The following is a 72,089-nucleotide window of genomic DNA, read 5'->3' on the forward strand; positions in this document are numbered from 1 at the left end:
TATAACTCGAGACAGCCCGGGCAATAATGTTTCCATCCAGCTTGGTAGCAATGAAGCTTTAATCAAGACAGGATTATCCGATGCACGTGGGAACGACTTCGAGATTAATACCTAAATAGATGTGACGTACCATATTTCGTTTTACAGGAGATGGGCATGATGAACTTCGTGGTAGTTTGGCGTCAGGAGGCGGATGGAAAGGGGTTGGGTTAACTGGTATATTGTATTCCGTTAGGGGGAAAAGAAGAAATATCTCAAAGGGATAGAATGTTGATGATATGAAAAACACAAAAGTTTGGGCCACCCCTTGACCCTCTTCTTCCACCCCACTTGATTAAATATCTTGCATCATTTTCATATCGGTGATCCCATCAAGAAAGTTCCCTGCGCCCGATGAATGCAATATCAAGCTATGCCTCAAGACATGCAGGTAAATAAGTCAAAGTCCAACATTGCTGTTTTGGGGAAAGGATTAATGACAATAATCTTGGCAACAGTGACATTTGATGCCCCCGAACATTCCATGGGTTAGACAAGCTGATCCTAGATTAATACGAAATATTCTTTGAAATCAATCCGCGTATTGAGTGTGCTCCCCAGAAAAAAAAAAGGTTAAAACTCGAAAACCTTAACTTCAAACATAATATGCCTTTGTACCTTGTAATGTTCCCATCACAAGAGTAGAGGGTGCGGGGGTGGGGGTGGGTTGCCACTCCAAAGTTCTACGACCAAGGGGAAAAAAGAACAAAAACTATCACAAAACGAGATATTCACTAAAAAGGAATATCGGTCGCTTGCTTCGTTTTCTCGCGACTTTTACGAATCTTTTCCACATACGCCATGCTATATGCATCCTTAGTATCTCGGTTTCATTATGCCACTAGTTCCCATGAACCGACTGGAAAAACTCGACTATCAATTCCATTTATTTGCCCTTTTTCCACCCTCTCTTTCACCAGGAGATCTGACCGAGCAATGACCAGTAGCGGTTCAGAAGAAAGTGCAGGTATATTCAGCCTGTCAAATTAATGTTTAGCCCATTCTGGCACTCCCATGGGCGCATAGCAATGATGCCGGTCCGAATCAATCATTCATTACCCTACACTATAAAAAAAAAAGGTTTACCCGATATTTGGTAAAATGGGAACATGCATGTTGGTTGGGTAAAAAAAATTACCCTTTAAACATGCATTTTGCCTAATATGGGGTCAAAAATTACCCAGCAAACATGCATGCTCTCTTTCTACCCAATATTCGGTAAAATTATATTCAGTGTTTTTAGAGTGTATCAACACATTCGCGAATCTTGATAACACCCACATCTGATAGCAAACTGCATAAGAATCCAGGTGTCCTCCCTCACGGCATGCGAACGTAGAAAAAACACCTTATTCCAAGTATATCAAATACTTTAGCTTATTGTATCAATTATAGTAATATTAGCTGCGTTTGCATAGCTTTTTAGCGTGAGGATACAAAGCACTTCTGTTATTAGCAAGGCTTATAGCTCGAGTTATCAGTTTTTCAACGGCGCTCAGTGCATTCAAGGAAGTAATCCTGCACAGTGTTAGGACATTTCTTGCTGAAGAAAAATACACAAAGGCTTTGAAGGATTCGAACTCACGACCCTCTGTTTGAAAGGCAAGGGACAGAACCACTAGACCACGACGACATCCCCGCTTGCAATAAAAGCTGCAGAATAGATTTTAAAAATGTTGAAAGGACAGTGTCCTTTGAGAATTTCGAAAGCGACGTTATTAGAAGAATAATACAATATTTGAAGACATCGATTGTCCACACGTAGACGGCATAGGATGACCCGAAGTGTAATTGATTTTGTGGAATGTAACTATGGCTGTTTATATCGCCTTAAATGAACAAATATTGTATTCGTGTTGCTTCCTTAAGATCTGGGGAAAACAAAGCGTGTTTGTAATAGCGGTTGGACGTTGTGAGAAACATCGCAAAACATGGAGGAATGCTGGAAAGACTAGGGGAAAAAAAAACGTTCCAGAATCGATTGTGTCGGACTTAAAAAGCAGATCCTGTTTATGCCTGCTTCGAACCAATGTAAATTTTTTCTATTTCCCATTAAACATATCTGTTCAATAATAATAATACTAATACTAATAATAATAAAAAAAAAATATTACTGACCGTAGTGTTGTCATTCCGATATACACATTGCGATAGCCAGTCTGTACATTACGGATAGTGATGGACGTTGTACGTCGAATGATTGAAACATTATTTGCATGAAGTTAAATATGTGGCCAGCCACCCCAAAAACAACAAGTCGCCCGAAATGAATTTTGATAATTTTTTATTGGGTTTGAAAAAGCACATCACAAGGTTTAATATGATATATAACTTGTCAAAATTGATCAACAATAACCCACAACATTACTTTTTCGAATGCAGAAGAAACTTATAGAGAGCTTTAAAAATAAGGGGAAAAACAATGCTTGAATGAAAGTCTTGTACCTTGTTTTCTATTTAACTTTAAAACTTTTGACATCCCGAAGAAGAATAATCATTTTTTTTTGCTTTTTGAAAAACAATTACTCTTTTGGTTACGTAGAGAGAACCTTCCCCAGCGACTTATTGTGGGTTTTGGGGTGGCAAGTCACAAATATATTTTAGTACTGGCATTATATGCATTATATTTCTCGATACTTAAGGAAAAAAAACAGTTCTAAAATAGTAACATAACATGATACAGACAACATTACAAGCACGTTTGATATCATTGTTACTTTCTATTGTCGTATCTACGAAAAAATTATAAAAATACCACAAATCAACTGAGTATTTATTGTTTAAAAATATCTAGGTACATTAATGCCACACTTTTCTAATCCAGTTCTGACCCATTGGATCTCGTTCTTGCAGAAAAGTCCGTAAATGTTGTGTTTGTATTGAAATGAATTCGTGGAAACGTATATCTTACTCGAGAAGAGTTACATTAACCAAGAACACGAGTCACCTTTTTACAAAACATTTGTGTTCTCTCTGAACTGATCATCGTTGCTATCTTCTTCCTGAAATACCACAATTCTGACCTTTACCCACTGGCATGAGTAACGTGAAATAAATCGAATCTTTTGCTTGAATGTCGAGATTCTATTGAATTATTTGGATGTCAAGACTCAGATTGGTGAGCCTTTAGTCCCAGTAATTGTGATTTAACGAAGGTAAGGCCGCAGAAGTTGAGCCTGTCATCAGAGTGTAGCTTTGTCTTTACTTGGCGAACCGTCGCTGGGAAACTGTACAGAGATCAAACACGCACAAAAAAACAGGGGCTCGTTTCATATAACTTGTTATGATAACAATTGTTTAATAACAGTTAAAAGCTACTATAGCCCATCAATCTGATTGGATGATGGTAAATTTGCAATATAAATAGTGCATTTGGTACTATGACAGGTCTTTATGAAAAGGGCACCCAGGTAAATACAATCATTGACTCTTTGCCATTCAATTCTTCAAGGTTAAACCAGTGGCGGGTTTCACAAAACAGTTCGTGATTTACACACGGCTCTACTCACACTGGAGTATGTTTTTTGTGCTAAATACGATTCCTAAGCATTTTTTTTTTACAATAAATTGATATACATCAAACAAAGTTATGTTGATCACTGTAAAATAAAGTTGAGTGAGGCTATGATAAAGTTAATAATATTAATCCCCCATAGAAAATAATGTGACAACTACACTATTGCAATCGTGCCTAAAACCGTGCAAAATGTTCGAACGGTTTCATGAAAGGCTACCTACTTTAAGCTAGTTGGGAAGGCAAAAAAAAAAGGGGGAGTAATGATTTGATAATTCATCTCAATTACAGTATGGATGATCCCAAGAGGTAGCAGCCATAGAAATGCCCGAATGGGAGCAAAAATGCTGCATTTTCAAATTAACTTTCTCTCGTCTCCTCTCAAAGTTTACTATTCTCACATCCTGGTCTAAAGTTCAAGAGCACAATCTCTGATTTCCTTATTCGATGATACGAGATTTTGGATAAAATGGATGGAAATCGAATACAGCGGTCTTGAAATTCGCACGATTTCCCTATTCAAGACGAATTTGGAGACTTTTTTTTAGTTTTTCCAAAGAGTAACTGAGTATTCAGTCGACATTATTTCATTGCTTTGCTGCATTTTCATTTCAACGTTTATACAGCGGGAAAAAATGATGTAAAATGTATAAATTTAAGAAGTTTGAAATTCGGCACTTAACATTAAATCTGAAAACTGTTCATGTTTCGAACGCGTTGCAATTTTTGTGATTTCGGTATCCGCTTCATGCTCTCATGAATGTTAAATACTTTCGGAGCATCGATAATTGCGTAAGTTTTTGTGGGCTCAGTTTCTTGTAATACCTATTCAATTGAGAATGCACCTATTAGAATTTAATATTGAAGCATGATATGGGGGATAATCAATTCCAATTATATGAGAGACTTTGATATCGTGCCTCTGTTCTTCTGTGTGTGTGTGTGAGGGTGTGCGCGCGCGTGTGTGTGTAGAGGGTTGCGCCTTTAAACCCGTACTTTGGTGCTCGGTTAAGGTTAGGCCATGGTCTGTGCTAGATATAGGAAGCCAGAAACATCAAAACTTATATTTAATATACATCAGTCATGTCTTTATGTTTTTTCATGTCTACTGTACTCTTTCTCTATTACCTAAATAAAGAAGAAAACTAATTTAGATATTACTCCAATAAAGGTTTATGACTTGGGTTCCTCTACTCTACAAGATAGGTGCTACATTCGGCATTCCATAGTTGGACCAAAACGTTTGACTGAAATTCAAAATAACTGACCTCTGAATACAGGTCGCAAAGTTCACAGTTCAAAATGGCTAATCATAATGAAATGACAGAAATTGGGGATACACCCCTATTGGAAAAGCCATACAAATAAAGAAAAAAAAGAAACGAATATTAAGAAAACTGAAATAAAAACAAAGTGATAGAGTAGCAATCGTCAAAAACTGAGGTATTGCAGAAAAAAAAGAATAATCGATTTAATACTCTTGTAACGGTAGAACTACGAGCAGAGAGATATTAATACGATCAAGAGTCACGATTATTGAGACACCTCTGCCTGGGTGATCCCTTTTTCGATCGAAAGAACGATCAATGTCAAGTCTATCGTTACATAGTATCGATAGGCACTTGAGGCAGCTGGTCTCATGTGTTTTCTATAGGTTTTGTACCCCTGGGATGCCTCGTGTCGACCGCTGGAGGTCGCTTATTGCAGTAAGAAATAAATGCAACAGACGATTTGGAGGGGATGTTATCCAAGGTGATACCCACAGTGATATATATTTCAAAGTTATTTCTTCCAAGGTATACCCATGACATAGCAACATTCCAGAAGACGACATCGATTAATTGGTTATTCAATATTCACCCTTAGCGATCAAAGAAAATTAAAAGTGGAGAGTGTCTTGAAATTTAGCCAACTTTTCAACCTTGTCCTAATTTTTTGAATTCCCCCTTTTTTCTCAGTTTTATAGACCCTGGCAGGGAATAAATCTTTTCGGAATGGTCAGCGGGGTACTTGCAAATAATTTGAATAAGATTTTGCAACCGAAAAGGCATTGCCGACATGTTGGGAAAGAATGACTGTATCTTTGATAAATGTAAGTGAAATTTGTGGAAATCAAATATTTCAATTTTAGTAATTTTCTGAAAGGATTAACATTTGCCCACGTTGCTTATCTAAATATATACATTTTAAATATTATGACAAAGAATTGTTGGTATTAGGAAAGATGAACAACAGTTCTCTAGCATTATCCAAATTCCATGTAAACATATTCTTTTACATTAAACTTGGCCTTCGTATATAAGGTGATAATTATAGTTACATAGATTAATAGATATACACACCTAAACGTTTATAAATAGCTGCAGTTCCCCTGTGAAAAATATCATATCTACAAATAATCCCCAAATCAAATGATTTTGTTTTAATTTAAATATTCGATGCCCGTTTTCCCTCGGTCTTGATGGCAACAAACACCGACGGTGAGCCTGGCATTCGTTGCCGCATTTTCCCCCTACAACTTATTGCATTAAGGCCACTCTACCTTATCACGGCGTACAATCTTCCAACAAATGAATGTAGATTGTTCTATGCCAAGTTTGATGAGGAATTAATTTGATATCTACCTCACTGAGAAGTACATTCAACATCTGGAGCAGTTATCGGATAAGGTAAGGAAGGCATAGTATATATATATAGGTCTGGGGGTACAGTTCGCCTTGTCCTACTTTCACAATACAAGTAACGAGAATGAAACATGATTAATCTTTATTTTGATTATTGGTTTAAACTTTGATAAAGTATAGGCAGGTGAACTTAGGTAGGGTGTCTGTCGTATAATGCGTATATATATACCCCCAGACCAATCATCAAAGTAGCAATAAATTAGGAATTCTTGTTCAGTTCTCAAACTAGCGGTAGTTCAACTCTACTTATTGGTTAATAAAATGTACAGGAATGAACCTTAAATAATCTTATGCTTGATTACCATTATGGGGATGAGCATTACTCTTCCGTTTCTGCCATATAAAACGCATATATGCACATATCCAGACTTGATCTTGAAAGTACATGTATCAGTGAATTACGACTACTTGTTCAGGTCTTAAAATAGCGGTAGTTTACTTCAACTCATTTCTTTCACGAAAATGTACAAAGAATGGTTTGATTATTGGTTTAAAGTATAGGCAGGTGAACTTAGGTAGGGTGTCTGTCGTATAAGGCGTACATGTACCCCAGACCAATCATCGAAGTAGCAATACATTAGAGATTCTTGTTCAGGTCTCAGACCAGCGGTAGCTCACCTCTACTTATTTTTTTTAAAGAATAAAATGTTCAAGAATGAACCATGAATAATCTTAAGCTTGATTATCATTAAAGAGAGATGATGATTAGTCGGAGTTTTATGTTTTCTGCCAGATAAACCGCACATATCATATATCCAGACTGACCTTGAAAGTACATGTAGCAGTGAATTACGACTACTTTATTTTCAGGTCTCATAATAGCGGTAGTTCACTTCAACATATTTTTCTCTCGAAAATGTACAAGGAATGAAACATAATTAATCCTAAGTCCGATTATTGGTATAAGTGTAGGCAGGTGAACAATAGGTAAGGTGTTTGTATTTTAACATAATTGTTCAAGGTGTATATGCATCCCCGATCAATCATGAAAGTATCGATAAATGACGAATACTTGTTCGGGTCTCAGAATATCGGTAGATCTCCTCGACTCATTTTTTTTCACGAAATATACGAATAATGAACCATGAGTAACATTAGGATTGATTTCCATTATCATGATTATAGAGAGATGACCATTAGTTGGAGTTGTCTATCATAAAAAGGGATAATTTTCAGCCTGACTGATAATGAAAGTAGCTGTAAATTACGAGTACTTGATCAGGTCCTAAATTAAGGGTAGTTCACCTCGAATATTTTTACCAAAAAAATGTACAGAGAATGAACCATGATTAATCTTAATAAAGTTTGATTATTGGTATAGAGAGGTGAACATTAGTCGGAGTTTCTTGTACTTTTATAATAAAAAGTTCAACTTTTTATATTCTTTTAATATGAGTCCTTGCCATCTCAAAAGTTTTGGCTCATAACGCCGCTGCTCCAGGATGTAAAAATTATCCTTTTAATAGTTCGAATCACTTTCACTTCGTAATAGGGTGCAGTACCCAATGGTGACACGATATTTGCTCCTGCGACAATTGCTCCGTCTAAGTATAGGGTTAGGTTTAGAAATGAGTTTTATTTTGGGTTTAGGGTAACATGTAGGTTTAGGATTGGGTATAGTCTTATACCCAGGGTTGAAGTTGGCGATTCCATCAGTGTGTAGAATTCACAGCGGAGCAATTGTCGCCGGAGAAAATGTCATGGAACCACAAAAAAATAGCGTATGCACATCTAATGAAGTGTCCCATTCACCAGGGGTTTGTGGAACTTTTGGTAATACCTGGGATTAGGAATCAACGTTCATGAATTCAGTCCACCACGTTCACATCTACCGAAGATAAACACATCATCATAATAATTAGTATTTTCATAATCAATGTGGAGCGTTGTGGCCCAGTGGATTAGTCTTCTGACTTTGAAAAAGAGGGTCGTGGGTTCGAATACCAGCCATGGCGCCATTTCCTTCGGCAAGAAATTCATCCACATTGTGCTGCACTCAACCCAGGTGAGGTAAATGGGTACCTGGCAGGAAATATGTTCTTTAAATTGCCACCGGGCTGTAAAAAAAAGGCTGCGGGGGTAATGATATGCAACAGGGACGCATTTGGCAGTGATATGCGCTATTATGCATGTTGGTATTATTATCATTATCATCATCATCATTATCATCATCAACATCATCATCACTTTTATCATTATCATCATCATCTTTTTTTACATTTATGTTTGAAATTTGTATGCCGCGCTACATGTGGGGGTCGAGGGTGATGTGCTTCCGAGCAACAGCTATTAATTAAACTTTTTACACCCATGACCATCAAGTAGCACCGATCCATTCTGTTTTTTGTTTTTTTCAATGTAAAACTCATGCATTTACGTTTGAATTATGTGCTTTTTTAATTCTGTCGAATAATTAAGTAAATAGAGAAATAAAAGAATAATATTCAAAATAATAATAATAACGACGAAAACAACAACAACAATAATGATAATAAAATGATATGATCATAATTACACTCTTAAAAAAGTTGGGCAAAAAATGCAAAATTTTTAACCATTACTGGGCAACACTCAGTCCACACTACTATTGGTTAAAATCTGTCCACATTGGGTAATAAAAACTAATAACTGGGTAATACCGTAAATTTGCTCATTGGATAATAATAGCCCAGAATATATATATTTTTACCAACATACATTACCCAACACAGTGGACTGTATGTAACCTAACATTTTTAGTGTGTAATACAATTATCATCATCATTCCTATAATTATGAATATCATCATATGAAAAGAGGACTAAAGAGGACTAAAATGATTTAAATGAACATGAAATTGAACTGTTGGAAAATAGGAAAAGATATAAAAAAGGCTATAAAAACAGAACAACGATTAATTCGAAAAAAGTGAGAGATATCCCTCGAATTGATGTGCTGGATACTTGAAAATAAACACTGGTTCTTAGATTCCCCCGACCTTGATATGTGTTGATGTGAAAAGTACTTGATTTCCCGATGTTTGGCACTAGAACTTACCTCCATCATCTCAAAAGCTTCACCCGACCCTATAACGCAGCCCTAAGGGACACACGGAGAGGGAGGCCAACGCGCAAGCTCCCGAAATATCAATTCAACAGTGGCAAAGAATGAATATAAAATAGCTGTAGATCTTCATCCAAGTGGGCCGTGGGGAACCGAGATGTTTGTTAAACGCTTGAAAGAAAACGAAATCAAAAGAAATTGAAAAAGGTATTCTCTTCCCTTCTTTCACTGGGAAGATGTCAAGTATACTTTAGTCTAAGTCTCAAGGGATAGCGATCCGATTGCTTGACAGTACAAACTGTTTTGCAATTTGGCAGTAGCAGACGTTTCAGATCAGTCGAGTATTACTTGATGAAAACTATCTCCTTGAACATTCGAATAAGGTTTCAAGGTTTCACCTTGTTCTACATAACTTTGTATTCTTGTAACTACTCTTATTGTTTCCCGATATCCCAAATTTATAAATACCAATGACTCTGTTGATGATTTTAGGCTGAAGGTGAGATGTGAACCTTGAAAAATGTTCCGTTATTAAAATGTTATGCTCATTTCAGTTTTTTTTTTATATATATAACATTGCGTTAGTTGCCCTGTTCATATAAAGGCGTCTTGTATTTAGGCTTCATTATAACCTTCTTATGAAAATAAATTAAATTTAAATGACTGGAATTATCGTCCTAGATTTCGGGAAAATGTAGGTACAAACCAAGGGAGGTGTTATGATTTTTTTACTAAAATGAAAATTAATCAGTAACGATCAAGAGATTTAGAATAAAAAGATCAAGAACTAGCCCCATATGTTGGCCTTTATGGGTGCGTAAATAAGAACAAAACTCAACCAAAGTAAGTAAAACAACGGTTTTTGAAGTGCATGATTGGAAAATATCTTTATCCGTATATCTTTAAAGTTTACAGTCGGTCAACAGACTTATAAAGAGCTCGCTTGCAGTGAATAGAACGTTTTCGCATATAATAAGAAGACATTCTCTGTAAAGTTGGTGGGCTGGGACAGCAGATAATCCGAAGATTTGCACTGGACGAACAATATTGCAAATGTGTCGTTGTCCAGAGCCAAGAGATTCCGATGCTTTCCCGGTCCACCAAATTTCGACAAAAGACTCTCTGCTCTCTATTGTGATTTGAATTACATTTTAAAAGAATAATAATAATAATAATAGTAACAATAATAATCCGCTTTTATATAGCGCTTAATACATCGGAACGACGTATCTAAGCGCTTGACAGATATATCATTATCCCGGTCATGGGATTCAGTCAGTCATTCCCGCACACAATGTGTGCACATCCTCCACTTCCTGGGGAGTATTCGAGCCAGTCGCCGGTGAGGCGCACACAGTACTGGACAAGCTACAATGACTTTCACATCCTACCGGGTACCCGTGTAGCACCTTGGTCGAGAGTGGCAAAGTGTGGATTAATGCCTTGCCAAAGGACGCCAGACCGTGGTGTGATTCAAACACACGACCCTCTGTTTACAAGGCTAGAGTCAGAACCACTACACCACGGCTCCACCGCTGCTGGTGCGTTGTAGAGAGTTTCCCCGTAGAAAAATGCGAAAAGTCCGGATATCCGTCATATAGGCCTAATGAACTTTCATAGGATAGTCCTGATTCACAAACATCATTATATTTAATGAGAGATGCTAATATTTTGTCACATACCTATTGTCAATGAAAGCCAAACGTAATTGTTGGTTTATATTCTGATATCATTATTGTTTCTTAAAAACATATTCTAGCATAGGAGCTGTAAATAATATCGTAGAATTATTTATCGCTGTGGCATCTTGGGTCAATAACCAGGGACTATGCAGGTAATTTAGATATTCAGGTAATGCCATCCGAAGTGATTGCGGCTTATTGGCTCTAAGATGAATCTTCCAATATCATGACTATATCAATATTTTGTTAAATTATGGTTATTCACACATACTGTATATCCTTGAACTCTGCAAAACTTCCTACATGCACCTTATCCACCATCATTGCTAACGCTACATTGTCAAAGGAGTGCTTACTACCAGAACATTGATTAATGTACATTGAAACTCGAGCATTACCACAATCTGTCATCTTCATAAATAATTACGACGAAGTGGTGAATAATTTGATGAGTATCCCTCATGTCTAGCAGTATGCTACCGGTTAAACCAGAGAAGGGAAGCATGATAGAGCTTTACATGTATATAGCCTCACTACCGTCGCCCATTGTATAAGCAATTTGTCATGCATTGTAACAGGCAATACAATGACAAAAAATGAAGAAAAAAAAGCACGCATGAAGGAATCGATTTAATTAAGGCTTTGGAATATAAAGATGATTTGACGTTTACACAGGATTACAAAATTGGATATGGCACAGTAGCCAGAGGCCCTACAGTGTTCTGGCAGATCCATAGTTTTATCAGATGGATGGGGCGAGGGGCAGAAAATTCTTTATAATAATCTGATTGACAGAAAGAGGTTTGTGTTGGATAGAGGTTTCGGTCCCGACATGCCCGGCAAATTTACAAGCCATCAAAAGACTTAGGCTGCGTTTATGCGACCTCAATCCAGAATCATGATTTGAATCATGATTTGAATCATGATTCAAAACACAAACATGAATCACGATATCACAGAATCAGCGTTTAGACGACCTTCATTCCAATGCTGTTTCTCCTCAGATTCGGGCCAATCCAGTGCGCATCACTAGTGCGCAGTTTGACAGAGGAAGTTTTTCGCACGTGTTTCGGCTCTCGAAAAATATTTTGCTTCCAGAATTCAACCTAAGTTTACTTCTATCATATAGGGTCCATATGCTTCTATTCATCTTGTTAGTTAATCCAAAATGGTGTTCGGAAGTGAATTTCAGCCCCTTTTCAGCGTAGATCCAATTTAATATTGACACTCTATACTCAACAACAACTGAGATCATTGTCTGTCCAGTTAATTCATTTACTAGAACTTGAAGTTGAAGACATGACCAAAAAATGAAAAGTAGTGGACGATGCGAAGACCAACACAGAATTTGAACATGACAAGAAATGCATGCAGAGTAATCATGTACACTCATACAATGAGCACATAGAGAGCCTTGAGCTTGGCAAGAGTCAAACCGAAAGCCGTAGCCCGACACAGTGAGGTCATATAATCATGATTCAAATCACGATATCGTTTATTCGAACATTTTCGTACGTGATTCTGCAGAAACGTCTTTCCAAACGCCCCTTTTTTCGTGTTTCATGTTTGTGATTCTAATCATGATTATATTCAATTTCGACTAAACGCAATCGTGATTCTGCAGAATCATGATTTGAATCATGATTCGAATCATGATTATAGGGTAAAAAAGTGGCGGATAAACGCACCCCCTATCTCCCCTATAAGAGCCAAAGCACTCACACACACACACACACACCCTCAGCCTTACTCACACACACGCACCCGCCCCCACTCACCCTCCTACACACACACCGTCACACAGACGAACATAAAAAGTAAGAATCAAGCTGTTTTTCTACGACATCCCAAGTAAGTTTTTCACCATGAAAAAAAGTGACACAAAAATAATATTAATGATCTTCCTTTTTTGTCTGTATTTACAATGCAATGTGAACAGATCTAAAAGCAGTCTCGATATCGATTCCACAAAAAGAAATACGTTTAGGAAATTTATAGGACGTATAAGGAACAGTAAAAACAACATCCAAAGATAAAGAACTAGTATGTTAACGAATGATAAAACATGAAGATAACAACATACTGCGAGCACACAGTAACAAATAATTAAGTAACATTTGTCATTATTGTTATACAACCTAGCCTAGTACATTATGTGGACATGATGCGAACGTTAAAGCAAAAAGAAGCGCGGTAAAGAACAGAAATGATAAATCATAATTTTTTGAAAGCGACCATGCACGTACTGTCTGTGGTTCTGATCACATTGCCTATTCCGAGATCGGAAGAAAATAAGGCGATCATTGATTTGATTGTCGAGGATTTGCGATGGTAATTGCAAAATTGATCTGTCATCTCCTAATCTAGCAATAAAATCTCACTTTGGAATTACTCATCCGCTGATAAGGAAAATCATTGCCATTCTTTTACTGATCCTAATCTTTGTAAATCTCATTTTCAAAGAAGTAGATAGGTATATAAAGAAATTTCAATTTCAAGTAAAATCTAGGCCTACTTTAACCTGAAAACTTTCGAAATCTTGATCCCCACAGGATACTGAACCAAAGATATATCACCAAAATATAAAAACATCCCACTTTATTTACATTCCAGTGTGAAATATAATGTACTTAATTATTTGCAATATATATTTCCTGACCATACACAGTAAACACGATGTTAAGAATTTTTTCTACAACGCTATGAACCTTACTATAGTTGTTTAAATGGTTTAAACAAGTGTTTAAAATCTTAAACAAAGTTTCATTCTTAATATTTAATTCTCAATAACTTAAGCATGATTGTTTAAACTAAACAAGGTTCATACAGTAAACAACGTTGGATACAGTTTTAAACGACGATTTTGCTGTGTAGGTAGTTCCCAACGTTTTTCTTGTATCCACCGAAACGCAGGAGTGTCACACACTCTCTTCACATACGGGGAAATAAACACACACACACACACACACACTCATAGACTTATAACCACGCACAAACACCGTTTTCTGCAATAACGCATTATGCATATATACCACACACACTAATAATCTAAAAAAATAAGAAATATTATCACTTTTGTAAACAACAGTTGATATATTTGCATCGATGGTTCACCAATTAGTGTAAGCCATTTACCTGTCACACGAGCTAAACCTGGAAACCAATCATGGGCCCCGTAACACAAAGGCAAGCAATTAATCGCTAATTTGAAAGAGTATTTCTGATTGGTTCCTATATAGTCAGTCTACTGAGCAAAATGTGCATGCAACGACGATCTTGATAAAGACATTTCGTTTAGCGATTAATCGACAACCTTTGTGTTGCGGGGCCCAGAACCCATATCAAATGGCAAATGAGAATACAAGAAAAATCAAATATTTACAATACTTATAAAATGTTTGATGAGCAAATGACATACAATGGGCTTACATCTTAAAAAGTTGTAGTTATGATATTGTATTTTCGTGTGTATTTGTTTTGATGGCAATGGATAGCATCGAAACGTTTCAGGTTTTATAGCATTAACGATTCTCTTTCATTTCTTAAAAGAAATAATCAAAGCACCGTTTTCATGGAGCTTACGAACGTTTTTCCCCCAAATGATTTGCAAGGACGCGAAACTAACCAAACAAACAAGTCCAAATGTGCAATTTACCAACAAGCTGCCGTAACAACGTAATATCAAAACCTTCGTATTTTTTTGAAGGGTGGGCGTAGTCTCTAGAGAAGTTACTCACCTGCTTGTGATGTGTCTTTATCTAGGGATGACTTGTTCAAGGATGGATTGAATCGCTTCTGCGTCCGAATACCAAATAGCGACTGCGTAAGACATATCTGGCAATGAAAATGAAAAATCAAATCATGAAAGTGAAGCCATGAATTAAGAATGTGCATTGGCTGTCGATACTGTTAGATAGCACAAAAAGTTTTACGCAACTAATTGATAATTTAAATGGAATGGTATCGAATCAGAAGGGCAAGAACTATTTAAAATCTAAAATCAGCTCGAATGTGAGAAATGTTTTTAATCATATTAAAAAGAAAAAAAGCAAATTGCTGTCAAGCCTGCAAACATCTGGATTTCGATTCAAACTGAAGTCGGAGAGGGTCATCACATTTCTTAAGCCACTTTTACACCTTCAAGAATGCAACACGGATCTCAGTCCGTGGTGATCCGGGGTGCTATATTGACACATTTCCACCATTGACGGAGTGAATACGGATTTAACTAAGTATTTAAACGGAAATGAACAGAAAAGTACGGTTTCTACAAGGAAAGACAAGGTGGCACTAGGAACCTGCTTGATAAGCTACCGGGAGTCAACATGAAATACACGGATGTTACTTTGTCCTTATACGGACCTTTAGAGTGGCTTAGGGTCTCTACTGGGATATCTCTAAAAAGTATTGGCCAACATTGAAGTATCGTTTATTTTTCCAACGTCTGAAGCGTACACATACATGCCCATGAACACGGACTATCGTTTATGTATACGCAGACAATGGAAATTTTCGACTCCAGATACAGCCGGTATTAACAAGGACCTCCCGGTTCTTACAGGGAGTCTCCCGGATGCATTCGGGAGCTACACGGTTGTACAAGGTGGCTACAAGGATAAACACGGATGATTATCCATCCGTGTACTCCCGGATGAAAATTTTAACATGTTCAATGTTTCTCCCGGATATGCCGGTACATCAAGGATGGCGCCGGATGAGTATCCGGTATGTACACGGTAATCCCGGACTGTACACGGATGACACCGGATTGACAATCCGGAATGATCCGTGTTGCATCCGAGGAGGTGTAAAAGGGGCTTTAGTACCTTTGGCAATAAATCCACTGCTTAAAAAAAAAACCAGAAAATTTATTTAAAACAACATAAGTCCACAGATCTTTCTGCCATGCACACAATATCTGAACTTTTGGAAGAATCGATGTCATTGTCTATCTAATTATGAAGCGACAAATAATCGAGGCATGCAATAAACAGTGCCTTCGAGAGCACCCAGCAGGTAAACCGCATGCATGGATTGCCAAGCACAGTGGTTTGTGACACATCGAGATCATATACTTACCGGAATGATTTTAAACGGTGGGCGGTACCGCTATGAAAAATCGTATATATCTTAAACTTGTGATAACTCTTTACTTAACCAGGGTATCCACTTCAGCTATTAGCTTATCTTTTGGCCCTTTGAAAAGCTGTTACGATCAATCAAGCCTTAAGCTTTATGTTTCAGCACCTTGCATGTCCATTATGTACTTATTCGTGTTATATACGTTCACATGATGGTGATCATGCATGAGTATTAATGATATTCATAAACTTCATGTTATCCCATGCCTTTCCTCTTCAATATGTCGAGCACTTCATCACAAAATAAAACAAAACCAAATAAACAAAATTACCTTTTTTTTTAAAATTGGAACGACTTGGTCTTGTGACCTTTACTATCATAACTGACTACTTTTCTAGGGTTAAAAAGTTCTGGTCTTCTATATCAGGTCTGAAGGGGTGTATTGTAATTGCATTTGGCTGCAGAATCAGTGATTTTGATTTTTGCCATCCTGGAGATAACATAACTCTCAACAGGGTATAAAAGGTCTTTTAGTGACAAACTAATCCACTGGCATAAATCCCGGGGGGATGGGGGGTATATCCCCCACTTTTCGAGGAGGGGGGATGGCCTGTACAAACATCCCCCACACTTTTTACGAAAGAAATGATAAAAAAATCAGAGAGATAATTGTTTTATTGGTGAAAATTCTTACTAAAATACCGCTTAACAAATAAACCAATATTATTGAATCATAAAATGCAAATAAAGAGCCTGTTCACCATTTCCAAACGAAATACTTACATGTATGTCCTTATTATAACATTCATCAATGTTGGGGTCTTTGGGAAGGGATTAATAATAATTGGCATTTATATAGCGCCTTATCAATATACGACTATTCAAAGCGCTTCACAATTATTATTACCCGGTCACTGGATTCATAGCATTTCAAGCAGCCTGTTAGGCGCACACTTGCTAAACCAACCACAATGACGGTTGTTTCCTACCGATACGGCCCAATTAGCACCTGGGTGAGAGTGGCAATGTGTGGATTGATGCCTTGCCAAAGGGCGCTAGACCATGGTGGGATTCAAACACACGACCCTCTGATTACAAGGTGAGAGTCAGAACCGCTACACCACGGCGCTTCCACATTAAGATGGATTAAGATGGAATGTCAAAAAATGTAGTTTACGCGCGTATTCGCATTCCGATCATGCGTGGTGTATGTTCAGTTTTACCGCGCGAGGCTGTTGCAATGAGTTTGATGTAATGCATGTATGTTAGTTTGACTTCATTAAACTTGACAACTCGTAATAGGGAATATAGTTTTGGCATCGTGTCCCATTCCGGTTCAAAACGACGTAAATTGAGCAAAATAACGTCTTTCTTCAGGAGAAGAGATGAAGAGGATCCACAGGAAGATGTGGCAGAAAATGTCTCAAATGAGTCTACAACTGCCAGTAAATAAGAAGCCTCAATCTCCGAACCTTGCAGCGACCAACATGAGCAGCAAGACTAACAAAGTGTCAACAGACCTGGTGGGTGTTTCATAAAGCTGTTCGTAAGTTAAGAGCGACTTTAAGAACAACTGGTGATCCTTTCTTATGGTAAATGGTATATTCATTGGTGATGGTTTAGCGCGTAAGAAAGGATCACCAGTCGTTCTTAAAAGTCGCTCTTAACTTACGAACAGCTTTATGAAACGGTCCCTTGTGATTGTGAATGTCTTGCATCTTCATCATGGCAAGCCAAATCATCCAGCATCTACCAACATCCCTCCTAAAGAACGGAAAAACCAAAAAGTATATTAGTGAGAGAGTGTGTGAGAGAGAGAGAGAAATGTGCGTGATGGGTGTGTGGATATCCATTAGCTTGAAGTGGATGATTGATTCATGAATACATTTTGAATGTAATCTCTAATAAAACCATTAAACCATCATGGGATAAAAAAGATAATAAAATTGGAGGGGTATTTGCCATATGGACATATCAATGACAATTCCTTGCATATCTAAAAACATGATTGCAAAAAAAATGCCAAAATATTTCAATCATACCCCACCCATCAACACGGATTTACGCCAGTGAACTAATCACACAAAGTTTCGTTAGAATATCAAGGTTGTTTCCCAATTGGTATTATACACTTTTTTCCCTCGAAGGGATTTTCATGTAATTGACTAACCTAGATCCGTAAAAAATAAATTTCATTTTTAACGATCGGTGTGATTTTCATTTTATGAAACTATGATCAGAACACATGTTATTCTTTTCAGCTATATCGCAAATAGTAAGGAACGTCATTGCACCCTCCCTCATCCAATTGAGTAAACATGCACCTGGGGACCGTTTCATGAAAGGACTTGTCGGATGTTTTATCCGACAAGTCCTGTTTTATCCGACAGTTACCATAGTAACAGTGCCTCTCAGCCAATCAAAATCAAGGAAAGATGTCAGATCTGACAACTTGTCGGACAAAAATATTGATGAAACGCCCCCCTGGTATATTGATTTAAAATGGAAAAAACATGTTTACTGCTTGAATTACGAGAGAAAAGAATTAATAATTGGTAAATTTTCACACAATATTTCTTAATATTTACTAAAAATTTGAATCGTTTCATGCAATTGGTAAACCTATTTTTGTGTTATGTAGTTAAGGGCGCGAAATTACACAAGCGATTGCAAACTTTTTATTCATGCTTGGACATGTTGGATATAATGAAAATCAGAATGATAGTGTCAACAATTGAAAATTTCCGTTTTGAATCTTAAAAAAATTCGAATTCTATATGGAGTAACTGAAAATAATCACTTTTTATTTACGGTAAGTCCAATTTTATATCGTACAAACATCAAAGAAATGAAATGCATTACATAAAACCGTAAAAAGTACGGTGGAAAGTCTTACTGCAAGTTGCCAGAAAGCTGTCAACTTGCTGCACTTTTTGCTGATTGGTCCGTACTCCAAAATATTGTGAACAGTTATGAATATCAGATATATTTCTTACTCACAACTTAAATGCAATGACAAACTTCCGATATGTTCATCGATTGGTCTTTCAATAACATTTTCCATCGTGACAGATGAAAAAAATTGCATCAAAATTATCACTTTCATTGGTAAAAAAACACCAAATACACACACACAAACAAACACATTTTACATTAATATAATAAATTATGATGAAATGTTGATAATCACAATATTCATAATGGTTCGTTCACATTACAAGTAGGTTATGTTCATCGGTCTTTCCAAACCATTTTTACCTGATGTATAGTCAGGCCTAAAGGAAAATACAAGCATCAACATTATCACCACATTCTCATCGCTCAAATCCACCCCACCCCCCGTATCCCGACCCGACATTTTCCACCATGTCAACTAGCCGAATTCTTGATCACGTGTTGTCAGCACATGACATATCACACTCGTCCACTATGGATTTCATCAAATCAATTCTACGTTTTTTTCCTGGAGCATTGATTCTAACCCGTGGCATGCAGGTGAGAGTATATATAAATTATATTCAATACTGGGTAAGGAGCGGAGAAGTGGGTTAAAACACCCCTTGTGTTTTTATCTTCCAACGTAAATAGATCGTGGAGCATGATCGAGAGTGGTCGATGCATGTCCCAGTTCCCGGACATCTCAGGCAGGGGGAGGGGGGAAGTGATGGTCGATTGAAATTGTGAGGTGCAATGTTAGCTGGTCACCAAAGAATGGTTTGATTGACCCTGTATAAATTGATCATTATGTTTGATATTGTGTGGATATATACTCTATATTTGCCGTACATGAAATTCAAATTCGAAGTATTGACAGGAAAAGTATAGGCCTATACATGTGACAGGAGACTTACCTTGTTCTTTAGTACTACGCAACTACGAATGGCTTTTTTTTTTTTGGGGGGGGGGGGTCAAATTTTACGTTAGTTTCGAGTGATTATACAATGATAAGGAGAAGAATGAAAAAAAAATCGGGGGGGGGGGGGCTAGGGCTTCAGTATTTATTTGTTTTTGTTTTTTCCTGTTCGCATTACTTTCTTCATATTACGTATTGAGCACAATTCACTCTTGATAATTGTATATATTTTGAGAGTAGGCATGTACATGTATAAACGATAAGAAAGAAAGAAAGAAAGAAAGAAAAAAAATCAGTAATGCATGTGGTGTGCAAAAAGTCGATTTTGCAAGGTATTTTAGAAAATTTGATGTAAAATATGATGTTAATTAATAAAATGACTTACACGAAATAATACAGCTTTTGTGCCGATACAGAAAATTTTCTTCGGTTGGAGATGATCAAATAGAATAATATTTAGGCCTCTATCAACCTAAAACAAAACGTTGACAAGCTTTCATCCACTGTGGGCTTCCTAATGCATGGAAATGCTGACCGGGGTATGTGACTAAGTGACAATGGATAACCAGGGTCTCTGTTAAGTCATGTCAGTATTGGGTTAATCTTTTTTTTCCATAGGAATTCATTCACTTTTCTTTTCCAGAATTTACTTTTAAACATGTTAAAGTTAATTATTTGGGGATCATCCCATCCGATATTGTGACATGAATTAAGGCCGTGTTGTGATGTAACAGCTTGTAACAGGTTGTTAAGTCTGTCTAAGGGCTCTTTCATGCTCCTTCTGTCTTTCATTCATAGTTCTCTTACCAAGAAGTTTTAAACCTCCTTGCTTTTAACAATTGAAATAATCTGTGAAGGTGATCTTGGTAACAATATCCGACCTTTCTTTTATTTTGGAATTGGTCTTTTTGATGAATCAGCCTGCCTTTAAAGGTGTTACGATTTTTTTTAGGGGGAGGGGTGGGGGGATGGGGGAACCCCTTCGAAAATACGCCAGTGAAGAAAGGAAAACATATAGGCCTATATAATTGTTAACACATACACCTGAACACACCACTTTGCGGTCTGATAATTTGCAATCATAAAGATTACCAATTGCTAAATAAGAGGAGAAGGATTTCAAATGTTAAAATATTACACAAAGTTTGACACTAATTCTGACACAACTCAATTGAAAAAAAATATTAACAGCATTAAATGGGTACTCCGGGCTGAAAATATTCATATCTAAATAAATAGAGTAAAATTCGCAAAGAAAATTGCTGACAATTTCATTTAAAATCTGATAACAATTAATAAAGTTATTGAATTTTAAAATTTAGTAATATTTTGTGAAAACAATTATATTCGCGTCGTCATGAATATTCATTAGGTGGGCTGAGGATGTCACATTTCCACTTTCCCTTTTCTTATGCTATTACATGAAATTAGAATTATTTCATGTTCTCATAATTTCATAATGTGTAAAAGATATGTCTTCCTTACAATGAAATAAGACGCAGCAACAAATATCTAATGCAATAAATCAGTTGTTAATCATTTTTTTGTTCTTGGAGGGGAAAAAAATGAATAAAACTAATTTCATATAATAAGATACAAAACAACACGTGGGGATATGACATCATCAGTTTCCTCATTGAATACTCATGAAGACACGCCCAGAACTGTTTCACCGGAATAAAGCAAATAATTAAAATGTCATAACTTTGTTATTCCTTGTTCGATTTTCAACAAATTTTTAGTGTTTCGTGTATCTTTTCAAATCATATTATTTTCAGCCTGGGTACCCCTTCAATGTACCTAATAATCATCCACGCATGCTCTCAATATTTAGTGACACAAATATTGGCCAGTCTTACCCTAGAGTATGTGAGATCATTCTCCATATTTATAAAAAGACAAAACCTAATTTCTTTTCCTATCACTCCCACCATTTAATCCTTTAAAATCAATATGTGAATAAATGATTGTAAAAACCATAATACGCTGGAATCAATAACGCCAGGTGAAATATGTTTTTGTGTCAAGCATATCTTTCTGACCTGTATTTTAGTTAGGTTTTAGGGAAATGGCTTAGGAACGAGAGTAAGCTTTCAGACGAATGAGAGGAAAGATAGGTTCCATTAAAACTGGCATTATTTGTAATCCTTCTGGACGAAGGAAACAAATATGTTTTCTTTTGTAATTAGTCTTATTTTCGTTCCCATTACTAGTATAGTATAGCCTTTTCAATATTGCGAGAGATGACACATGAGGCATCACATTATGTGATAATGGTGATATCTGTACTTATTGTTATAACCGTCTTTATTGTCATTATTAATATTATCTAATGTTATTATTACCAAAAATACTACTACTACTACTACAAAAACTACTATCTATATACTTATACTACTGCTACTATTACTACTATATACTTCTACTACTACTACTACTACTACTAGGATTAATTTCTTGAATGCATGAGCGCTGAAAGGCAGCTCGAGCTAAAGCCGGGGTAATAATGATAATAATAACGCGTCTTGGAATAAAATATTTCTAGATAGATGGCGCTATATAATGCCTATTATATTATAATTATTATTATTATTACTACTATTACTACTACTACTACTACTGCTGCTACTACTACTACTACTACTTCTACTATCACTACTACAACTAATACAACAACAAACACTACTACTACTATTACTACTACTACTACTACAACAACTACTACTACTACTACTACTACTACTACTACTACTACTACTACTACTACTACAACAACAACTACTACTACTACTACTACTACTACTACTACTACTACTACTACTACAACAACTACTACTACTACTACTACTACTACTACTACTACTACTACTACTACTACTACTACTACAACTACTACTACTACTACTACTACTACTACTACTACTACTACAACAACAACTACTACTACTACTACTACTACTACTACTACTACTACAACTACTACTTCTTCTACTTATATGCTTACTATCATCGTCATTATCATAATCACCATTGTTATCGTATTTATTGTATTATGATCATCCTTATGGTGATACTTCCTTTTCCAGCAGACCATTGTTAATATTTTGACTTCCATGACTCCTGCATAACGGTCAAACATTGCATTACCTTTTGATTATTAATTACGAGTTTTCTTAATATATCTTTACATCTAACAAAAGAAGGAATGGCAAAGTATTAAACAGTGCGTGGTGTTGAAACTGGGCCTACCCGTGTCCACCTGTCTCACCAATTTTCTGAAGATAAGTAGGGAAAAGTAGGGAAAAGTGAAAATGGGTAATACATCCTGATAATACAGTAAGTTGAACATATAGCAGTGTTTGATTTCCTATTTGCCCTTCGGCATGCACCTGCGATTTCAGCAATATTTTGATGCATGATAGTAACCTAACCGGGAAGGTTTCCTTCTTAAACTGAGGGGGGTAATACCAAAATTCATTAGTATACTGGGTATTCTTATCCATAAAGATGAGTCTTCAAGTTCTTAGATGAGATCCTCAACGAACGTTTTTCTTGTAACGTTATTCTACCCCATCTAATGTGGTGTATACTAAACACCAAATGAACTATGACGGGCAGGGGTGGAATAACAAATAGTCATGGCAACCGGATGACGTCAAACAGAGGAATAATTTTATCTTTTATACGAAAAGAGGGGAAACAGATGATCAGTAAATTTATTAGATTGACTGCCCAAAGACAGAGAAGCTTTGACTTAAACCGGATGAGGGAAATTTGGAACTTAGATTGAAAAAAACATTGATTGTTATTTTCTGTGGAAGTGTAACGATTGTTAAGCATTTTTCAAAACGTAATATAATACTCGACTCATTTTTAAAATAATATTGATTAAGATTTGCCGAATATTTGGCGAAAGGGCCTTTACTTTAAAAATTATATAGAATATCTACGAAAATTCCAGCTTTATGGCTGTTGTGTACAGAATGTTTTTATTATTTCCCTTTTTTTTAATCAGAAGCGGCGATAAGATAGATTTGAATTTGATCGCTTGAGGGCGTGTTGCTAATGTGCCTCGTCGTGCAAAAGTGTTGGCCAGAGTTGTCTTTTATTTACTTTATATTTCGTAATACAAGCCCAATGACGTGAGTAGAATTGATTTGTTATCTTTGAATTAATTAGTTATATTGTCCTTTAAGTCAAGATGCATGAATAAATACGATGTTGAACGAAAATGAACAGCCAAAGATACGACATGGACGGGTTGTTCACGCGAACCATGTATAGGCCTACTATGAATACGTGTACTCGTGAATGTTACGTAATGTATCCTGGAAGCTCACGGTCGTATGAAGTCGTTTAATGTAAAGCAGCATAAATTAGGCCTTACCTTTAGACACACGATGAATTGCTTGTAATTGACACAAGAAAATAGTAACCAAGACACCATTGTTGTTTGACAATGGAGCTAATATGACATTGGGTAATAGTCTCGGGTTTATGCAAATGTTAAAAACTATCCGTTTGATGTCTGAAAAATGGCTGATTGAAATGGCGTCACTCCCGAGCTCAGTTTCAAGCGTGGAATATCCAAATTAACGGAAATTAGAGATTTGGACATGTCTACTCGTCTACATGTCCCATACCGCCACGAACTGGCGCAGCTGAGTTTACTACTCAGATAGACTGTGGCACAAAATGATCATTGCAAACGGTACTACCCCCCAAAAAACACATACTAAACTGGAAATAACATACTTACCTAAAACAGACCATGCTCAAATCAGCTCTTTAAACAACGTGTAGTTTCAATTCAAAGAAATGAAAAGTAATTCTTGGATTTGTGCGATTTTCCGGAACTACAGGGATCGGGGTTCTTCTTACTACTTGGCAACCAGTCAATTTGACTATATTGGCCATCATAAATATTCTTCTATTTTGCTTCCTCTAAAACAAAAGACATTTGTAAACAAAGTCAAATTTTGTTCTTTCTTACTTACTTTATTTTCCTCCTTATTATTTACGGTTGTTGCAGTGGCGGCACGGGGGGGGGGGGGGGGGGGGGCTTAAGGGCATTTGTACCCCCCAGTCAGGATCATTGCTGCCCCTCTCCCGCCTCCCCCAAGAAATTTTGAAAACTGCCCCGAAAATGTAATTATGTGAAAATATGTGTAAAAAATGCTATCATAAGCACCCTACTCAAGATGTAAACTGCTCCAAAACTATTCAAATTTCGAAAATTTTCTTATCCAGTAACTGTTAGCTCTTAACAATATTAGTATCTAACACTAATCTTTCCGGTCATTACATAAAATTTTGTTTGCGCTTCGCGCTCGCAGTGGCTGTTGATTGAAATAAATGAATGATCTGTTCAATAGGATAACATGGGGCTCGAAAATCCAGTATTCAAGTCAATAGACCTATTGCACTAATTATTCTTCTCATGATTCGAGTTTTCATAATTTGTTTTGTTAGATACGCATCCTGCATGTTCATAATATTTAAAAAGTGTTGGATATCAACAACTTTCAGATCGCGAATTATACATTTGCATTATTTGTTTTATGAACATCTTTGCTTGTCACTGCAGACAGTTATTAACAGATCCCTTTTCACATCAGTAGGGCATGTATTAAATACTTTAGCTCTTGCTTCATACTCGATTTTGTGAAAAAGGCAACTACAACAAAATAGTCGTGTGCGAGCTCCCCCCCCCCTCTATTCTGGTGCCCGGCGCCGTGCCACTTTGTACTTGGATACACTGGCGGATCCAGGGGGGGGGGGGGTTCACAGCCGGCCCGTGCCCCCCTTTTGAGAAGCATAATTAAAATTTGTAATGTAAAAATGCCGTTGAAACAGAGAAGTGCCCCCCTTTCGAAAGTGAAGACTTTTTATTTTTGCTTGTCAAATTTTTTTTGGGACGAAATATTTTTTAATTTTTGGTTGAAAACCCTTTTTTATTGCTTTTCAAAATTTTCCTCGGGAAAATTAGCCCCCCCCCCTTTTGGAAAATCCTGGATCTGCCCCTGCTTGGATATACACTGTAGTCAAGGCCAATACAGGATCTATAGGTGTGATACTCACATAACTCAAATAACTTACGATTTTGTAATTTGTTTCGTTTCTAATGATCAGGCAATATCTTCTCTTTTAACTTTTTTTTATTATTCCCCAGAAATGGTGAGAAAACAATTTTTCTGTTGAGAACTCAGAAGGCTAGTCATGGTTGTACACTGTAGGCCTATTGCACGCCACAACTATGGCGGGTGTTTGTTATCCAAGCTACGTGGGGAAGATACAAGTTGATGTTGAGGTTCGAGCCCTTGTCACGTCTTTTGGATGGTGCCGTAAAAGGTCGGTCCAATATGTAAATAATCATGGGCGGAAATCCCAGGGGGGACAGGGGGGACGTGTCCCCCCTACTCAAAATAGTAGGGGGGACACAATATCAAATGTCCCCCCTACTATTTTTGTCTTTTATGATGGTAAAAAGTACATCATTCTAAATCGAAATAAAACATGTATTTTGGAACGAGTTGGGACAAGATGACCGTACTTTTGGGATGATAACCTTTTTTTTTGCTTGTCAAATTTTCCCGCCCCTTGTCCCCATAGGCGGATCCAGGAGGGCCGAGGGCCCCCCCCCTATTGGCGGAGCAATAAAAGAAAAAAAGAAAAGAAAGAAGGAAAAAGGAAAAAAGGAGGGAAAAGAGAGGAGAAAAGGAAGAGAAGGACGACGAGTGCATAAAATAAGATGAGGGGAAGACTTGGAAAATAAAAAGAATCTTTCGTGCCACTATATAACATTTTCGCTCGCGCTTCGCGCTCGCACTGCCTGTTAGGTGATTTACATATCTTGTTCAAATTGGAGCTCAAATATCAAGTTTGGAAGTCAATATACAAAACATATTTCACCTCGAAAATCGAACTTTCATTATTTTGTGTGATTTACAAATTGATTTTTAAAAAGTGCTCTGTAAAAATGTCAGTTTTATGGTCTGAATAATTTTATCAACATTTGCTGCTTGCGCTGCGTGCTCGCAAATTTTGATTTATCAGGTACCTATTATTTTCGTGTATTCCATAAAGTTGTCAAAATATCCCTTTTCATGTCTGATTGTCAAGACGTATCAGCTAGCGCTGCACGCTGGCATTTTGATTGGCGAGTTATGTATGTTTCAATATTGATTATACAACAAACTACTTAAAATCCCCTTTTCATGACAGTTTATCAAAAGTTTTAGCTCGCGATTTGCGCTCGCATTAATGGTTAAAAATATATTAACTGATGCATCCTATTTATAATTACAAAAATGAAATGTCCAGTTTTTATGCTATAATATCATCAGATTTCGCGCCCTCATTCGGCATTAATAAATATATTAATTTAATGATTAAATTGTCCCTTTTGTTTCATCTCGCGCTTAGCAAGAGGAATAGGAAGATAGTCATCATTTTCATGACACTTCGTAAGGATGTCCCGGTCCTATTACAAAACTCATAGTAATAATAATTAAAATTTCAGTTCTTCTTTTTAAGTGCGATCCATAGCCACCTTACAATTTTACTGCAAAGTGCTTTAAATATAATTGGCTCTTTTTTCAGATCGGAATATCAAAGTTTCATGATTTTCATGATTAAAAATGTATTTATAATGCCTAGATTCTAGGTCTAAATATGAAACACGCGCGCGCATGTTTATTCAAATACTCAACTTGTTCTCTATTTAAATCATTATCCAGTTTCAGATCACAATATCAAAATTTTTCTGCTCGCGCTTTGTGCTCGCATTATTAATGTAGGAAGACCCCCTATTACTCATCCTTTTCATGATTTACAAAACACTGATTTTGATTGATTTATTTTATTTAAACACGGTAAAAAGCCCTCGATCAGCCTATGGCTGTTTACAAGACATGAACAGAGTGGCCCATTTTTAGGTCTAAATCTCGATTTTTTTTCTGCTCGCGCTTCGCGCTCGCATCAATTGTTGAATTATATAGCTATCCTGTTCACGATTACAAAAATTGATTAAAATCTTCCATTCTTTCTTTAAAAATTTTCAAAATTTTTCAGCTCGCGCTTCGCGCTCGCATTTTTTGATTGTTGAAATATGAAACGCCTTCATGGCTAAGTGCAAGCAGTCCTTAACAGGTACCTTTTCAACAGGTACCAGTTCAAAACGTATATAAACATTTTCTGCTCGCGCTTTGCGCTCGCATTATTAATACTCATCCTTTTCATGATTTACAAAACATGAATAGAGTGTCTCGTTCAGTAAATATTATAGGACTAAATCTCGAAATTTTCCGCTCGCGCTTCGCCCTCGCATCAATTGTCTACTTATATACCTATTCTGCTTGAGTTACAAAAATTGCTTAGAATTTCCATTCTTTAGGTGAAAACGTCAACAAAAAAAATCAGCTCGCGCTCCGCGCTCGCATTATTTGATTGTTAAATGCTAACTGCACGCAGTCTTTAAGAGGTATCTTTTCCATCAGTTCATTTCTGCTCGCGCTTTGCGTTCGTATTAAGTTGCATACACATTTTTTTCAGGGTAACAAACATTGCCAAGAATGTTCAAAATTTTAGGAAAAAATTAGCTCGCGCTTCGCGCTCGCATCATATAAATAAGGATTATGATATTATGTATGAATTTATAAGAATAAAGCTAAGAAGTGACTAATAAGGACCACCCCTTCAAAGAAACAAGCACGAATCATCGTCGAGCTGCCGATCGGGGAAAATATGGCTGAAACAAATTTCCGCCCCCCCCCCTTTGGGCGAAGGCTGGATCCGCCCCTGTGTCCCCCCTACCTTTTGGGAGAGATTTCCGCCCCTGTAAATAATCATATCTGATTGTTTCCAGTTTAAAAAGCCCAAACAATTACACACACACATCCTCACGTCCTACGCCACAAACGCTTTGCACAAATGCATAATCTATGCCCGGCCCCCCACTCAGTGTTATTTAGGGTACGCCTATGCTCGTTCCCTCCCTTTGAAAGCACCCCCCTATCGAAGGTCTGCCAACATTTCTGAAACCCCCTTTCGAGGGCTTTTTCCGCCTTGGAGACCCCCCTAAATCAGGAACACTGCTCAATGTACCCCCTATCTCAGGTGAGCTCTCATTCCAACCCCCTATCTCAGGACAGACAACCTCCCCCCTCCCTTCATCTCAGGTGCAATAGAGGTTCCCTGATGTCATGGAGGACAAACAAATAGCAAAACCATGTAAACAATGACTTTTCATCGTCTGATGCACAGGTTTTTATTGTTTGTCCTCTAATATGGCTGCTTGTGGGAACCCTCTAGATCTTTACCTAAGGAATTTTTTTTTGATGTTCAAAATAAAATCTAAGAACTATGCAGTCATCAAAAACAATACCGAAAAAATGAAAATCTCATGACATAATCTCCGGCTGAAAATACAAATACACCCCCTTTTTTTACAATTCGCGGGCCGGGCTTGTTCCGCGAAAAAGTACCCCTTTATATTACCGGACATTTTGGGAACGCGCATGCGGTCCTCCCGACCCCGGAGGGGGGGGGGGGGGGCTCTATGTAGATATACGACTGGATTTCGAAAGTGTGAGCGATAGTACTCGGGATCATTCCATCATAAACAAAGACAAAGCTATGCTCCCTGCATTGTGAGTATATAGGCCTATATTAATAACTTGTATAATTACTTTTTGATTGACTGGATGCTATGTTTAATTACTTATTACACAGGTGCAGAATGTGGGACGCTTTCCGTCCATAATCATGACTGCTAGTGCTATCGCCCGCGGCTCGAAAACGAACGTGGAATGTTCGGGCTGCAGTACAAGACCCCGACAGGTGAGTACTAGTAGATCTAACCCTGTCTAGGATCTATTAGATAGATCTAACGTTAGGTCATTAACTATAACTTTTCTTTATCTTTTATTTATGATTAAAGATTTAAACAACACAATTTTAAAGTAAATTATGTCAAGGCCAATCCTGATCGATCTCGGGATCGATCTAATAAATCGTGACACTGGTTGGGCACGTCCCTGTTGTAGCTGCAAGCCGATATTTCTCTGGATGGCCAGCGGGTAAGTTGACCGTCCGAAATCACTAGCACGGCGGCGTAAATGTAAACCATGGCTCTGCTAACTGCATCACTGTGTATGCCTAATGCGCAACGAAGAAAATCTAATATTCAGTTTCCATTTAAAACGTTGCTGAATTTGACATAAACTTACTTAATTGTACTCGTCGACGTGTTCGGAGGTCTATTTGTTCACGACTTCACCTGGTAAGGAAATTAGCAGTAGACCAGTATAGACTCTTAGACCGCTGAAATCGGTCTATTGACTTCAGACCTAGTCCAGCGGAGCAATCGACGAACACGTACACAGACTGAAGCTTTTGGTCTAACTCTTACCTGCACCTATCGTTAGATGTAGACCTGCTATATGCTGCATAATTAAATTGGATGACTCTCAATGGGATCAAATATTTTTTATAAGATACCAAAGAATATCATGGACCAGAAAATCGGAATATTACGTATAATAGGGGTAAATAGGCTCTCAACAAATGGTAAAATTTATCCTTAAATAGGCCCCCAAAGTTCTTGCAGTGCTCAGGGTCCTAAGATCACCTGTAATCCTACTGCACTGTGTGCTTAAAATACATCGTGTAAAATTACAGGAAATTAATTTTTATCTAATGTATGAAATCTTATTACGCACTTCCTGTAATAAAACTTTTTTTTTAACTTAAATGAAATAGACTCGTTCTGTTAAATTGCAGAAATCTTCCTGTTAAAATAACGATTTACAGAAATAGTATGTTATCTATTTTTATTCTGTTGCATGATCTCCTTTTTTAAATTCTTATCTGTATAAAATCTACTGTTTTCTCCTCACAGTGCTCCAGACTAAGTTTTGGACCAGGAACTCACTAAGAAGGACCGAGTCGATAAGATTAATTACAGTAACTGACTGACGCTGAAATGGACAAACTACAAGAAAGCCAAAGTTCATGAGCTGGACATCACACAGAGACTTGAACTGTTGAAAACACTGGGCCAACTTTAGTGGTGAGTTGTAAAGTATGTCTAACGCTATTATGGGCAATTTTGTATTGACTATAGAAGCTTTTTACGATTTTTCCGGCGATTTAGGTCCTTTGGAGCCATAGTTTGATATCGTTAAGGACATCGAATATGAAACTCCAAACTGTCACCTTAAGAGTTTATAAAACTGTTCTTCGAAGGACTAAAACTTGGGGGAAAACTAACGTGAAACATAATTCTTTCATGGACATGGGTGAGTTGCCAATGTGTTAGGTCTTGATCTAACGTTTAAGAAGTTCGCGCGGTTCTAAAAGCAGGAACTAGTAATATTTATGTGTGTGTGTGCGTTTGTGTGAGCAATGAGGGCGTGTGCGAGGGTGTGATGTGTATTTGTTTGACTTGCCTTCATTATAGTTAAAAAAAAATATATATATCTATATATTGGTAACTTAATAAATATTTTTTTGTAATAAACCGAAAAAACCCAAATATATTACTCCGTTTCCAATTAAAAGTTTTAAGATGTGGGCTAACAAGTAAAGTGGTGAGCCTTTAGTTTGTGGTAAAAGGATAAACTATCACTTCCTCAGCAAGCTGTATGTAAGCCTCCATGCTATCATCCTTCAGCTTCACTTCGGAATGATTGCTGCATCCAGCTTGCATTTGAAGCATGTGAAGTGATAAGCTAGTTTGCCCATCACTTTCGCCGACGTTAATTATTTGCTTGATACAAGACATGAGGAGGGTACGGATTTCCCATCAATGACTCCACTTTTCGCAAAAAAATAATAATTCCAAGAAAAGTCGACGTCAAGGGTGGATCCAGGATATTTCAATGGGGGAGGGGGCACATTTTCCCGAGGAAAACTTGACAAGCCAAAAGAGATATATACATATATATTCCCATTAAACATATATGCTGTAACTTAAAAACAAAGTGGGGTTGGGGCACGCTTATGTAAGAACGCCATATTTACATTAAAAATATTGAATATGACTCTCAGGGGGGGGGGGGGGGCAAGGGCCGGATGTGCCCCCTTCCCTTAATCTGCCACTGGTCGACGTAGTCTTACATGGTTTAAGCTTTTTTCTATTAAGTCTTGCTTACCTTTTTATGACCAACTTCGCTATACTGGGTATACGTTTCCGAAAGCCGATTCCAAAGCATGTAATCAAGCCAGCACACGCATTAAAAAAAAAAAAAAATTCATAAATGTATTGCAATTGATTGATCGATTTCGTGTTGGTAACAATCCAGATGTCGTTACCGAGAAATCTCATCACAAAAAGTGTTAAAAAACGTAGTGATAAAAAACCAGAAAACACATATTTGAGCAGAATCACACAGAGAGAAACAACTCAAAATCATTAATTTCGCCTGAGATAATAAATTTTCAAAGCATTTCCATTATTTGATTTGAAGCATAGATCAGCATATACACCTATTTACCGGCATGAAATGTAAACTAAAGGATTTATTTTCAGAGAAAATTTGCATGTGCAATTAGATATACGATTATGTTTCTCTTTTTGATTTCCAATTTATCCTTACCATGGAACGGGAGAGGGGGCGCTGGGGTGCCGAAAGCCCCCCAATTTCCCTTGGGGTGCTGCGTGCCTTATTCTCCCCTAAGCAGCACCCCCAGGTATGCGGGAAGATGTGTACAATTTACACAAAAATTACCTTCATTTTGTATTGAAACTTTACATCAGCACCTGCACTTGAAAATCATTTACAGGGCCCTTCTCCTTACCAATGAATAGATTTGTGGAAGAAAAGTCTCGATTCGTATACTGTATTTTGAAAATTCTGATAGCATTGGAGTTTTTGTTGTCCTAACACTCGTTCCCCGAAGTATTGAGGTACAGTTTACATGAAGGAATACGCGCACACACTGCCGATGACCGCGAACTGAACTCAAGCGTGAGAAGAGAACTAACACCTTACTTCAAATTAAGACATCATGAGTGTTTTCATGGTCATCTCTCTACCCCAGACGATCCACGGATATATCGTAGGCATTTTGCCAAGTAGTATCTCCATACATGTATAGTGGGAGAAAAAGTAAGAGGACAATGATGAGACGAACAAGAAGAATGAGAAAAAGAAGGGGAATGAGAAGAAGAAAGGACGACGTATAGGTCTAAGAAGAATATAAAATAGATGGAAAAAAGGTAGAAAGGAGTAGGGCCACATAACAAAAAATAGGAGAGAAGATTAAGAATAAGGAAGAAGAAAGGAATAAAATGAGAAAATGAATGTGAAGAAGTTGATGACGATGAGGAAAGGGAACAGAAAGAAGAATATGAGAAAAACGGTAGAAGGGAGAGTAGGTGAAAATAAGCAGAATATAGATATTGAAAAAAGGGGGAAAAGGAAACAGATTAGATGGAGAAAAGAGGAAAAAATCAACGAAACACCGAAAAAGAGTGAACAGAACAATATCAAGAAAAGGGACATAAATAATCATACTATTGAAAACAAGATATGAAGAAAGAAAGAAAAAAAAGAGAAGACGAAAAATTAAACTACAAGAAGAAAAAATACTACAAGAAGAATATGAGTGATGAAAAGGGAAAGAGGGAGCTAGAGGAAAATATTGTTTGAGAGTATTCATGAAAAAAGAAAGAAGAAAATATGGAGTATTCTTTCCAGGTGTCCCAAATGTAATTTGTACAGAATAGAAATTTGTATACAAGAGGCACTCACATATTTCTGTGGTTAGTGCTTCACATCAAAATGACATTGGAAACATAGTGAAAAAAAATGAATAAGTCATAAAGGCTGGTAGAAATGAAACAAATTTAATAAAAATCATGAGTTAACACCAAAATCTGCTGCGTAAATTGAATATAGAGCTGAGGAATTGATGCATGCAGCATCTTTTCGAGAAAAAAAAAGAAAAAAAAATGTTCTGAGTGAAAAGATGATGATGTAGCAAAATAAGTGCGACATCGTGGAATACTCATTCTAGAATAAAGCAATTCATTTTCCTAACTTTTTGGTAGAGCGAAGCGAGTGTGGATAATACATTTTGTCCCATGCTTGCTTGCATGAATATATGATACTGTAGAATTCGTAGGTAAACAGTTTAAATCGCCAAATGCTTCTAGGAATTATTATGTAGAAAAATATAATACAGATGATATGTGTGTGTGTGGGTTTGGGAGGGGGGGGGGAGCGGGTCGGCCCTAACCCCCCCCCCTCTACGCCAGTGTACATCTCTCTGCAGATGATTCTCTTTCGAACTTCCATGCAACTCCTTATCAAACGCATATATCCTATATCAATCTGCTTTCTTGCCAGCCAAGGTTGATAAACATTCTTAGTATAATGACACAGACTCACCTGCGAAACCGACTTCACATCGATCAAATCTATTACGTTATTACCAATGACAGACCAACGGTCGGTTTAGAGTTGGTTTCGTGGCTATTGCATAAGTATGTTATTCATATTCAGACCAATCAAATTATATTGCATATAAAGGGAGCTCGCACGCAGCTAAATCAGTCCCACATGATCATCGGACATTTTGTTCGCCATCGCATTCAATGCCCTTGCTTCATTAAAAGAAATGAAAAGCTCGTTTATCTTCAATTTTTGGTCACTCGCCACACAGAACACCTGCCCCGGGCTCGGATTCAGATTCGCAGAATCATTATGAATTTCATAACGTGAACAGGAAAATGGAGCAGACGTATAAAAAAAAAAAATCAGTTTTGGAAGATGTACGATGGACGATTTGGGTTGGATAAAAGAAAAAAAAAGGACCCACGTTGGGCTGCTCTAAACCCAGATGATTGGATTCGAAAAAAGGTGGCGGAATATCTAGAGTAGTCAGGTTTTCATGATATCTGACAGGGTCGACGTAGATAATCGGTCCCCCTCCGGAAAAATGCATGTGGAAAATCCGTTCCGCTCATAGGATGTAAACTGAAATCGCATTCCACTGCTCTTTATTTACGTTTGGAAGCCATAGTTCCCTTTTTTTTGCAAAGAGTATCTGAGTACGGCGTATTAAGCCTATATTCATTTTCCTGCCAAGTTTGCTATATGCTTATACTTTTTAAGCATCTTTTAGGTGTAGCTTGATAGCCATAAAAAATAATAAACATATTGATAGACAATTTAGCTGGATGTATTGTAGAATAGTTTACGTGAGGAATATGATCCCATGGATTCTCTGCTAACTGGTTTGCGTAAAACCAGTGTCATATTTAAATGTTTATAATACTATCTTCTAATGCGCATTGTGGCGTGAGCCTGAAATCCAAGCTATATTGGGGGATTTAAAATTGATGTACATGTATAGAGAGGATCGAGGTTCGAGCCCTGGGGCCCGTTTCTCGACACCGTCATAAGTCTAACTTCTTGACTAAATCGGAGATAGTGAGCTACTTGTCCGCTAACTATTTCACGAAGCTCTCTTTGCCAAGATCTGGGACAACAACCTGACTAAATATTTATGACACATCCGAACCTGTCATAACTTCTTTCTTAATGACGTAGTAGCATCACGTGGGTAGACTATGACATGCAAAAGTGCCTCGAAATTTGAACATTATAATCTAACGTAATCAATCATAGAAGTTGAAATTAAATTGCAAAACAGGTGTGATAGATTTTTCAATAATAATTGTAATGCACAGAAACTATAAAGACTGTTGGTAAAACGCAATCAATCCATACATTTTGAAATAGTGAAATAATTTAATCGATAAGGATTCTACCACGTCAGGTCATCCATAACTGGACTCGTATTCGTTGTTTTCAGACCCTTATCAACATTTTGATACATTCTATCTTTAATTTATGTAAAAAAAATGTCAAATCGTGTGTTTCGGTATCTAAAGATTTTAAAAACTTATGTTAAACTATATTTTGATGTTGTTTGGAACCTTAAATAAACGTATAATTCTCATTATTTTACAAAGAAAATCATATTGTGGTTTACTTCCGTAAACTATTAAAATTTACAATCCCGGGGGTACCCATCTCAACATGCTATTTTTAGTCATGAAATGAATTATTCATAATTTTATTTTCTCAAGCAATTGAATGCTTCAGTCTTCATGGTTGAAGTATGCATGGTATATATGTTGCCTTTGCTATTATTTTGATTAGATGTATTTCCAAATAATTGCAGTTTTAACATATTTTTGCTTTTTAAAAATTATGTTTTTTTTTTGTGGCTATGGCTACGTCTCGTCTGCTCTTTCTACCGATAGAATCGATATCAAGGGATTCTAGTTAGGAAGCATTTCGTGAAACGGGTTTAGTAAGATTGGATCTAACTCCGTGGTTGGTGGATAAAGATATATATGACTAATTTGTCCAGGTGTTGAGAAATGGGCCCCAGGTCACGGCTTTCGGATGATGACGCCAATCCCAGAATTAAATAATAAAATCTGATTTGCACACGTCTGTAAAATACTTCATCATAAACAGTATACCAACTTCTAATTTTGAAACTCTGTTTCCATGGTTTCTGAGGTGGTTTCGATCTCCGACAGCGTCATATCAAAGACTTGTCGGACTCGGATTAGAACGGAGAAAGGCAATGATGATGGGAGAGCAGACGTGCCAACCCCGTGGAAAAAGAGATCCTAATTATTATTATCATTATTAATTTTATCACTACCATTATTATTTTATTATTGTTATTATTATACAGTGCGTATCAAAAAAACAGTTTACACTTTGAAACAGCCCCGGGAATTAAAAAATATACAACATGTGGGTAATTTTGAATGTTACACTTGAGTGAGCACTTCCCATTTTTGTAAAGCTCGCAGAAATCTGTTTGCGCAGAATATGCTCGTTTTCACACTGTGTCAAGGGGAAAGGGCGAAATCAAACTTACCCTGCGAAAAATTTCTCATACTTTTCCCTTACACTTTTAGTCAATTGAAATAAAACGAATACATTCAAGCATTTTGTAATAATGTTGCCACCCAAATTGTAATTTCAACACTTATAAGCACAACCGTTTATATCAGACATCTCCAGCATTTTTTCACTAAGTTTTTATCATTTAAAGTGGGTTTACATTTCATTTTTCATTCAATACTTGCTTCTCCACACTTTTCCCAAGCTTGACAATGATAAAAAAAATAAAAATCAAGGTTAAGCCATTTCATGTCAATCACAGCTCAGTGTAAGGCAAATATCGTCACGATGGCCTCGGTGTGTGGGGGAGTGGGGTGGGGCGCAATGCACTCTTCGAAATGTTTTGGGAAAGGAAACAAGTTAAAAAGGGTAAAAGATATCTTCAAATCAATTTTACTATCTAAATTCCACGTGTTCTTCATGATTAAGGTCTACTTTTATTCGCATAACTATTTCAAAGTTCTGCGCAAATCATTTTTCACCAACTTTTCAAAAGTAAGTGATGCTCACTCAAGCGGAAATATTTTTCGACTGTTATATCGTCATTTGCTTAAATGGATCTGTACCAATGTTACAATGTGGAAAAATCTTCAGGATATTACGAATGTATAATTTTACAGGATTATATCTAAGTGTAAACTTTTTTTTAATACGCACTGTATATAGTGAGTAAGTAAAAAATGTCCCATTAGATTGAAGTTGTAATATGAACATTTAATCATTGATTTATCGATATGTCCTGATAGAGTTGTTCCCTCCGCTCATTTTCGTACAATTTTCATAACGATCTTTGAATGCATGACTGACTACGAGGCAATCACCATAAAGTCGTAAAATCTCAGTTGCGCCAAGTTGTCGGGTGAATAATAATAAAAATGTGAAAAATGGTAATTATATGCACACAAAAAAGACACATACCCATACACATTCACACCTCCACACCCACACAAAAAGACATCACCTCTCTCGCACACACCTACCCACACACACGCTACTTAAAACGTCATAAAAACCTGATAAAATATCACAGTGTATACATTTCCTCATCTCTTTACTCTGATTGGTTTTGTCATTCGTTGATCAACAGTGGCCAAATGTCCCATTGTTTAACTTCAAATTGCTTGCCTGATGTGGTAGCAGCTACTTATGTTGGGCTCTTCACAAATGTGTGAAGATGGGTGGGTGTGTGGGTGGTGGGGTGTGTTAAAGGTAATGTGTTATGAGGGTGTGTTTGTGTTTGTGTAGGGGAGAGTGTGGTGGTATGCGTGGGTGTGTCTGTATGTGGAATGATAGTTAAGTGTGTTTCTGAATGCACACAAGTTCCCCTCTTCACACTTTGTTTCGTTCTTCACCCAGCGATCATGGCGCGGCTGAGATTTTACAACCTTCCGGAGATTGCCTCGTAGTCAGTCATGCATGCAAAGATCCGTAATAAAATGGTTCCAAAATGACCAGGGGAATAACACTATCAGGACATATCAATACATTTATGAATAAATGTTCATACTTTAGACAAGAACACTTCAATCTAATGTGACATTTTCTTTCTGAATCACTCTATTTATTATCATCAATTCGTTTGAATAATAACTTACCATTGTTCGCTTTGATTTATGACGTCGACGAACAATATTCGCACTTTTGGAAGAGTTCGTTGATAAAGTATGTTTCTCTGGTACCAGGATATCTTATCGGTTTTTTTTTCAACGTGTATATATTAATCTTGCTTAAAGCAGGTAACCTATGATAGTTATCATAATTTTCTGATTCTGTGGTATAACTCCCTTAGGAACTCGCTGTTCGCTGGTTTATAACGCCAAGCTGATAACAATTACATACATTTAGGGAACATTTATTTTTTACCAATAAAAAGTAACTTATGCACTACAAAACATCATTAACAAAAAGCTATCAAAAACGAAAACAACCATTATTTATAAGAAAAAAAAGTGAATTGAGAAAACAAAACTTATAGTGTAATGGTGATGTATAGTGGTTTTAAAAGTCCACTTTCCGATCACATTTTGCATTTGGGATTTCAAGTAGGAACATAAGTGGGTTAGCATGTAATATGAATACATGTAAAAATGATTATGTTCCGGAAATGTAATTATAACTGTAGCAAAGAGTTTAGTTTCGAAACAGTACTTTTATTGGAGGAAGAATAGATAAAATGAAGTTTCTGAAATGTCATATAGAAAACCACAAAGCAAAAAAAAATAAATGAATAAAATAAAAATAACGTTAACATAACGTTAACATGGTTAATTTGTGTCACAATTATTTTCTACTTATGTATTTTCACTTATATAACAGTTCTTATCATGATAATTATGCAAAAAATAGAATAAACAATCGTAACGATCGACATGACGCTATTTTGTTACTTTGTTTTGATGTCAAGAATCATATTGTAGCTAAGTTCGTTGACCTTATTTAGCTGTGGGAATAATTTATTCTCATATATCAAAATTGTTTTTCTTATCGTCTCGCGTTTTCTTATGATTGAAGCACCTAATCGTTTATCTCAATTTTGTTTTATCCCTGAGAAGATATAACGAAAGAAGTGTAAGAGATTAATGTACAAAAGGAATAAATTATTCATCTGTTTCTCTCCTTTGATGGGTTTCATAGTCCTCCCCCTCCTTCTGTCCTCCTTGTTTTTATGGAAAGCCCTCTCATTGGACTATCTCCTTATTCCATCATTGATTTTAAAAGAGAGTTATCGATCATAATACAGTTAGCACCTCAAAATGCCTGTGGCAAGGAGCTATATGACTGATTGCCAGATTCTTGATTATGATTATGGATCGTCGGAACACGACGCGAGACTAGAGATCGTTTTTCTATTTCTTTCTTTTTTCTTTCCTTTTTTAACTCAGAATTTATGGAAAATATATGGTTCGGAGCGGATCTTATGATATAGGTGGAACAATAGATATTAAAATATCAGTATTGTATATCTATATGTACAGACAAATAGTCGGGTATAGATAAATAGATATAATTAGATCGAACTGTAGATACAGTGTATCAATATTAATATATAGACAGACAAAATAGGCAGATATATATCAGTATATCATATATAGACTGGGAGACAGAGAGTTAACAAGATATAACGTGATAGAGACGGAGAAAAACTAAGAAAGATAGATGGAGAGAGATAGAGAGGAGGGAGGGGTGGTCATGAAATGCAAACTTAAATCCATTTCTCTCACACTTTAATTCACGGAGTGCATTTACGGCGCTTTGGGGATGAAAATCCCAGCTGAGCATGCGCGGTATGACAACCGAACAATAATTGCGATATTTCTGCAGACGACCAATGCACATCAGTCGGGCTCTCGCATTCTTTACTTTGGCGTTCCTCTTGCGTGTCTCCGTTAACCGCGAGGACACCGACCACCATCCTCATTTTGTTTCAGTGGGGAGCACATCGTACCACTCACGCTCTTCTTCGCTCTCCGTCTTTGGACAGCGCAGTGATCCGTTTCCCGCTTACAATTTGAGATATTGAGCCAGGTTATGACTGATACATGGAATAATCAACGGTTTCATTCATCCGGCATCGCACGCCTGTTTCACCACGAGATTGAATACATTTGGAATGCGATGCGCTCAAATTTCATCAACTTGCATTTCCATCGCGCCATAAATGGATCTTGTATGTGTGTATCTTTCGTAGCATAAAGTTGTTCAAGATAAACTTTTATTATCAAGCTATCATCACCAACACAAGCAAACCACAGACGAGATAGAATCGTTGGTTGCATTTGGCGCACTGGTGTTTCCCTATTGATAGAAAAAATGGAATATATCATCACGCTGTTGATCTGGTGGACGATGCTGATGTTGAGTGGGGATCATCTTGTTGTGGCCAAAGAGAACAGGGAGATTCTTCCTGATGTCCCGTGTCCCGATGAGATCGACGGCATGGTCGCCCCGGTCAATGATGGCACGAAGACAGATTTGGAGATACTGGGTCTATTTCCCCTCCGGATGAGCGGGGATATGGTCAATGTGGGCTACTCTACCTACCTTTCCGCTTGCCTGGCAGTGCAACACGTGAATCAGGACAAGAGCATTTTACGGGACTACCATCTTAAATTAGTCCCGAAGGACACAATGGTGAGTTTATTTACCTGCAATCAACATAATTATAACAGTAATCATTATGAAATATGTTTACTTTTACGATTGATGTGTCTGCCGAATATTGCCCGTCACCGATATAATCCTGGATGGAGAATGTTGTATTTAAATTAATGACAGTAATAATTGTAGTGCACCTTGTCCTGTTGTGATTTGCAATCCAATGTATACATATATACTGCCGACTCCTTACGATACACGGATTATCTACAATGTCTACCGACATTTTGACTATAATCTAATGTTTGGGGTTTGTGCGTATCATATACTTTCAAATAGTAAAATGTAAAATTTTCAACTCAGTACAAGATTCAATGGCTAGATTAATTTTGATCGCTTGCTTAAGAACAGCTTGCAAAGTAACATACTAATAGGCTGTTTTACATTTTCCTGTCTAAAATGAACTTTGATTTATTTTCCATTGGGATGGAAGAGTAATTGGTACAAAAAAAAACTTCAATTTTTAGTAATGATATTTTCGCTTCTCCGATATTTTCATTTCCCAAATATTTCTCCATTCCTATTTGCCTTTCAGTTGATTCAGTTGAATGAAATTAAATGCCCAACCATAAACTTACCCCCACCCCCCCAAAAAAAAAAGACGATTACGATGATCATATTGAAGATTCTTGTACCAGCATTTTCTATTTACAAATTTATACGACGTATTTTAGGGGGGAAAAGAAGATAATATTTTAAAAATCGACATCTGATTGACGAAACGCACTACAGACCCACATTTATTGGGATTGCCATTAATCAGTAAATAAAGAAGCATTTCAGCTGAAAAATATCTTCAAAGCATTTAAGGCTCTTGACAACTAGGCAACGGAACAACTATAGTTAAGCAAATATCAGTCACCATGATGAGCTAACTGATTTTGTGACATCAAAATTTATCGAAATTCATTTTAAGAGTAATCGTTTAATCGTTCTAGCAGCCTAAAGTGAACTTCGAGGGGCGTTCATGACCCCTAGGTTACACGTGGTTGACCCAGGTATACCGTTGATGTAATTGACATCTAAAGAAAGGTCCGAAGTTCGGGGGTGTTTCCCTAAAACAAGAACCCGGATAAATTTCTCACAACCGTTGAAATACATTTGTAAAGCAACGAGAGGGGGGGGGGGGGGGTCATTCTAGAGATTTGCAATAAAAAAAATTATATCATGTCTGGAGATTTGTTGAAACTATTCCATTTGCTAGTGATCGATGTTTACGTAAATCAATATGATGGAAAATAAGTACTTATGTAAAATCCTATGGCTAAGTATACATTTTTATACAAAGGATGGTATAGAGATATTACAAAAAAGGTAGAAACCGACAGAATAATTTGATTAATCTTCTTAGTAATATGCTAATGCTAATTAAGGACTTAAACATAAGTCTGCATCAAGCTATTCACTTAAAGAGTCTTAATACCAAACGGATGCACAATGACTCTTACATTCACTTTTGACATTACAGAATGATCATTTCTTCCTGAAGATTACGCATTTTCAGTTTTACTTGGTGAATTAAAAATATATTAAATGGAATCTTGCAATAACTCGGTGGAACATTGTGGATTCCCACCCGTTTATAAACGCATTGTGACATCAATGCCTTAACGTTTAGCTTTGTTTGGAAGTTTTCAATGACATATTGTTTCAGGAGGCAATATCCTGAAATGTGAATTTTACCTCCCTTTCTGCTACTCCGAAACCATGCATCAATCGTTTTCTTGGGAATTTCGCTGAACGCTGTTGTTGAAATATATTCCCACGTACACTCAATGAAGTGCTAGGAGAGCATAACTCACATATAATTTAGTTGAAATCCCATCTCAGGAAATACTTTTTTTTAATTTTGTGATTTGCCATGAATATATAATGCCACCTCCCCAAAAGAGAAGAATATATATTCCATATCATCTTCCCCCTTTGTTTGCGAAAGGCGAAGATCTGCAAATTTTTTCGTTAAAACAAAATCGTTCATAAACATTATTCTGTCTTTTAAACGTGCACTACGAAGGTAGACATTGCCTGTTCGATGATCAATAAAAGATGGATGTTTGGTTAAAAATAACAGCTGACAACTTAAAGCATTGCACTTTATTTAAAGAAAAGATGTTCAATCGCCACCAACTATAACATGTTACAATGACGATAGAATGTTCAAGTCATATTTTTTTCTACGATAGTTGGAAATCGATATGGGAGAACTGAACAAGCTCGTCGATGCAACGCGTAAGCCAAGTCATGCAAGTTTAGCCATATACATGTATATTGTCGAACGCTACTGGATGTAAAAGCGAGATGAATATTTAAATTGAATAGCGTTGGAAAACGTAAGAAACGTTTTCTCATTTGCACCCTAATAGTTTTGGCGTAAACGGCGAGTGATAGGAGTAATTCATTTTATTTCGATCGTGATATAATTCAGCTCTCCACCGACATGTCTGGGGAGTTGTTAATCAAACGTATGCATAATTTAAGGTACGTATTCTTGATGACATAATTTTCGACTAAAATTACGTTGCAGGCAGAATGGGGTATTTGGCCAATGGTATTTTGGTACAATAGTATTTTGGTACAGATCGTTCATGCATTTTACAATGAAATAATGAATATAATAAAAGCGGTATGTTCGGGTCCGACAGAGTAAGACGATTCATCCAATATGCCATATTGATAAATATTCCTGATTATGCGATGCATCTGAAACTAGCCCCAACCATAGTGCTTGCAAATGAATGCGTAATAATCCGGTAAAACATTTCGAAGGTTGGTCAATAATTACACATTTTTTATGAATACAAAACAACATTGAAGAGTTGTAAGATGATGTTTTTATTAATGAAGTTTTGAACAATTGATCTTTTTCATATTTGAAATGGATAGAGTTACATTCCCCAATGAATATCTGTACATTTAGCTTTAAAAAAGTCAGAGGGAAAACAAATGGAGGATAAGAGTAGAAAGTACATGAGCTATGCAACGGCTCATTCATGCCATCGCAAAAGCGAACGTTGGCTGCATTGTGTAATAGTTTTTTGCCAACTAATTCCACGAATTGTTAAGGCTGTATGATTTGCGCCCTCTCGCAAACAACCAAACATTATACACCACGAACAAAAATTGTGCCTAGAGAACTTGACATGAAAATACATTTTGTATTTATCTTCATTTTGTGCAGTCATATTTGACGTTTGAAACAATTGTCAATTCAATTAAGTGTAAGATAACTGGAACGAGTTCAAGCAGCAAACTTTTAAGTTAAGGGTTGGGGAAGGATTGGTGGGGGGGGGGGGGGGGGTTGAGTTATCACGTTTCCCCCGCCCCTAGTTCGATGTCACGTATCTTCGCCCTATAGGTTATCATCGTGTCACTCGGTTTAACCGCTTAACATGCGAAGTCCACGTTTAAAATGGACAGGGAAAGTTTGTGACTAATACCTCGGTCACATTTGCTCCACGGCGGCCTTTCGGAGAGTCGGAGAGTCGAAAACAGCCGTTTTATTCATTTTTGTTCAAACCACCATCTACATATTATGCAGCTGGTACAAATAATGTTAAAACGGCAGTTTTCTACTTGCCGTTCGGCCGCCGTAGAGCAAATGTGACCGAGGTATAAAGGGACAGGTGGTGAGGAGTATTTATGTGGATTAAAATATAAAACGAGTGGGTTTTGTGTACTAACCATGCTTATCAGTGAATTTCCATCGCAGGTGAATTCTGGATTAAACCTGATCTATCTCTGGTGCTCTGTCTTACTTTATAATTTTGTAATTTATATGATATTAAATAAATTAACTGAAAATAAGGAGATGAAGCAAATCCCAGTACTCAAGTGTGATGAACTTGTCACTTGGGAGGGGAAAATCCTGTTCGAGAAACGAGTATCGTCCTCGCTACTTGGCACTTGAGATTGATAACCTTAATAATTCGGCGTATTAATCATGTAGTAGTACCGATGAGAAATACATGTATAACCTCTTTACTAGGTATGAACACTAGTGCATGTTTGGTTATTCTAAATCATGTCATTGATCTATTCATTTACGTTAAACCTATTTCAATAAGTCTGTGAATCAAATGATGTCCCGCACTGTTAAAAATAATTTGAACAACGCTGTTTATTATGTGAATCGCACAGTAGTTGTTTGAACAGATTAAACAGGTGTTTAAAATCTTAAACAACCATGCTCAATTTATTGATAATTAAATAATAGAGTTTAAACTTTGCTGTTTAGGACTTTAAAGACTTGTTTAAAATGTTTAAACAACTATTGTGCGATTCACATGGTAAACAGCGTTGTTTAAATTAACAGTGCACGCGAAACACGCAGTATGAATAAACTGATGAAGAACAAAATAAAAACATGAACAATAAAACACCGACAGATAAAACATTAAAAAGGATATGGAAAAAACATATTTAGACTATAATAATAATCCGGTTTTTTATATAGCGCTTAATACATCGGAACGACGTGTCTAAGCGCTTTACATATATATTATTACCCCGGTCATCGGATTCAATCAGTCATTCCCACACACAATGTGTGCACATCCTCCACTCCCTGGGGAGTATTCCAGTCAGTCGCCGGTGAGGCGCACACAGTATGGACAAGCTACAATGACTTTCACATCCTACCGGGTGTAATGAAATAATGAAATGTAATGAAATAATGAAATACAGATGCAAGACATTTGGGAATATCAATGAGGATAATTACAAATGAAAAAAAAAACAGGTACTGGCGTACACTCTAAATTCCAAGGATTTTAAATGAATCCAGATCGACTGTGAATAGTGACCTGTCAAATTTTGAATTTATTTTAAATCTTAAGGATTAACTTTTAAATCTCAAAAGATTTAAATTCAAGTCTTTTAGATTTAGATCTAATTCAATAAGGTGTAAATCTAAATGTAATATTCGGCTGGTCACTATTCACAGCCGATCTGGATTTATCTTAAATCTTTGGAATTTAGAGTGTAGTGTATTTTTATCAGGAGGAGGAGGTAAGAAATACCTCAATTATCTTATACAAGGAAAGTACTTCCAGAAGATGGTTGAATTACTTTTTCTAACGTACTAACTTTTCATTCCATTTCCTAGAATATGTACAAATTCACTGTCAAATCGAAAGTATCAAGATCAAGGTATCATAAAAACAATAATCCTTTTAGCCCCCCTATTTTACCATGGATTCTAACCGAACACGAGGGGAGCGTTTCTTTAACAGTTTTGTCCGACAAGTTGATTTTGATTGGCTAAGTTCTTATGGTAATTGTCGGATAAAACATCATTTGTCGAATGAAATGTACCACAAGAGTCACGAAACGCTCACCAGAACATTCTTGAACATGGATAAAAACATTTTTTGTTCACGGGATAGGCACTGTTGATATGGTTTTTTAAAGCTATAATGATCATTGTTTCGGGAATAAAAAGGAATACCTTAGCCCGAATAAACGTATATGTATTAAGTGCGAACGAGCATTTCTGAAATCTGCTGCACTTGAATGGCATATTCATTTTTAGCACACACGCAATATTGGCGATTATGTATGTATGTAGTTTGCCAATGAGAACATATACCGATCTGCGAGTCAAAATGTAGGTTATTCAAAACCAAATTCAGGGGATCAGAAACGTGACAGATTTTCATCAACGGAATGGATCCATCCAATGTCTGCGGTATATTTGGCGAGCACTGTATATATTATATCCGGAATTAATTGGTTCTATCTGTATTTGGATTACATATTATCCTTAGCGATCAGAGATGAAGAGAAAGAGGAAGAAAGGGAGATGAGAGAGACAGTGAGGGGGGGGGGGGGTAGCCTGTAAAGTTCTGGAGAGAAAAACTGACATAATAATACTCAACATCAGAAGTCATAATAGGTTTTCCGTTCATCTAATCGTAATGAAGAGAGTAAGCGCAATGCCACTGTATACTGCAACGTTTAATAGCAAGAGCGCCGAGTGAAGAGTAAATGACCAACACTCTTTTTTATGTTGAGAGTTTCAGAACCATTTTGAGCAAGGAGCGGGATGGATCATCAATTTGTGCTTTGGACATCTTTGGGTTTGTCGAGGCATAGCTTTCACGTACATGTATGCTATATAAGTAAACATGCAACATCCTTTCTGATCGCCGAACCATTTTACATATTTTCGAGTCAAGAATTCCAATGATGCAGTACTTATTTTTTTGCTAGGCACAAAATGCGAAATTCCTTCTTAGAATTTAAATGTATGCAAACCTGTTTACAATGTTTCATCGAGCAGAAATTAATCAGTATCTTTCTCTCGGCCTCTAAGCACCTGTCCTCATTGCATATCGCAATATACACCTTCGGCCCTCCCAGGGGGTCGTGGGCGGGAGATAGGTAAACACTGTCGAGGTGTTCATCTGTATCCTTACCTACCTTAACGATTGAGTGAGAAAGACGAAGGTATTCTTTAAGGCGACAGTAGACAAGTGGGAGCTTTTCAGGGAGTTGTGGCGTTATCGGGGAAATGCAATTAGATAATATGATAAAGATGAAAATGATAAAAACTTTTGCGGGGAGCGATTCAATCTAAACCTTGACCCGAAGGCCGAGTTGTCTCGAGGGAATGACTATTCGCATCCATCCCATCGCGCCAAAGACGTGTTCATTATCGGGGAAAAAAAGAGGAAATACAAGAGGCTTAGGCAAAAAGGAGAGAAGAAAAACCTCTCAAAATAAAATAAAACAAAAAATAACAATAACACAAACAAACAAGAACAGAAAATAAGTACACTTATGTACTACTACTACTACGACTAATTCTACTACAATATCTACAACTTCTACTACTACTACTACTACTACTACTACTAAAACTACTACTACTACTACTACTACTACTACTACTACTACTACTACTACTACTACTTCTACTACTTCTACTTCTACTACTACTACCACCACCAACACTATACTACTACTGTTATGGTCACTGAATGTTACTACCATACCATTTCTACTACTTCTATTACCTCTATGTCACCAACGACCACCCCTTCTACTACCCCTACTGGTGACACGACATTTGCTTCTGTAGCAATTGCTCCTGGCTTAGTTTCGTCTAAGATGTAGGGTTAGGGTTAGGCGTTTGGATAGGGTTTTATGTTAGGTTTAGGGTTAGGCTTAGGGTAGGGTATATTTTCAAATGCAGGGTTGATGTTGGTCTCCTTTTTCTTCTTCTTCTTCCATCAGATTACAACCCTCTTGTTGAGTCTTGTCGTACTCGTCATTCGATTAGTGTGTGGAATTAAGAGCGGATCAATTGTCTTTGGAGTAAATGTCATAGAACTCCTAGTATAGTAGAAATAGAATATCAAGTATACTGAAACTAGCACTAAACTCGTATATTTGTGTTAATTGCTATATAGGGTGATACTGCTGCTCTTGTATATAGCGCATAGGAAATTATGATTTAACGCATAGCGCATACGAGTTTCTTATGGACATTCATGGTGACTGGCCAAGTAACCACCCTATTTATATTTACGCATCGTCTATGACTAGAACTACGCCACTTTCTTATTGATTTCATCCCGACAAGCGAAGAAAATCCCCAAAAAGTTGCAGGAGTTGGTGTAATTAAAAAGGTATACAGGACGAAAATTACATTTCATTATGTTTGAGAAAAAATACCCAGCAAAATGTGCAATAACGGGATGCACTTTTAATGCATTTTGAGTTCTAATGACTACCATTGAAATAAAAAAAAAAGGAGAAAACCACTGCTTTGGCGTCTTTTCATGGTTAAGAATTCAAAGTTACATTATAGATTCAACGATTTGGAAGTAACATAAAATGGAAGTCTCAGGTGTACCATTGTTTCACATTAGAAAGAAATATTGACGCGAACAATCTTGTCGGGGGAAAGCATTCATGCGCGAGTTATTGGGCGCGGAAGCACGCTGAATGATACCGTATTGTCATCTGAAATGAGTGTCCGCCTGCTTCAATGGCTGCTATTCATTAACAGACTGTTACATGTCTCCCATTTGTTTTCCTGCAAATTCTTAGAAAATATTTTTCAATGGTTGACATAAACACCGCCATTAGAATGAGCAAAACCATTTTTTTTAATACTTGGAGTTTAATTTTTTTCATTATAAGCGCTTTGGACCTTATAAAGGAAAAGCGCCGTATAAGTAGTAAGTATTATAAGTAATAAGTATTATTATTATTACCCGTTTTTTAATTGTCTTTTTCATCAAACGCCTGGATCACCTTTCATAAAACGTTTCATTAATAAATGATTCTTGAAATCGATGACCAATTTGATATTGACAGATCGTCATTACGGGATCTTAGTAGGTTTGAGAAACGTATAAACAAACCGTATTATAAACTTAAACCTGGTAATGTTTAGAAACAGTCGGATGATAAACCCATATTTTGAGGGTCTTAGTTTTGAATAGGGTGAATTATTTCAGAAAAACAAGCGAGTAAAGCAAGCGAGACAAGTTTTGATAGCCTTTTAAATTGACGATTAATCATAAAATAAACCTGGGGTGATAAAATCAATATACTATCGCAAATAATTGACCCTTTACCCTAATTGGGTCTGGAAAGATATGTTTCTTCACACTTTTACTAGACAGTGACACAGGCTGTACCTAACGACAAAATGCATACTTTTTTGTTGTTATTTCATTATATGCACGCATTTTTATAATAACCATAATATCCAATCCTTTCAAATCTTTCTAAAACAATACTAAAAAAGATGAATTTTAAAATAATGCATGTATCCCTGAACCTTTTTATGTCACCGAGGACCCCAAAGCCAGATATGAGAGTGAGGCCTTGACTTGACATGGCCCACATTTTACGCTTTCTCCAAACGAGGGAAAAGTACATTAAGCTTGTCAGCCATCGTGGCTCATTGTTATGCAGGTCAAAGTATGACTCTAATGGCCTATGCGTAAGTTACCCCCCTTGGCATATAGATCGAGGGGTCCAATTACCCCCCCCCCCCTCCCTGCCCGATTTATTTTCCTGCGACCCCCGTCGCGTGCACCATTTCATACGGCAGTTGGCAGGTGTTGGCAAAAGCCAGCGGACGGCCGGACTTTCTTGGGAAAAATCGATAGTCTTAAGAATACACTACACACAATTAAAGCAACGATGTACTTTTACTTCCGGTTTTAGTGAGGAGGACACTTCGATAGATTGTACAATTCGTTCTGTTCAGCTGACTTTTTTGTCGTGTTGATGGAGCAGATTCCAATCAAATGAATGTTTGAGAGTTAACGCGTGACGTTTGATTTCAGCTTGATACAGGCCTTTTAAAGTTAACTATAATTGAAATACAAGTATCTTTTGAGCAATTATGTTTTATACTATTGTAATTTTAACAACAAGGGCCCGCTGCATGCATGCATTTTTTTGGTGAAATATTTTGGAGATTTTTAAAGATATAATTATATATTTATTGGGGGGGTTCAATATCCTAACAGATCAATATTAATTCATAATTCAAAAAGTACGTAATGTAAATTTACATACATAACCTTCTTTTTACACTTATTATCGGCATAGTATACCAGTACAATAACTTTAAAGATTGTGTAATATCAGTTCAAGCGCAAGCGATCGTTCATTTTGGAATTGTTTATAAGCAAAAAAAAAAAAAATTACACTTAATGTGATCATTGCGAATTTCAACATAACTTGGAGACCATACACCGCATAAAAACCCTGATTTTACAGAAAAAAAAGAAGATTTTGCAGAAAGCAATAACAAAATTATTCTGGAAATTCATAAAACATGAATTTTTTCTGCAATTCAACAGAACAGGTCTGTTTAAAAAGGGGAAAAGGGTGTTTTCTTTAAGGACATTTGTAAGGTTAAATACACCAAATACCAATTTCCTGTAAGATTACGCAATCTGGTAAGATTACAGGTGTTCTCGAGACTCTGCTGCAGGAACTTCTTTTATTTTAAGGATACATTTTCTAACAGTGTACCTTATTCTCCACCACTTATATAGGCCACTGACAGTGGTGTTTAGACTGGTATTACGAGAAAGCCACACCATTGATACTGTTACATCATTGTTTAGTTCATGATGTTAGTATTAACAGTGTACCTTATTCTCCACCACTTATAAAGGCCACTGACAGTGGTGTTTAGACTGGTATTACGAGAAAGCCACACCATTGATACTGTTACATCAGTGTTTAGTTCATGATGTTAGTATTACACACATTGGTGTTATTTATGACCGATTTTGATTGTTATGAATTTTGCGAATCAATATTTCATCATATCCATGGTGTATTCTTATCACATGATACTGATGATGGTTTTAACACCGTGTTTTTACACTGATCTTGGTCTGAAATGTGCAAACCATTACGATTTTCCAAACCACAGGCGAGAAAACAGAACAGAACAAAACAAACAACTAAACACATGTTTGGATATATTTTTTAGCAACACGGCCTGTCAAAGAACATAATTATGTAGCACATTTTTACAATGCTCCGAGAAATATCATCCACACGTACTTCCTGGCTCTATAGTAGTGCCATATTATCTGGCTAACTGCTCAGAAGTGGCGAAGCAACGCGTGAAATATTTTTCGATCAATTATCACAAGAAAAGAACATCATGAAGATTGATTATTGTGCATTTCATTCAGCAAGAATTCTAAGTAATTCTAAGTATTCTAAACAAAACGATAAAAAAGTAAGAGGAGAAAAGCGCTTCCTTGGGGGAGCTTTCAATATCTGGAGGGTACTGCCGCGAGGAAAAGGGCGATACAAAAACTCGAAGGTCAATGAATACATCTTAAAATGCTTTTAACAAAAGTGCCTTCACATCGGCCGGGGAAACAATTTTACCTGTTTAACATGCCTGGGGAACGCCGAATGAAATTGGCGATGCTTTGATTTGAACAAAGAAGATGTAAAGTGTTCGTTTTCGTATCACCAAGTCGATCTTTTGTAGATGTGAACATGCATGGATTAAGGTATAGCTCTTAACTGGCTATGCCGTACGGGGATAATACCGTCGAAATTCCGCTTGGCATTTCGTGAAGCCAGTGACCTGAGCTCCCTTAAGGACGTTCCACAGTTATGTTTGTGCGCATTATGATCTGCGCATATTTTACACTCTGCGCGCTGACGTCACAATGGATGAACAGGCGATTAATTAGCTGTGGTTATGAGCTGATTTTTCTCATCATCTTCATGCTAACTACAGATCCGATGCGTTATTTTATGAAGCTAAAAAACTGGAATTATTCCATGGACCATTTAAAAAAATATGTCTACAATTTTGACATACTTTACTCTGCAATGCTGCCAAGAATCACGATTATGACCCCGAGTTTGAATAAATGGTAGAGTGGTTTTGTTTTTTGTCTTCACATAGATACAAAGCATTTGGCACATTTTTGGTGTTTAGAAAGCACATTTTCTCTAATAAAAATACTGATAGTTTGAAAACGAGCACATGAACCCCTATTTTTTAATGTTTGCACCTCTTATGTATACCTTCCTCTACAACTTTGCAAATTTTGGTGAAAATGACATGGATTTTGAATAAAGTGCAGCATTTTTTGTACTTTTGTAGTTTTTTATTGAAATTTCACATTTTTGAGATTGGGTTTTTGTTATCTCTTACGCCATTTTTAAGAACTGACAGTGCTGTTAGACTTAAAATTGCAAACAAATAGCAGTATAAATAGATTCTCCATTCTAACAATACAACGATTAACTCTCTTGAAAAATTTGATGACTTTTTCATGTATCTTGACTGAGTAATATAGGTTTAAACTCATTGCAGTGATATTGCGAGGTCTAAAAATGCCAAATTCTTTTGAATGCGCAATTCTTAAGAACATCCATTTAGGTGAACTTTGAAGCTCTATAGCAAAAAATCAAGCACATGGACATATGTTAATTTTTGCATATTTCGAATATTCAGGTTTTAAAGTATTTATGTGCAAAGTTTGGTGAAAATGACATGGATTTCACTTTAACTGTGGAACGTCCTTAAGGAATGAACAGGACTATCTAAAATTCGACGAATATATGTATACCATGGCTCTAAGTCAGGCGGGGGTGGCGGGGTTGTTGAGATCGTCATATTGCGCCTTCATTAGACTCTTCAATTTATTTATTTATTATTATTTTTTTTTTTTTGGGGGGGGGTCACTTTGTCATAGATTTGTGAAAAAAAATGGCCCGTTGCATAAATTTGAAAAGCAAACAACCCCCCAAAAAAGGAGGATGGTGAAAAGGGAGACAAAATAGTGATGGGGAGCTACTTTTTGAACCCCTTGTATTATCTATCTAAGTATATAGACCTCCTACATTCTGAATATTTTTCATAAAATAAAAGAGCGTGAACAGTTATAATTTTCAACCAATAATTTATTTAGTTCCATCAGCATTGCAGGGTATATTGTAGGAAATGTGAAAAAAGTTATTATGTAAAAAAAAAACACAATTCAAAATGTGTTTTAAACAATGTCCTGCCCTTTGTCAGCCCATTCGCACGCTAATTGGAGCTCTTTAGGAGATGGGGTTCCAGGGATGGCTGGTTGTTTTCTGTGTTCCATTTATCTTGGTCATTAAAGTGGACAGAAACAGCACTATTCCACCAAATGAATGGAGAAGAAAAATACTGTTACCGCGCTTAATAGATAAAGGGCTAACACTTTAGCATTGAAGATTTATTATAGAGAGGCTGTAGAGAAATTGTGATATTTATGAACAGAGTGGCGCCAATACATGGCATACCGAACACTCGCTCGTCATTCACTGCGCGCAGTAACTCTTTCTCCAAAACTAGTCTTAGGAGGCCGGAAAAGAGGGTGGGGTACATCAAAGCCCCTTATTTATCTCTTAAAGGTGTCGTTAATCAAATTGCCTGACGCTCTTTGACTTTTTTATTCTGCTTTTTGTCATTATAAGCATATGCCCATCTAAAAACAACCCCATAAATCCAATAGTTATATTATAAATTAGTCCTTTGTGGACGCATCTCTCTTATTTGCCTTACAGCAAGTACTGCGACAGTATTACTGATTAAAATGTATGTAGGTCAATGATACAAGACTAAAGTAGGTTAAAATGTTAGAGGTGTTAGTTTTTCTCTTTTTTCAAGTCACTGAGCTCTCAGTACGATATCAACACACGACGAGTTTGCAATTTCGCATATTGTTCGCAAATTCGCCCTGTTTTCATGAAATTCGGTGTTGTGATAATTCTTGAGGTAGGTTGCCAATTTACTTGATCAGTTGATTAATGAGTGAGATGAAAAAACATTCATATAGAAGAAATAGAGTAGAGTATAAAAAACACTCAATATATATTGAAAATTCATGGTAGTGGAACTTTGCCCCAGATGATAACAATTATGGATGAGTCAGTAAATAGTTGAAACTCATATTTGTAATGCCCAATCTTAATTTATGATGATTTTAATGCGAGCTTTTCTCTCTAAATTTAAAACCCTAACTTCAAACAGATTTGAAAAAAGGTATAGTATTCGACCTGGAAGCAGTTATTCATTGTCGCCGCAGCTCAAAATCATTTATATTCAGCTGCTAAAGGATAAATCTAGAATTTAGGCAGTCATGGCTTGTTACTATTCTAGCTTTTCGAACAAATCAATCATTTTACCCATTTTCGAGCGAGTAGTAGTTTGTATGCATTCAGTGACCAATCGATTACTGGATTTTCTTCAAAGCGCACAACACTTTATGTAATACTTTTGAATAATCCGGTATATTGTCAATTTTTCATGGCTATGAAAATGCAGTTTTGAAATTAACTTCTGACAAAATGATGCTAATACAATTAACAAACTGATGCATCATAAATCTATTTAGATCTTTTGGATATATCATTACCAAAATTTCGTTGACATATGAAAGTGATTAGAAAATGATTTTCATAATGTAGATAGTGATATAACATTAAAAACGAATGGGCATGAGACACACATTTGAAGGCTTACAATGTATATTAATTTTTTGTGTCTTTTTTTTCTCTCTCTCCCACCACGAACATTGACCAGGCTGCTACACGTATTATTTGGATCGTCGGGAAAATTCAGAGATACTTTCTCAATTAGCCCACCCTCTCGAATTTATTATCTCGGTATATCTCTTCGGCACTCTTCCCCCGGCGTTCTCTACCTATCAGTGCTTCATATTTGCTCCAGAGTGCAGTACCGGGGAAAAATAAAATGGAGTCGTGGGACCTTTATTCCAGTAGCCTTTGGCCGTAATTGGAGAATTCAATTTGGGTGAAGATTTCTTGATTTGTATTTCATTGCTGTATGTATTTATTACGAGTGACATTTTGACTCTGATTTCGGCAGTAGGCCGTATCCATGGAGAATATTATTGTATATTTTTTTAACCATATGTTCGTAGAGGACAGAAATGTTACCGTATGGAGCGATTGATAATGTCTTAGCATTGGCATACGGTTCTTGTTTTTTCCCAGAAGAAACGGAGTGATTCGATAGACATTTCACAAATGGTGAACTACTAGACCCTGCATATGTATTCTTAAAACTCAATTAGAATGATTACTCTGTATATTTAAAAACAGAAACCAGAAACGCTTTAAGCGGAATCCCCCTCCACATCGTATTAATTATAATACAAAAATATTCCCTTTCTCTTTTTGAACGGTTATCGAATTTTCCTCTGAAAATGAAACTCATAATAAAAGTGAAAAGTTGTTTAGTAAAAGGAAAAGAAACGATGGGCTGTTTTCTCTTTTATTACATCCCACCCGGGGGGCTTTAGATTCTACCTTAAGATCTGAAAATTCTTTAAATATGATGGAGTTTAGATTGAAAGTGATGCTGTTGTAATGGGGGAAGACACACCCAAGGACGCTATCACCAGTTGATCCTCCGTGAGAAATCTGTCTTCAAGAGCAAGCTAGATGTAAAAGCTTGATGTCTGAATAAATATGCACAGAGCAATCATAGTTTTCACTCTCATTCCCCAAAAGAGAGCGCTCTGTTCCTCTGAAGAATGTACTTCTCAGCCCAAGATTTATCAGAATAAAGCATCCTCACACGATGTAAAGTGAGAACAAATCAAGTCATACTTTACCAGCTAGTGTTCAATACTGTTTGATATGGACACAGTTCCAGTCGAAATAGCTATCAGGCAAATCGGTTGATTGATTGGTTTAAATCGACATGCATAATGAATAGATAGATTCAGTTTGAAATGCCTAATTACTTGATTTAGGATCGCACATGATAACCAAGATTTTATACTCGTTTTTCGCCAGCACAACAGTAAGTCGACACTTTCGTTTTGTTTTTACTTTCGATAAAACATGGTAAAAAAAAAGCCGGAATGTCGCCGCATTGGGATGGCTTACATAATAGAGAAATATGGAAGGAGATTGATAGGGGAAAAAGGGGGAAGTATCAAAACGAGAACACTGGATCATAGAAATATCGTTCTAGTATTTAATAAATCTATATTCCTTGATTAAGAGAGCGAGAAAAACCTCAACCTTTGGGATCCCTTATTAATTTCCACGGTGCAATCACTGAGTATAAACAATATAATTATAAGTGTGCCATTTTTGTGGTATAAGGTATACGTGATTTGCTTCTCTTGACAAATAGGCAGAAAACCTTTATAACACAGGGGCCGCGGAACGATTTTCAAAGGGGGGGGGGGGGACTGACCATGCAAAAAATCACAATCTTATGGTCATTTTTACGTTTTTGTACACAGTTTGGGGAAAAAGTGGGGGGGGGGGGCTGAAGCCCCCCCCCCCGCTTCCGCAGCCCCTGTAACACGATGATATTATACCTGTGTACCTTGTCTATCTTGTAAAAATGCTTACATTTCAGGGCTATACCAGGATAAAAATTATAAAATGTACGGATAGTATTTTAACGAATTGCTAATAAACCGTCTAAATATTTTCAAATCGGGTAACGTATTAACCTCAATGACCACCCCTTAGACAAGTGTCAAAGAGGCCCTCTTTCTTAATGCCTCTACATATTTAGCCCAATCATACGATCTCGGTGAATAACTGGTTTTCATCGAATGTGAAACACGAGACGATGGCAATATTGGCCAACGCAAGGAGAAGCTCGAACTCACAGGAGCAAACATTGTAAAAAAACCCTGCACTCTGGAGTTGAATTAGTTCATGTTTTCAAAGTATTAACGCTGCCATCGAGGCTTCTCGTACAATGCGACACTGTCTTGCCTCTTCCCGTATTGTCCTTTTTTCTGATGCCAATAAACAAATAATTACATCTGTTTATGAGTGGAATCGTTAAAAAGACATTTAAAACGTATTCATTTTAGTTGTGTAAAATTGGAGAGTTGTATGATGTAGAACAACTTTTTATTCAGTATGCACAATAAAAACAACAGTTTGCCATTAATTAAAACGTCATTGAAAGAGAAAGAGAGATGGAGAGAGGGAGTCGTTTTAATGAAATAACTGAATACCTAAAATTTGTCGATTTTCTATCTCTATCGCATTGAATTGACAACGAAGACGAAATGTAAATACTTTATTTGTTGAATAGCGAAAATAATTGAAATTCAAGTATTATTACCATACTTACTGCCAACGACCCCATTCATGTCATTGAATATACTTTAACTTTTTTTATTAATTAAAGTGAAAATGAAAAAAAAAAGTCAGTACACTAACACACATACACCCACGCACACAAAATTGACTAACTGCATCATCAGACCCACCCGCCCATTTGTGACATGCTACAAATTAACCAGTAACGACCTCCCTTGAAAATGATATTATTATAAAAGCGTAATATTTTCTCAGAGTGCTTTCCATAAATCAGACTGGGTACTTGAAAAAAAATTCAAGAGCTTTTCCGAAGCTAAAATGACTCCCATGATGAGGCCAAATGCTCTCAAACATTTCTAGATGAAATGGATTACAGCGTCAATATTCTTCGGAAATGGAATTTGAAATTAGTCCCTAGAGTAGGATTATGTGTGGATGTTTGAAATCAAATTTCTGTAATTAGGTGATCTATTACGTTATATCCTTAGGTGAGTGTGTGTCAACATAATTGCAAAAGAAAGGGTAATTTAGAACGCACAAGAAATGGATTCAATAGAGAATAAAACAGATTCAAGATATTGAGAAAATTCTTCAGAGCTTGACCACTATTAAGCGTTTATACATGAATGCCAATAAAGGGACATTGAATTCATATTCGAGCCATCATGGTCATGATGTTGATTTGTATATTTTATTTTATTCAATTCATATAATTCATATATTTATATATGGAGGTTCTCACGTCTTTCTTTTTCATTCAGAAAGTTTTCGTACTTAAAGTGCATGTGTATATACATGTGTTAATAAAAACGTCATTGATTTTGAAAATATTGCGTTTGTACTCAAGAAGGCCTTGAAAGCATTAGCATATATAGAGCTTGGATCTTCTAGAAGGTTGTTCCAGTCCCTGTAGATTCTTGGTAAGAAATAAGCTAAGGCCTCACTTTTCAGGCACGTGTCCTATAATGAGCTCAACGTCCACCTGTTGAAGTAGACCATTTGTTAAGGAAGGGCTCGATATTGATTGGCATTGAATTGATATCAACATAAAGTTAATTGGCATGTGATTTGATCTAAATCGAATTTACATTTAACAGTTTTAATTAAAATCGTCTTTGGATTGACATTAACTTGATATGGGATTAAATCGAAGTGATCATTAACACGATGAACTCTCAACACTTAACGTTCTCGTTTCCATTTCAATTTCAGTGCATGTATGCTTGAGACGTGGGACCACTTTCCTTTGCAAAAACCAACAAAACAAAACAAAATATACATGAACACCCTTCGGACCAATTAATGCCTCAAATTTCATTAAATGCCAAAATGCTTGAAATCCCTAGAATATGAAACCTTTTAAAACCCGATATGAAAGTCATAAATTACAAAGCTATTATATTAAAGGTTTCATGTAATTCTTTATACCACGGGCCCTAAATCATTCTCAACGTTCATTAAAAAGCACACTGTTCAATTTCCTTATTTTATTCTATTTAATATAGTCGAATCTAATATCCTGCTTTGTCCTTTTCCCCGAAATTTGTAGATAATTAATGTTTATAAGTCTGTTTCCCCCATTAATCTTCTAAGAAGAAATTTATACCCACCAAGTAGGTGGTTGGAGCATATTGTCTTTCTATTTTCCCCCACTGTGAGTGAACATCCCTTATCTATCTTCATTATTTTATATTTTCTTCCCCTTTTGTTATCACTCTCTTACATGTCTTATGTCTACTTTATTTCCTAACTCCTTAATTTTTCTTTTAATGCATTTTCTGTCTTCTTCAGTTTCACCTTGACTTACGTGATCTTTCTTTATTCTTTTACTATTTAATTATCTCTGTGTTATTCTTTTTTCTCTGTCTCTACCTATCCTCGTCATGTTTATGTCTATACTTCACCAGTCACCTAACATCTCGTCATGCTGTCTTCGAAAGTTCTTTTTTAAGGTTACTCCTGATTAAGACAGGAATACAGCTAAAATACCCCTTGGTATGTTCCTTCGCCGTAGCTATAGGTTCCATAATCACATTTTGATTAAATTCCTATCTGGGTAAATTCCAAATCTTGAAATAGACCGTGTTTTCGTTTTGAGAAGCACGCTTGCGATACATATTTGCAGAAGACTCCCACAAGGGGTGGTCCACTGTATGTACGCCTGTCATGGTTTAGGAAAACATTTGATATAGGGTAGCGAGCGGGTAATGAAAGCTTGCTCAAATGCCGTTTTGTCTATTATATTAGCACTTTCATAAAATGTGCATGGTTGAGCGCTATAACTCAATTTAATCATTATAAAAGATATTCCGTGCGTTAGCTCGCCGTGCCTCTGATAATTCTACAAAAATGTTTATTCAACATATAGAGTTAAATTGGAACATGCATGTTTGTTGGCTTAAAATAAACATGCTGCGTAGAAATTACACAATGCTGACTAAAATTTAAGAGAAAATGTAAAATGTGGGATAAAGTTTTAAAAAACCAACATGGCATGTTTTTTTTAAATATTTTTTATAGAACTTTCTTTGTAGTCTGTAAAAAGAACAAACACATGCAGTAAATCATAACGTAAACGAATTTAAAAACATTACTGTCTTTGTAATCTTGTCGTAAAGTTGTACTTTTTGCACTTCTTTTGTTGCAAACCAAAAAAATCATATACCGTTAAACATGAATTATAGGAAAATGATTGAGATGAATTTTATTACAATTTTTTATAACCCTGTACGTGAAAAGCTATATAGCGTGTATATGGATTGCGACGTGCATGTATCTCTCTCTAACGACAAACAATCATCAGGGTGGATTTTGTATTGTATGAGGTACAATACACTCGTGAATAATTCATTGATTCAATTGTTCAGTCATCAATCAGTTTGGCATCCTGATTTTTTTCGCCATGAATGCGCAAATGGATTCACAGAATATTATAGGCATACTTTTAAAACAAAACTAATAAAAAAAAAAGATATCGATTAAAAAGAAACATGTCCATGGCCGTGAACTATTACAAATAAGGGGGTTGTTTCAAGGGTATTATCACTCAAGACTATACGTCAATAAATAGCGGTAAATTTGTTTTGATACACACTGTTTTTAATTTGTTTTATCCGACAAACGTGAATGCCTTCTCTTTTACAGATATTAGTTAAACCAAAGAAAGAAAGAAAAACCCCTTAGTGGAGGATCATACTTAGGCCTACAATCCTTTATTAGCTCACCAGGTCACGGGTCGTGTGGTCCAGTGGTTAGATCATTGGACTCATAATCGCAAGGTTGTGAGTTCCAATCTCTACTCTGCCATTTTCTCCATTTTGATAAAAAGGCACGAGAGTACTATCTGTCCTCTATCAGGTCAGCCACTATGCCTGATTAACACTATGACTGTTTAACCTCGACGTAAAATGTTTCCTAGGTAATTGGTTATATACCAGCTTGGCGTTTACCAACAAAACGCTGTCCTGCCGAGTTCATACGGGAGTTGCCATAAACAGAAACAGAAACCAACAGTCGACCAATCCGATCAACCAATCCTTGTCCAAACTAACTAATAATTTTCTCTCATTTATGTCATTGGTGATTAATATCATAGCATTTGTGGGCTGGTGTGACTCTTGCAAGAGAAATATTGGGATCGTCACGATGGTGATGGCGAAGAAGATGATGACGGTGATGGTGCTCTTCAGTGTTAATGTATTTTATTTTATTTTCGTTGTATTATTTTCCCCATCCTCTAAGGACCCTTTGAAACACTCGATGATATCAGCAATGATAAACTTAAATAGTTTCATGCATTAAAATAGCGACCACTATGACCCAATTTACTTATATATCACTTAACGGAAATCTGCAGAGGCCTTTCTCCATCTTGTACGCTATAGTGAGCTGACATGGAGCTTGAAATCGAACGTTTCCAGATCGAGATAATCTCGCCTGACAGCACTCAACCCTCTTCCAAACATCAATTGTGGCTGTTTCCACAGACTTTAACCGAATTAGATCTAGCCTGAGGTGGCCTCTGTTTGTTACTAATGTGTATCGGTGGCTACGTCGAGTGGACGAATCGGCGAGCTGAAAGGCTAAACGCTTCTTTATTGACGCAAACCAGACAAAAAAGGTACCCTCAGTTTTTTATTTGTTATCAGCACTGATCACATATTTATGTTTTTACGATGTTATTTCATTTTAGAGTGTTGCCAAATCCATGAAACAGCTTGCAGATTCGGTTTTTTAAAAGTAGTGAAGTATTTTTTTTCAAAATATTTGTTTCATTCACCCTTATATTTCTCACTAGCATAAAATATTAACGAGTAGAGAGAATGATAATGACTGTTTTGTCTGTGACGTTTTCTTGCTTAAATTCTACACCAATCTTCATTTCCACTGCGCTTACTCTTTTCATGCATTACACATGTCATGAATACAGATAATAGTTTAAACTGTTGCGGTGCACAAAACCGTCTGGTTCCCTAAAACATGGCAAACACATATATTTTGCCATTGGCGGGGATTTCTGATATAAGGTTTCAACCGTTTTGCCACTCTTTTTCGCAATTTAATGTAATAAGCATTTCGCAAGCTGGGTTAATGTATGATGCCCTTGGGGTACCACTGTTCAGCGCGTTTGCTCATGTTTTGAATGAGGAGGGTAGATATTTTGCCGCAAATGGTGGATGGGTTTTCCTTTTACATTATGATGCCGTTCACATGAATAATGACAAGAAAATGACATTAAAAATACATGGACTGTGGTCATCATTATTCCGCAATGTAAAAGAAAAACTGACGAGTCATTTTTTTTTCTCACTTTGCGATGAATTTCCCCATGTCCTTTGTTCAAGTTATAAGAGACAAATCAATTGATTGGTGTAAATAGATTTTGGCAAATTGAGAAACGTAATGAATGAATTGAAGCGCAATGGCGTGGGTGGCTTGTCAATTACGTGGTATGAACGGGATTCGATAGGCGGAGGTGCAGAAAGCCTTTTAAAAAGTCTTACGTGATAATTTACGAATCATGATGTTCTTCCCCTCCAACACACTCAAAATGGTAAGCTTTTGTTTTAATAGTTTATAAAAAAATTCAATCAGCTGGTTGGCAATTAAATTGACATAAAAGAAAAAAAGTGAGTTTAAGATTCAGAAAGTAAAAATCCCCGCAGAGTATGAAATGATTTAAATAAAAAAGGAAGAGATGGAGCGAAAGAGGAGGGGGAGAAGGAGAGGAAAGAAGGATAATAAATAGGAGGCGAGAGATAATCCTTACGTCGCAAATACCTTAAGACGAAAATATAGAGGGGAATAAACATAGTGGTGAAGAGATTTTGAGATTGTTTTTGGAATTATTGAGAAAGACAAACGGAGAAAAGAGGGACTAGAAAGGTAAAGAAAGAGAGAGAGAGAGAGAGAGAGAGAGGGAGGGGGTGTTGTAAAAGCTCACAAGGTGAAATAGAAAATACAGAACTTCAGGGCGCCGTTGCATAAAATTTACCATTATGGTAACTTTGCCATGCATTGGTAACTTGCATGGAATCCTTGATTCTGATTGGCTGTTGATCAGCATTACCATGGTAGCTACCATTGGCTGGCTAAAAGTGACCACAATGGTAACTTTTATGCAACGGGGCCTGAAATTACAGATAGAGGAGAATAATAGACGATATCAATCGTTTCATATCTTCAGTAGATAGTACACCAACTAGTATGAGTGTGTTTACCTATTTCGGAAAATCGAAAGTAAGGGGCCATCATACGAATATAATTATTATCACCAATTTTACTCCGCCCACTACTAATTTTAGCATTACTAGCGGAAGACGTATTGATGTCGGTGGTTGTCGTAGTCAGGGGCGGATACAGGATTTTACATAAGGGGGACACTTTTTTCCCGAGGAAATTTTGACAAGTAAAACAAAATCACCAAAAAATGAAATAAAATCATTTCGTCCACGTAAATTTTACAAGGAAAAAAGGTTTTCACTTGTGTGTGAACAAGACATTCCCATTAACAATATTTGCTGTGAATTTAAAAGGGGGCACACTTATGTCAGAACGGCATATTTACATTACAAATTTGATTATGGCTCTCAAAGGGGAGGGGGCAGGGGCCTGATGGTGCCCCCCTGGATCCGCCATTGGTCGCAGTCATAGTCCACTGGTTGCCCGTACGTCAAAGAATTTAATTCAAAATTCTGTTAATTGCATATAAATCATTAATCGGTCTAGCCCCTCGTTACATTACAGAATTACACAAACTTAAAAGTTCCAAAGATAAATAATTTTCCAGATCCCGTAAAATCACACAAAAAAGTTACACTTGGTGATCGTGTATTTGCCCTTGCTGCCCAAAACTATGGAATAACCTGCCAATTGACATAAGAAGCTCTCCATCATTGACTCTCTTCAAATCAAAATTAAAACATCTCTTTAGTTAAGAAAATGTTTAATTAAATTATTATTATTATTTGTAGTAGTTAGAAGTAGTAGTGGTAGTAGCAGCAGTAGTAGATGTATGATGAATAATAATATACAGCATTTATTAGACGCCGATTATCTAGTTACCTATTCAATGGTCCACTATAATAGTAGAATTTGTAGCAGCAGCAGTAGTAGTAGTGGTGGTAGTAGTAGTAGTAGTAGTACTAGTAGTAGTAGTATTAGTAGTAGTATTAGTAGTAGTAGTGATAGTAGTGGTGGTGGTTGTAGTATAAATAGTTATTTGTATGAATTATAATTTTGGTTTGGGAATAATAGAAAAAAATCATCAATACTGAATATTTCCAGTGGTTTGTGATTTTGATTCCTGGAAAGTCTGTGTTAGTTATAAACGAAACATCATCTGTACCTGGTCCACCTATTTGCCTTCAGACAACCGGAAATAGCAAAAAGAAATGACCTTTAAGTGAAGTTTTCTAATGGAGAGGTATGATCTTTCATCAAAAACATTCTCCAATCATGTCCTTTGTTTCTGGAGGAGATCGCCTGAAATCGATACTTGAAATCAATACATTTTGAATTGAAACACCAAAATTAGATGAGCATTGGTAAATAGGTCATGACATGATTTTTGAGGGGCAGAACGTAGGAAAAAAAAGACATTCTCGAAAAGCCTAATTAAAAAAATCCCCAAGCGAATGTGAAATATCATACTCTACTATGTTGGCAGAAAAAAAGCTCTGCTATTGCTTAAGAAACAAAAATAACAGCCTACCAACATAATTATTTTGATATGTAGGCCTATTGCCCTGCCATGTCAGCTGCTTGCGTCGTCTCATGGTGTATGTCTCGCTTTTTCTCGGTCTACGCATGATTATCTTATACAGTCAGTTCTCATATCCCCCCTATACTGAGTTCCCCTCTCCTTCTCGGACTCTGTCCCACCCCCTCTATCTACCATCTCTTTTTATCTCTTCGCCCGTCCTTTCTCTGTTTGAGTATAATCTTAGCACCATTGTCCCAAGATGTTGACACAGTTATCCTAGGTCTAGATTTATCCCCGAGTTCGACGCGTCTATACCGACCCTTCTCCCTTTATGACGTCATCATACCCGATTATTTTGGTCCGTACGTTTTATTTCATTTTCTCCTTAATGTTCATTTCCCCCATCGCGATCCCTCTTAGCCTTCTGCAGTCTCTAGTGGATTCGAACAGTGTTTAAAGTTGTGCGTAGGTGCTGACACGGATTTAGGTACGTGGGACTGGCATGACTGGGGTGAACGAAACTCCTTGTTTCTGCCATACCCTCTCGCGATCGATAAATCTGACATGTTGAAACTTAACAGGCGGCACAAATCCATCCTGAATTTTAGCTTCCCCGGCGCGCGCGGGAAATTGAATAGCAGAAGATTTTTCCATTCATATCCGAGGAAAACAGATGGATAAGTTTTCCGGCGTGGCAAAAAGACCGGATGATACATAAATTGAATGGGCAAATTGCAATGTTGAGTGGGTCTAGACGCCCTGCTGGAGTGCGCTAGTTTCTCCTTTCTATACTCCTACGAAATACACTCTTCACTTATACGGGCATCCTAGGCTCATATGCAAAGGATGCATCTATTCAGGACCTCTTTTTAAAATAAAGATGGGATAGAAGAAGAAGAGAGAGATGGGGGGGGGGGCGCTTTGGTAATAAGTATTTGTTTAGTATAGGGCAGAGACAGGTATATCTCGAGCAACTCGTCACAGGCGAACCATTATTCATATTCATCCCTTGAATAAGGCAGAAACCAATATTTCGGAGAAAGGCACGTTCGAGTTTATTTTACTGCTTTCTCCATAGCAACGGCCCCATTTCATGCCATAAGTATAATAATAATGAATATAGTTTTGGGGCTCCTTGAACGGAGCAATGTGTGTCTATAGTCTACTACATCAGCCGTTGCTTTGTTTATCTACACGGAATATGAATACATAAAACTAAGCCGAACGATGTTATTCAATGTAAAATGTTTCTATTTCTGTCGTTTGAACATTCAAAGAAATCAAATTTATGGTTCGACAACGCGTGGAAACAGTACTAATGTATTTTGTGAAAGGGCTCCTGCAACTTAATTGCTTTTCTCTTGTGCATGGTGTGTACAATTGTGTGTACCTGTTTTCATGTGCGGTAACTTGTAGTCAAAGCTGCCCCCCCCTTTATTTGGGGGTGTCATTTTTCTCATACGAATAATAGGATTACAGTTCAAATTTTATACACTTTTCTCCCCATTTATATTTCCCCTTGTTTCCCTTTTGTTAACTACTTTTAAAACCATAAGGAGCTATACATACCCCTTGTCCCCTGTAGCGCAGTCCCTGATTTCGCACGCCACTGATTATGACTAACTTATACTGATACTCTGGCGAAATGCTAGTCCGCCTGATATCCGACTAGAACATTGACTAGCTGGTTTGCTGCTTTCAATCAATGATAATTGATCTGGGTCTCATGACTTAAATCTCAGCGATTGATCGTAGAGCCGATTATTTGATGATCATGCACAACAGTCTATGCACTCATCGTATGATTAATTGCCATAAGTTTTATGTTATAGGGGCTAGGACGTTGTAGTATTTTGGTGAAGTTAACAAAATATGTTATGTTTCATATTATATTTTATCACGGTGCTAAGAAACATCAACAAGCAGATGACGGTGGTTGCACTTGCGGATTTGGAAATGTTACTTTCCATATCTGCAAAAACTCTGGTGTTGATTTAACACCAGCCCGGAATCTATAATATCCACACCAGAGAAGTGTTAAACAGCACCAGTTTCGTTTTGGTCTAACACCAGATAGGTGTTTATACAACACTAATTAGTATTAAAGCAGCATCGGTTTGATCCCAAACTTGTGTTGTTTCAATACTTCTCTGGTGTGGACATATATAGATTCCGGGCTGGTGTTAAATCAACACCGGAGCTTTTGCAGTGTATGCACTCATCGCAGGATCAATCGCCAAAAGTTTTAGGTAATAGGGGCCAGGACGTTGTAGCCTTTGGTGAAGTTTAAAAATATGTTATGTTTCATATTATATTCTATCACGGTGCTAGGAAACATCAACAAGCAGATGTCGGCGGTTGCACTTACGGACAATTATGTAGATATTACCTTCCATACGAGGAACATTTTTCTTGAAAAATAACGCTTTAGAATTTACATTGGCCTAACATGACACAATTGCTTTAGATCCGTGAATCTACAAAAACGAAAGAAACCGATATGATATCGATTTCTGAAAAAAAGTGTTGATACCGCGTAACGAAAGAAATCTCCTACTTAATACCTCCATTATCAATTATTCAACACTTTCCGCATCTCTAGAGTTTCTGAATCTTTTTATTTTATTTTATTTAAACGCTCAAGTACGATTAAGCGCTTACCTAGCCTGAGGCTGGAAGCTCCATTTATAGTTTGGAAGATTATATACACTGGAGCCCGACAGTTTCGTACTGTTTCGATGTTTCGAACAGTCGAAAGGAAGACGTATTATACATGTTCATTTTGTTTTTCTTATTCAAATGATTATTATTGCTTATTCAGTTGTGACTGTTGCTACTGTTCCTATTATACCTTATGTTTGATTTGCTAATTCTAATTCCTCTTCATATCTTTTGTATTCAAATACGTGGATAGGCCAACTAAAGCCCCTTTCACAGTTGGTGGTGCGACTGATTACAACCGTTGCTATTCTGTGCAACATATATTGTGACCAAATGATCGCAAACGATCGCACGAGCAACTGTAAAAGCCCCTTAAGGGGGTGGGAGAGAATTTCGTTTGTGTATAAATACATGAAAACGAAAAACAAAAACCTAAATGTATAGACATATAAATTGATGAATAGACAAATGTTAGAATGAAATTCAAATAAATGAACGAAAAACAGTTGAGTGTAAGTAAATAAATCTAAAAATATATATATAAATATATATATATATATATATATGACCTTTACGGGAGAAAAAAGAAATATGTAAACTTTAAAGAGGCGACTTATATTCTTTGAACGCCAATATGGGCATTGCTAGACAGGATGTCAGATAGAGAATGGGGAAGAAGGAGAGAGAGAGAGAGAGTAGGAGAGATCGAGGAAATTGGGATGGGGTTTCAGTCCTTGAGAAGAGGGTGTTGAATATATCCTACACATTTTTGGGACAAAAATAAAGATATCAAGTGCTCGTTTTTATTTCCACTCGAAGTAAGATTGAGGTGTAGCCCAAGGAGCAATAGACACTTTGTGGCTTTAAAAGACAAGACTCGTGGTTTATTGTGATCTCGTCACGTCGTCCTGGATATGAACGGAACTGCCAGTGCATTGATCTCCTTTCAGCTCGTGCGAGGAAAAACATGGGATTTGATTTTCAAACTGAATGTCAGAGGGAGGGGTAAGGGGTGAGCGAAAACGGAGTGGGGGACGATGAGGGATCTAAGCAAAGAGTATGTAAGTATGTATGAGTGTTTGTGTTGAATACAAGTGTGCGTGCGTATGAGAGCGAGTGTGTGTAGGTTTGTTAGGGTGTGTGCGTTAGTGTGTGTTAGAGAGAGAGAGAGAGGTAAAATAAGGATAGGTTATAGGAAAAGAGAAAAAAAGAACCAGAGAGAGAGGGGGGGGAGATGTGGATAAATGGGTACAAACAGACAAAGAGAGAAAAGGGAGCAGAGGGGGGGGGGGGTACATAAAGAGAGTACAAGTCTGAAGGGATATACATAAATACAAGAAGGAGAAACAATATTGATGTAAATATACAGCTGATTATATAATTAAAGAGTTAAGAGAGAGAGAGGGGGAGGGGCAATGATAACATTGGTAAAAGAGAAATCGAATAAACTGAGAAAAATGAAGTCTTCTTCTCAAAAGAGAATATCGTTAAACTTCATTTATGTTTCTTAATGGCTTACTCGCAGGCATTTCTCCATCTAAAAAAAGAAAAAGAAAAAACCCTCAACCTTGTTTAGACATGCATCCTGATGATATAAATCATGATATTCAGCCTATCATTCCCCGATCGGTTCTCCCGTCAACCCTTTAACCTTGGAGAGAAAATGAAAATCTCATCTGCGTTAGATGCGCCTTGGCTTAGCATCATTAAACGTAATTAAAGTTTATTCTCAAATTAAAGTACGAGGGACTGCACTTAAGGCGATGGGAGAAGCGAGGATTCAGCTCTATCGATTTCATACTGCCCTCCCCGATAATGTAATTGTGCGGGAAATGCTTTTCAAAATGTGAATTCAATATGTTTTATTATGCCTTATCATATACAGGTGTGTTTCATCCGTGTCTTTTTTTAACCCCAAAAAAATATATCCTTCTTTTTTTCCGATTGAAAGTGTGTCCACGAGTATCACTCTTTCTTTCTTTAAAGGAAATTTAACGTGGACACACTTTTAATCGGAAAAAAATGATGATATTTTTTCCCCCCAAATTCCAACATAAGATGCTTAAGAAAAGGGCTAGCTATGCTATAAAGATAACCCGACTCTTTCACCTCTCTGTGTTTTGATAACTTAAATGACAGGCTCAGTATTTAATGGGTCCAGAAGGCACATGCTAATAATGATGATGTAGAGCACATGTCCATCTTTCAGTCAATATGAAGAGAATAGAAATTGAAATTAAATATTTAACAGTTTAAGAGTGAGGAAAATGGTAATATTTCACCTTTTACGCAACGTTGTTGCGAAACCTACTACATCTTATATCATATTGTAGAGTACATATTATTTGAAAAACAACTTAGATTTTATTCAAGTACGTATATCATTTTTTTTTCTATTTAAAGGCCTACATGAAAAGTGACATTGATTAAACCGTTCCATATTTAAAAAAAATTTACAAAGATTATGCGATTACAGAATTCTGCATAAATCACATATATAAACTGGGTTCCAAAAGAAACTTACCAAACTTCACAAGTGCACTTTACAAATTCCACTCAGTCAACTTTAATAGGAGCGCTAGAGAATTTTAATAAATTGGTAAGATTGTTTAATCCCATCCCATTTTCTTTGGTCTTTCTTTTGCCATTTTGTGACTTTAGATTCCGGAACCAGTTGATTTGAGGGGCTACAGCCTCTTTGTGAGTGAACCAATCTCTTAATCATTGACATGTGCTTAATAAGGAATAATGAAGCTAGCCTGTGTCAAAATTTTGTTCATTTTGAACGAGTGGAATTTGTGTAGTGCGCTTGTGACGTTTGATAAGTTTCTTTTGGACAAATCGTACAAATGAAATGCTTCCCTTTTATCAAGCGTATAGATAGCTCTCTTAGTAATTATAATGTATACATCGGATTTGACCAAGCACTCTTGTTTATAATGAGCAGACGATGCACTTAGGTTTCTTGGTTTCTTGGTTTCTTGGGTTCTTGGTTTTTTTTTTTACAACTTTAGCTAGATTGTTACAAATAAAAAAAAAAGCGTAGAGAAAGATAGGGGAAATCCCCAATAATAACAGCCTAATGGAAGTCAGGCGAATGCGTGGCTTATGGTAAGGTGTGTAGGGGTTAAATAGTCTGTATATAAAATGCTTGGTTGATTTTCCTTTTAAACTCGACATTACACCATTACCGTTCAGAGGGATAACTTAGACATGATTTAAATTCACTTAAATTCCTACGTTAGCCTCTCTAACATTTAGTTACTTTAGTTATCTGTATCTCAAACTCGTGGTGACGATATTAAACACTTGGGCGGGTGGCAGTTCGTCACTCATGCGGGCATGAAGTCCATGCCCCTCTCAAAAAGGAAATGATCCCCTACAATTTTTCAAGGGATGAAAAAGAAGTGAAAAATAAGGAAGAGAGAACAAAAACACTGTTTTTTGTATGTATCCCATCAGATGGGTGCTCCATATTAAGGCTGTTTGCATATAACCAGCGACTTTAGGAACGACTGGTGATCTTTTTTTACGTTCGTAATCAACATTGGATCGTGTTTCACAAAGGCGTTCAAAAGTTACCTTTCTTTGAAACTCGTCGTTGAAAAGGGACCATATTCAATTTCACTGTTCGCCGTGTAAAAATACTTTCTCGAGATAGATCTTAAGATAATTAGTAAATTCTTTAGCCGAACACAGCATTCTCGTTTGAGAAATTGGAGTGAAAACTGTGATTGTCCTGTGCATATTTATTCAGACATCAAGCTTCTGCATCTAGCTTGCTCTTGAAGAAAGAATTCTCACGAAGAATCAACTAGTGATAGGATCCCGGGGGAGAAGACTGTCCCATTATCTGAGAATCACTTTCAAGCTTAGATCCTCCATCCATAAAGAGTTGGTCAGATCTTGAGGTAGAGATCTGAAGTCCTCCGGGCAGGGTGTAATGGAAGAGTAAAGTTCCCATTATTTCTCCATCCATGCCCATTTTATATCTTGTATTGATATCCATTTTATTTTCACAGAAAATTAGGTAGCCGTTCAAATAAAAAGAGCGGGTATTTTGGGTAAAAAGTATAATTGACACTAGCGTACCTAAGGGGGGGGAGCAGACTGCCCCCCTGACGAGTCACAACTGATGCAGGGGACGTACCCCTGCCCCCCTTTGAGAAGCAAAATTAATAATTTGTAATGTAAAAATGCAATGAAAACAAACGTGTTTTTTTTTTTGGCTTGTCAATTTTTTTTCTGGTACGAAATCTCCTTTATTTGCGGTTGAAGACCTTTTTTTTTTTTTTTTTGCTCGTCAATTTTTTTTTCTGGTATGAAATCCTTTATTTGTGGTTGAAGACCCTTTTTTTTTGCTTGTCAATTTTTTTCGCGGACAAAATATCCTCCAAAATATTTGCCCCCCTTTTGGAAAATCCTGGGTACGCCGCTGGTAATGGAAAAGGGGTAGGTTGTTTTCCAAAGATAATCTCACTATCGTAAAAATCAACAAAAACACAGGGTCGTGGTTTCGAATCCCCGCCACAGCGTCGATTTCCCTTTGCAAGAAATTCAACCACATTGCCCCGCACCTGTATTAGGTCTAGGTAAGGTGAACAAATACCAGGAAAGGGATTCATAAAGCTGGTGACCGT

At 36.7% G+C, this 72,089-nt stretch overlaps 1 long non-coding RNA gene across 1 annotated transcript; it reads left to right on the plus strand.

The window, feature by feature from the left end:
* Nucleotides 1-23,951: 23,951 nt before the first annotated feature.
* On the plus strand, nt 23,952-36,569 carry LOC135154144 (uncharacterized). Its single transcript, XR_010293561.1, has 4 exons — nt 23,952-24,038; nt 29,629-29,736; nt 30,797-30,967; nt 36,441-36,569. It is a non-coding gene; the product is annotated as an uncharacterized LOC135154144 (long non-coding RNA).
* Nucleotides 36,570-72,089: the final 35,520 nt, after the last annotated feature.

Source organism: Lytechinus pictus, chromosome 5 (assembly GCF_037042905.1).
Source record: "Lytechinus pictus isolate F3 Inbred chromosome 5, Lp3.0, whole genome shotgun sequence".
Lineage (NCBI taxonomy): Eukaryota > Metazoa > Echinodermata > Echinoidea > Temnopleuroida > Toxopneustidae > Lytechinus > Lytechinus pictus.